Here is a 56,997-nt window from a genome sequence, read left to right on the forward strand (position 1 = left end):
TAATGTATTTATATATTTTAATATTTTTTTTTTTTTGAAAGTTGCAATTTTTTTCATTTTTTAGACTTTGTTTATTTCATTCAGGAAAACATGATAAGGTTAGTATATTTAATGTTTCTCATTCTTTGGGGCCAAGAATATATTAAACTTTAATAATAAAAACATTTTTTTAAACATTTATTTATTATTTTTTTAATAATATTTTTGGCCTTATTAAGACTTCACATATTTCAGTTGTTTTCATAACAAAAATTTAATTATAAATAAAAGCAGGAAAAAATACAAATCGAAATAAGAAACTATTATTACTATTGTAATAATAGTTTGTTATTCCGATTTGGATACACAATGTTCTGACAAAAGTTGTAAAATATCATTCTGGGCATCTTTATTTTTTTGGTTGCTTGTGGTTTGCGTAAATTTGAAATCAAGGGATCTGATTAACACAAAAACGCTTGCATTAAGTCTTTCATTGTATTTAATCGGTATGTATTTCGCGTATGGTGCTCACGGAAATTGCGGCAATCTTCGCCGGGCTTCCATTTCCGACATTTTTCCTAATTGAAGTGTTGATACTTTAATTATATGGGCTCCATGTATTAAGATTTTATGTATGGAACACGGCATATAAAACCAAGGATACAGTATTATAAAAAGTTCTGCGTTTTGTAAAGCATATTCCATAAACGATTCAATATCGATTTTGAGCCCGCAAGAAATGAGATTCTGCACACTCCGTTCAGCAACATTAAATTCTGATAGAAAAATGAGCTCCTTCGAGGCGCGTAACAATATGATCTACCATATCTTGTAAAGGCACTTGAGCTGAATAGTTCGTAAATTGGACTCCATTTGGATAACATTTTAGTTTCGTTTTGTTGGAGCATTCGTCAAACTTCTTATCGGGTGTTCCACGATTAGTCAGTGGATTAACTTATAAAAGTTATCCGTCTAACCACTCCTTGTTGTTTTCTTCAAATTTGTGGCGGCTTCTATGGTCGAATTTCCATTTCTCAGCCAATTTTGCTACAAATTTTCTATTTTTTTTTGTTTATTAGAAGATCTTTATTAGCATTGCACATGTTGATATTAATAATATTATTAAATATATGAGTTTCAATGACAGAAATTTTTTTAGTACACACAGGCTCGTTGCGCCATAGTAAATAAACTTCTCGTCTGAGCATCGACATTTTTCCTAAAAAATGCAATATCTTGTAAAGTTGCAGGTGGCTGCAGATCATTTGGGAATTTTATAATCACAAGATGACGTAGTAATTTAAAAAAACACATTCTAGCGCGAATACACACGAATATCAGAAGTTCCGGTCTATGGAAGTCTTACTTTGGATTTTTTTCAAGCAGATGAGTGGTATAGTACACTTGAACTATATTTTTTCTACAACACTTAAGCACAGGTCACAAACAAAATTTTTTTTAGTTAATACATACCTCTAATAATAAATAAATCAACTTTTCATTCACTTAATTGAGACAAATGCTACTTTAGAGAAAGTTTGGCTATGCAAAGAAAACACGTGTTGAAGCTTAGTTATACATAGGCTGAAACATATGTTGTGTTTGACAGTTCACAGCTATTCAACTAGATCATATCAATCAGAATAGAATCGATATATCAGATCAGTGGGATAGTAGTAATCGATAGAGACGCAATTTTGGCCCAATTAAACACTTTGAAAATTGAATTAAACGACGCTAGATCGTCCATTTCGCCCACAGTGCAGCGGTTCGTTTTCGTGCCGTTTTTCTTAGAGAGACGTAATATGCACCTAAAAAATGCAACACTGGGATGGCCGTAATAAGTTTGTACAGAATAAGACGAAAACAAAAAATGTCGGAAAATGTGCGAAAAGCTGTAAATGCGGGAATATTGGACATATAAAAGTCATAACAAGGGAAACTTCCCTTAGAAGTATTTTGGTATTTTGAATGAATTTCGTGGATTATTTTTTCTTAAGGGGAAATACATACGAGGATTCAGATCTGGCATGTTATGTTTTTTTTTTGTATTAGGGTCGTACCTAAATTCATGCGTATGGGTATGAATTTATTCACCTCAAAAGTTTAATACATGTATTTCAATGAATGTCACCAAAATACGCATTGCGTATCAAAATATAAAGTTGAAAATTTTCAATATTGACAATGCGTATTTTAAATTTTTTGTTTTTGTTTTTTTTTTTTTTAAGTAGAAAGTAGTAGAAAGTAGAAAAAATTGTTTTTCTATGCGTATAAACCTTTTTCAATCAATTAAAAAATATTTTCATCCATTTTCGCCGTTTTCAATTGTCACAGATGCAAATAAAGTCCTTGCGTATTTGGGTAATACGGACGTCTAACAAATCCTATAAAGGTGAAAAGTTGAGTATTTTTGTACGGAGCGCATAAAATTAGGTACGACCCTTAAATACCAATTTATAAAGGAATATCAGAATCGAACATGATTTTGCACCCCACCCACTTTTATTATTTTTAAATAAAAGAAGCCAACTTGGCATGCCAATTCTGAAATCCACTTATGTGATTCCCCCTTTAGAGCCACACAAACTCTTTGAAAAATAAATAAAGGAAATTTTTTTGCGGTGAATCACAAGATCATATGTTTCTTTGTATACTCTCACCTATAAGGTGGAGTGTACATTAAATTCGTCATTCCGTTTGCAACACATCGAAATATTTATTGGAAACACTATAAAGATAATACATTATTGATTACAATAAAAGTATATGTCGATTTATGCGTGTCCGTCTGTCGGTCTGTTGATTATAGTCACAATAGAGAATATTTAATAATGCTGAATATCGGGTGGTATGTATTTTTATATAAGCGCTATGACTAAATGCGGTTCATTCTCCAACCTGACTTTCCAGTTTTTTATCTTGATATTCTCCGAAGGTAGAATGATTACAACAGATGGCTAAATCGACTAAATCGTCTCAGTATTCCATGATTTGTAGGGCAAAAACTAACACTTTCGAGTACATAATATCCCCCATGCTATGGTCGAATACGGATACAAAGAGCCAACCCCAAAACCCGAAGCATGAAATCAATCCATACACACGTCCTCGGCGACATATGTATGCCATATTTTATTTCATTAGTAATTTGATCAGAATCAAATTAGTCATTATTTAAAATTTAATCTCAATTGGACAACAGTTCATATTTGGTGCACAAATAATATGAAGTCAATAAAAAATATATATGGGAGCTATATTTGTATCTGCAACAATTGTTTACAAAGCACAATATTCTAGGCTGAATTTAATACGTTGTGCAAAACAGTGTTTGGAAGCGGAACCAACTAACGGACGGTGCTGGCTAGTCTATGGGGCCGCAGTTCTTGTCATTGAGTTAGACCTGTTATACAGTAAACCCCGCCTAATTACCTCAGTGAAAATTTAAAGATTTTTGAGTTATTAAATATCGGTGGACATTGGTGTTTTGTTTTTTCTTTCGTTTTGCCTGAGATATTAACTGGAGCTTTAGTTAGATAGACAAAGATGTATTTCTGGGAGACATTTCACGAAAATTTTCAAAACAATAAATTTTATGTGCAAATGTGTGGCCAGTGCTCTAACAAATGTAAGCCATTTTAAGTGAAGTTGCCAGGTTTAAAAAAATACATTGGGTAATTACATGGGACAGATTTAAAGGTACGGTTACTTTGGGTAGGTTATTTAGGCCCAAATAAATAAAATGGGTAATTAATCGGGGGTAATTAAACGTGCAATTTTGTAAGGGATTGTACTGAAAATAACTGGGTATTCTGAAATCGAATTAATTAAACATGGAAGGTAATTAAGCGTGGAGGCAATTAAGCGGGGAATACTGTATTGGAAAATAAAAAAAATTATTGCCAGGGTATCATACTTTAACCCAGCGAAGTGCTTTATCACAAAACAGCAGCGATTAAAGCATAATATGATTAGCTCTACGAGAGAACCTCTCTTTATCGTTTCCCTGACGGAATACCCCTATCTTCCCACACCTGCTATAGATCTACGAGTCCTTACCGTCTCCCTTTACTTTTCCATGTTTACTATTTATTAATGTTTACAGATTTTTACCACTTTAAATTCCAGATTCTTTTTCAGGTTTGTACAAAGGCATGTCTGCCCGTTGTATGTGTATCCTAAGGTATTCGTATCGTTCAGGTATGTATTTTATATATTAATAGAAGTCTATATTCTTATTTAAAAGTTTTCAATTTACTCTAACTTTACAGGGCTTTCAACTAAGAGGAACCTGCCTACCGGTACTATGCCTTAATATACTTTGTACTTTAGAAAGATGATTGCCGATTAAAAAATAAACTTAAAAATCAAAACTCCAAAGTAGCATACGTTTGGGAACCTCTGGTTTGGATGTGTCCTCATCGGAGGCCAAGAAAAAAACGGAACGAATTTTTCTTAACTTTTTATTACTGTACCTTAGTGTGATTCCTTGTCAGGACTCCGAAAACAATGTTGTGACCTTCATTATAATTCCCAAACATCGCTTAAAAATCTAGTAACCAGGACACACCACAAGTTATATCTGAATCTGAACCGATTTGATCCAAACTTACCAGTCGTTATTTTTGTCCCATTTCGATATGATGGTGCACAATGCACATAAAATCGAACTATAATATATATGGGAGCTATATCTAAATCTGAACCGTTTTTTTCAATTTGTCCTTGGGTTGTTGACAAACCTAGGTTGTTAACAAAACTGTCTATGTCATTAGGGTTAATGCTGTCACAGTTGGGCTAAACTAAGCTCCCCGTCAGTTTCCAGAGTTGTATCCACTTACTCTTGGGCTAAGCAGGATAACTTTAACCGGAAACAGCCCCCTTTGAACGAATTGAGAAGGAGTCTGTCAAAGTGGTTCTGGTAGTAAATGCCGATCTGAAGCATGGGTACTTGCGCAAGCAGATGAGGCAGGACTTGGGAGCACTATTTACATTAAATCAGACTAAAATAAATATGGGAGATATATCTGAAACCAATTTCAATAGGTTGGGTCAAATAAATGAGCTGTGCCAAATTTCGTCCAATGCGGCCTGAACTTTGTATACAGTTAACCTGGACGCGATATATAGATCAGCAGAATATAGATCAGCGACTCGGAATATAGATCAGCAGAAAGACAGAGTTCAGTTGAAGTTTTGTATATCCGTCGGATATACTTATCAGCCTACATACATATTCCGTCATACTTACATTCATATATACCGCAATTATTTTTAACTTATTATGAAGAAATGTATTTTTAATTGATAAAATACTATCTAGTATTGTGACCATATTCGACAAAGGAGATTAGTTCATAAGCAATGCCACTGAACTATATTGTTTATGAACTAATCTTCTTTGTCGAATATGTTTTTTTTTTATTTGATTAATTTATTGAGACTTATAATTTTTTTTTTTTTTCAATTTATAATTTATTAACAACAATAACTATAACGAACACTATAATGTATTATATTAAAATCATTATAAGTTAATGCTATAAACTAATAATATTTGTAGTAATTATACCCTACACAACTATGTTGTCAGGGTATTATAGCTTTGTGCAGCCCCAAATGTTTGTAACGCCGCGAAATATTGGTCCTAGACCCACCTTTAAGTATACCGATCGTCATATCTCGACTAGCTGAGTCGATCTAGACATGTGTGTCCGTCCGTCTGTCCATTATAATTTGTAAACACGATACAGGCCACAGTTATGGACCAATCTTCACGAAATTTTGCATGTAGGATGGGTTCTGGCCAATGAAGACCCCTATTGTTTTTGGTAAAGATCAGTTAATATTTAGGGGATGAAATGGACCAAATACTACATTTTTGTCGGTTTTTCTGGCCGCTCCAGAGGCCGCAGTTATGGTCCGAACGTCGTGAAATTTTACATGGAGAAGGGGATCGGGCCTAAGAATAAGCATGCCTGTTTTGATAAAGATCGGCCAATATTTAGGGGGTCAAATGGACCCTGACTTTTGTGTGAAAAATTACAAAATTTTTATTCTGGGGCGTATATACTTGCTCCTGAAGGACATATACTCGAGATGTTGATAGTTTGTCTAAGATGAGTTGTTGACCTTCAAATTGATACCAATTATATGGCTGTATGTACTCCCATGCGGGAGTTATACGTAATTAAGTAAAGATGATTATGTGCATATTATTACTATTACTCCATTAGAGGACGGAAATGTCGCGCTGATTGCTTTAAAATTGTACATGAAGTTCCGATTATGGTCAAGGATTCCGCTTATAATTTTCGGTGAAGTTGAGATTTCATTCAGGGGGTGCAATGAACCGAAAACTTTAATTTTGTCAGATTTTCTAGTCGCTCTAGAGGCAATTATTATATGCAGAACATCACATATTTTACAAGGTGAAGGGGATCTGACAAAACACTTAAAGCGGCTGTTTAGATGATGATCGGTCAATTTTCTGAGGGTCAAATCAACCAAAACCTAAAGTGACAAATTTTTTATTTTATTGCGTAAAAATTCACTTCAAGAAAAAACATTTTGGAAAATATGCAAGACATAGAAAGATCAGTTGTTGATCTATAATCGATACAAAGGGTGCAAATATCACGAAATATTGCCCTGGCTCAGAATATAGGACCGCCGAAGGTGTACTTTTCGTGGTAGTTGTGTAGGTTATCATATGGTCGGCCCCGTCCGACTATACTGCTCCGCTCACTGGTATAATTTTACAATTAATTTAATAATTGGAGTACAGTGCTTAAAAAAAAATAAATGTCGAATATGGTCATAAGAGAATATTGAATTTTACCAATTAAAAATACATTTTTTCATAGTAAGTTAGAAACAATTGCCATAATTGTAGTATATAAATATAGGTAAGATGCAGTATATATATATATACTAGCGGGCCCGGCAAACGTTGTCTTGCCTAGCAATATTGTTGATTTATAATTCTCGGAATTTTAGATTTGTTTTAAAAACCCTCCACTATAAGGTAGAGTGTGCAGATCTTTGTAATATTTTTTTTTCTAATTTTGCATTCGAATGTTGCTGTTGATATAAATGTATTAATATTCGAATTCGTAGAAAAAAATATTTTTAATAAATTTAGATGCGCATATAAGATTGACTTTCGGATTTAATTACATTTTCCCAATATATTTATAAGACTTCATTATAACGGTAGCACAATATTAAGTTAGCTTTTTATACCCTCCACTATAAGAGCTTTGAAATTTCCACATACATTACTATTCCTAGGATATTTGGTATTGAAAATGTTCCGTATTGGTTCTCTTTTAATTGGTGTAGGAAGCTTTTTTAAGGTTTTGTTCAAATAAAATTAAAAATTTATGAATTTTTTGATATAATTCATCAAATATGACTTGGAATAGATCACAGCATGCAGATAAGAAAAAAACAAGTTCAAAATGTCCATCCTAAGGTTCCAGAGTACTGGGTGTGAGTATGAAAATGAGGGTATTTAAGTAAGCTGCTCCAAACGTTGATTTTAAACTCATGCACTGAATATACATTTATTCCAAATGTCTTTCTAAATAAAAATTGAAATTACAACGAAATCGGTTTTAAGAGTCTTCTAAAATACCGCAGGTTAAAGGTCCACTTTATGAACCCTGAAAAATATCATTGGTGTAACATTCATATATACATGGTTTTACCTACATTTATGGTTTTCGCTATAAGCACATAACACCAAAAGTAATGAATGATTACAACCAAATTTCGTCACTAACACCAAACATCAACTTATACGAATACGGCCTGTCTACCTTACATGCAAGGATTCGATGTTTAGAATGTATATTACACATTTCATACCGACTGGTTTTGAAAAAGTGGAAAATTAATAGCTCCGATCGGCCACTTTTCGAAGAAAGTATACGCAATGGAATTGACATTTGAGATCGAGTGGATTTCGTAAATCTAAACGCAGTTTAATCCCTGTTTTCCCTGCTGAGTATGCAATTCTGAACCTTTTTTAAAATCTATGTATTGGAAGTAAAGCTCAAAGATATTGATATTGGCATATAACCACCAAATATATATAATGGTACCACTTGATTTAATATTTGAAGTGGATAGCAACATTTTAGGTACTTTGAGGAGCAACATGTTCCTACGGAACTATTATTTGCAAACAAAAACATCTAGGGCATGTATCTTAGAATCAGAATTCCCCAAATGAAAACGAACACGATTCAGAATGTCTTCTGATTTTCTATCCATGCATTTGTCCAAAATGTAGGTACATTTCATGGAAAACGTGTACATTCAATGATCGCGAGTAGATTCAATGGTATACTTCTCAATTACTTTTTGTATTATCACAAAAAATGGTTTGCATACAATGTCAGTCCAATAAAAAATAAAATAAAATATTTTGAAAATTTTCAATAATTGACAAATAACGGCTTAAAGGAATGACACGCTACCAATTCTAGCCCAAAATATCTCAAAATAACAACTACGACGTGGTGCAATCAAAATAGCTCGATACTAAAGTTCGTGGAAATGCAAATATGCTTCATAATTCATTTTTGCAAATTTTTAGCAGTTTTCGATTTTTTCGCACCTTTTAAACCTTCCCTGGAGCTCCACGAACACTTCAAGACTAAGATAAGAAAAATCCTTTCAGCCGTTCTCGAGTTTTAGCGAGACTAACGAGCAGCAATTCATTTTTATATATATATAAATATATATAGATTAACAACAATACCTATAACGAACACTATAATGTATTATTTTAAAATCAATACAAGTTAATGCTATAAACTAATACTATTTGTAGTAATAAAATTTTACAATTAATTTAATAATTTGGAGTACAGTGCTTGCTCCCGATACTAGAAATTATTTATTTATAAAAATAAATGTCGAATATGGTCATAAGAGAATATTGAATTTTACCAATTAAAAATACATTTTTTCATAGTAAGTTAAAAATAATTGCAATAATTGTAGTATATAAATATTGGTAAGATTCAGTATATATATATATATATATATATATATATATATATATTATATTTTTAATATCGATCTAACCACTATATACTGTACAAAGTATACATGTTGAATTCAATTAGAATCACGCCTCAGTACATTTTTATTGAATAATATAATAAATTACGAAGAAGAAAATAAATAACAAAAAATAACTACCAACCTAATGTGATTGATTAGTGAAATCAGTTGCTAAAATGAAATTAACTTGGTTAGTTCTGTTATTGTCGGCATTTCATATTCGGAACAACGTCGCTATCCGCTTTACAAATATAAAATGTCAAACCTTTCATCCTGAATTTGCCACCTTCGAAGAGTGCCATCTTAAAGTGATTAGACGCGGTGTAATTGGGCTAAATGTTTATGTCAAGTTGTGGCAATTACCGGTTAACAATATATCCGTAAGTCATTTTTTGTTTGTTTTTTGTTAGGACTGCCAGCCGCATTCACAAACGTAGGTATTTTTAGATTATTTAGTGCACATCAAATTATTTGGTCCAAGTACGGAACATTTTGAAATTGGCTTCCATATATAGGTGCACCCGATTTTACAATGGTGCACCTAAGTCCCAAGGTTTGTCCTATTGAGACGAAAATTTGCACAACATACCAAATAAAAAGCAGTAAGAAAAATCGGACTGGGCCGACTATATGTTACCCTTCACCACTTTGGATACATACAAGACATGCTAATATATATATATACAATATCCTGTAGATAGAACAGACATGGAATCGTGCGAAATTTAATGTGTGATCTACATAGATATTTGAACCATTTAGAAACCCATACACATACCATTCTGAAATCTATGATAAATTGCATGTCAATGGAATTCTTTGGTATACCATTTGTATGAAATCGAGTAAAATAATGTATGTGGAGCTTTATGTAAATCAGAGTTGAAAAGAACTAGTGTGTGTGAGATAATAACTAAAAATGACTGACCATACGAGAAAAAAAGAGAATGCATTAGTGATGTAAATCGAAGCTGTAGTTTTCAAGTTCCACAGTTGGTCTGAGTCTACTGGACGTCTTGCGCATTGATACCATCAGCTTGGTCTTCTCGCCATTTACTGCCAGACCCACTTTGGCAGACTCCTTCTCAATTAGTTGAAAGGTGGCTGTTAACGCTCGCATGTTCGACCCATTATATTGATGTCATCGGCATAGGCGAGTAAAATATGCTGTTTGGTGTACAGAGTGTCATTTCTGTTCACATTTTTCGACGAATAGATAGAATGTGTCGATGTGTTTTTTGTTGGACTTTTCCAGGATCTGGCGCGGAGTAAAAATCTGGTCAATTGTGCATTTTGCAGTTCTAAAGCCACATTGGTATAGTCTAATTATGTGAATTGACCATTGGCTTCAGTCGTTCAAGCAGCACGCTGGATGACATGAACGGGTGCGAACCTTGACTGCCACAAGGTAATGGTCCGAATCGATATTCGGATGTCATAGCTAGGGCAAAAAAAATGTCGTTGGTCTGTTAATCTTGAAGCATGGGCGCAATAAGACTAATGTAGAAGAACTTCGCTTTTATGTGGATTATATCAATTCGCTCATCTACTACTTTTGAAGCGGTATAATATAATTTGTAGATCAACTCTTATAGACGTGGAAGAGGGTATCCTATACGAATTTGGACCTTTCTTATTTATTAAATTAAAATCAATGTATCCCTTTATCTTAAATTTGTTTGATTGATATTTTCAGATAAATTTGGCTTTTTTGAAAAAGGCCAATGGCTATCGACCATTTCTATACAATGTCACTACGAATTTTTGTGGTTTTTGGGCCAATCGGAAGAAATATCCCATTGTTGATGTTTTCATAGGTGTTGTAACGAAAGATTCGAATATTAATCACACATGTCCATATAATGTAAGTATTCTGTAAATTCTCACATACATATATAAATATATATTTTTTTTTCTTTCAGCATGATATAATAGTGAAGAATTTAGTATTGGATATGAATAAACTGAGATACATCCCATTTCCGCGTGGAGAATATCGTATAGATTTGAAAGTTGCTGCCTACAATGATTGGAAAGCAGATGTGAAGGCATATATTGAGATATTAGAAGATTTGTAATTTATGTGAATGCCAATTTTTATACCCTCTACCATAGTATGGAGTGTATATTAATTTTGTCATTCCGTTTGGAACTCATCGAAATATTCATTTCCGAACCTATAACGTATATATTCTTGATCAGCGTAAAATTCTAAGATAATCTAGCCATGCCCGTCCGTCTGTTGTAATCACGCCATCTTCTGAAGGAATTGATAAGGTTAATAGTTACTAGATCTCACCACAAAATATTATGAATATAGGCCAATTTTTTCGGATAGCCCCTATATAAGGGTACCCCACAATTTTCGGTACTTTAGAGTTCTTGAGCGCGTTTTTTAACCAATTTTGTAGTCGTATATGGTAACAAGTCTCCCTAGCAAAAATAAATATTCGCCCCCTTTTTGGGGTAGTCCCCATATAACCCCTTTTTTATATTATAAAAGTTATCTGATTTTTTCCGTGTTTTAGGTTTGGTTCTAAAACTCTGTTGTAATCATTTCACCTGCGGAAGATATCGAGATAAAACATCTAGAACGTAAGGTTCGATAATGAACTATACATTTAGGCCTAGCCCTTATATAATGATCCCTACCGATGTTAGGTATTTTTAATATTTAGAGTAAAAAATGTATTCTGATTGAAAAATTGTAGTTTCGAATAAAGCTATATCAGTCATCAATTTGGCATAGCACCTCATATAATGATAACTACGAATGTTCGGTAATTCCTGCATGATATAACCAACATTGGTCCCGCTTAAGGTATAGCCTACAGGTAAAGTACGTCCCTGTAGGCCGTACAAATGTTTTTCTGCAACCCACAACAATGCACTCAATCCACAATTATTACCATTTTGTGCGGGAGATATCAGGTGTGGACCGATATTCCCCATCTTCGAACTTGAACTAAGTTTGGAAGAAATAATCGAACTTTTGTGAAACGGATTTGATCCAAAGAAACATGGGGTCTAGAACCAATATTTCGATGAGGCACATATTTATCGTATCAAAGTGTATACACCCTCATTAGCAATAAGACGGAGGGTATATATTGTTGATATTTATCTTTGGTGTACATTATGGTTTACATAATCGGTTTGTATAGGTCCACTTTTTGGCATGTTCACCATAATTTCATGTCAAGTACCTGTCAGTATAGCTATGGTGTAGGATACCCAAAGTTCGGCTCGGCCGAACTTAACGCCTTTTCGTTTGTTTTTAATTAAAAATATATGCTAATAGTTTTTTTATCGTATAATAAAAATGGAGAATAAATGTAGATTATTTGTGCAATAAAATATTTTTACGTAGATTATTTCAAAAAATTATTTTTCAATATTCATTTGGAAAATTTGTTTAATATTCATAGACAAATATTAATTAAAAACCAATTATTACTTGTGAAATTGAAATAAAAATTTGATCTGTCGAGGTCAGTTGCAAAAATGAAGTACAAGTGTTTGATACTATTATTTCTTATTTTCTACATCCGTATCTATGAGACGGCAATACGTTTCACAAATTTGAAATGTGCAGAATTTCATCCTGAATTTGTAACCTTTCAAGAATGTACTCTAAAAGTAATTGGTCGTGGTAAAATTGGGTTAAATGTTTATGTCAAATTGTGGCAATTACCAGTTAATAATATTTCGGTGAGATCAACATTTATTATCAAAACCAAATTAATATATATATATATATATATATATATAAACATTTTTCTTTTTTTTCAGACTAATTTGGCTTTATTTAAAAAGTTTAGTGGCTATAAACCATTTCTGTATAACATCAGTGCAGATGTGTGTCAATATTTTAAAAATCCCAAAAAAATATCCATTTCTTCAACTGTTCCATGGTGTTGTGGTCAAGGATTCAAATATCAATCACACTTGCCCTTATAATGTGAGTAAACATGGCCTATTCTGATGTTAAGAAATCCTTAAAATGTTGTCCTACTTTTTCAGCACGATATAATTGTTAGAAATTTAGATTTAGATGCAAATAAATTTCGAAATTTACCATTGCCACGTGGGGACTATCGCTTTGATTTGAAGGTTGGCGTAGACAGTGAATGGATGGTGGAGGTTAAGATTTTTGTCGAAATAGGCGATGATTTATAAAGGTATAAAATTGTTAAATACAGTATGTCAAGAATGACTTTACACATGGACAATTACTAAACATTTTCAAATGAAGAACCTCGAAATAACACAAATATTAATTTGTTATTTATCATAATTGTATGCTACACTTAATACACTTTGAATCAACCAAATACAAATTTAGTATAAAATAAAAGAGCACACGGTGATACAGGGTATTACGTCTTTGTGCATATGTTTGTAACAGGCATAAGAAAACGAAAAAATGGTTCCTTTGGAGAACCGAACAGAAATTAAAAATCTACGATCACTAGGTGCATAAGTTTACACCTGGAATAATAAGATGACAGAGAAAGGGAAAACTGTAATGAATATAAAGTAAAATTTATAATTTGATTGTAGTCTTTCCAAGCGATTTATGTGTACGGCTTGTATTGTTTTCCATTATATTGACGCACAAGCAAGCTTAGATCGATCGAAAGTTGTAAATAATAATTTGCGAGTATATGGATGCTAAAGCTAAATAAGCACTAGGCATAATATAATCAATATGATGTTTCAATGAAAGTTCATAATAAAAAACTACTCCATGTTCAAGTTTAGTATTAGCTTTTGACAATATAATATTATTGATATGATACTATGTAGCATTTTTTGTAAACGCTTACTAAATGGTAGATGAACACATTTAGAATAGTTGAAATCAAATGTATTTAATTGACTCCAAGAAAACGATCGATTTCTATCACCTTGTAATAATTCAGAATCACGAAAACTAGAATTTTTTTTGCAAATAGTTTAATATCAGAGATTTCTTTCTTATATACGGTTTTTTCTTATATGGAATTATCAGATATAAGAAAGTTGTTTCTTATAAGAGTACGTAGGAATATAAGAAATCTATTTCTTATGTGAATATATTTTCTTAAAGTAAATTTTTTAAATGAAAAACATGTCAAAACAAGAACAATATTTTATTAAATAAGACAATTCAGTAAATAAATTTACTAAGTTACGAAATAAAATCACAGTTTGGCAAAACAAATTCAGTATGTTAAAAACTAAATATTTAAATAAACGAAAAGAACAAAATTTAAATCAGTTCATATTTTGACTAACAATATTTAAACATATTCAGTGTGGCCAACAATCTTAAATATTTTCTTATTTGAAGCGTTTTCAAATACCTTTGTCAGTTTTGGTGTTTGACAAACATTTCTTATATGAGTGTTTTTCTTTTTCGCGTTTTTCTTATATGACGTAATTTTTACACTGAGAAGATGTAAAAAGGCTCGGTGTTTTTGATAATCTTTCTTATATCCGATTTTTTCTTATATGAGATGTGCTTATATCCGATATCTACTGTAATATGGCAATATAGTATTCAGAATTGCAATTTTTTACATTCACAAAACAATGCCTATTAGTGAGATAAGACTCAATCCATAATAGAAAAACAGAATGAATACCTATTTTTTATAACTAGGCCAATAGAATTTTGTATGAAACTCTGTCAAATGCTTCACAAAGATCAAAATAGATAGCGTCGACTTGATGTCCATCCTGAAAGATGGAAATACAATAATTTGTGAAAAGTAGAAGATTTGTGATCGTTGATCTGTTTATAATAAAACAATGCTTAAAGTGATAGAAATGAATGAACTGAGTTAAAAAGGTTATGAAATATAATATGTTCAAAAATCTTTGAAACACTGCATAATTTGGATATAGGTCTATAGTTTCTTTATATCATTCTTTGCGCCAGTTTTATAAACAGGGGTAACTGAAGAAATCTTCCATTTATTTAGAAACATTAATTTAGACAATGAGAGATCAAAAATTTCAAAAGGTAAGGCAAAATACCATCAATGTCAATTTTAGTTGAACCATTTAACATTTCAAAACCACGTAATACGTCTGTTACACTTAATTTACTAGAACCCATATTTATGATTTCCTGAACAAAATCTAACGGAAAGTTGTCATCTGCAACATCAGTTGGGAAAAAATTGGATTTAATACTGGATTGGATTTAAAACTGTTCAGCAATATCTTTGAAAGATGTTACATATTTCCAAACAAACATCAAACAAAGTAGTTCAAATAACCTGCCATTATTGGGCAAATTTATTGATACGGAATTAAATAATTGTATAATATCTATAAGCACCACGAGAACATCCAGTTTTAGCTATGTCTCGACCTTTACGATACAATTTAAACAGGTTGGTATTAAAAAAAATCACTATCATAAAAATCTGGATTAAGCCACGTTTCCACAAAAATATCAGAAGATTTAGTTCGTAAACCAGATATTTTTTGGTAATATATTTTAATAGAGGCAAAGCTATGATTGATTAAACTGGAGGTTGCCCCTTTTGGACCCTGGGAAAATTATGAAATGGCCTCATTCGATGGCCAGACTTAAAGATCTCATTATAGAAATCAGTTGTAACGCCTAATTTGAAATGAACACTCTCAGTTCATCCAGGTTTGTATCGCTTTTAACAAGCATAAAGCACGCTAAGTGATTTCTAGATATACTAGAGTGCTTTTCAACGTATGACATTATATCTTCAGCATCAACAGTAGGTTTAAACGATGTCAAAAGAGTCCATTTTTATGTACTACAACGTCCAACTCGTTACTCGAACTTTGGCCAAAAACTGCTCTTTTATTTTTAACATTGTTTCAGTTCCAACTCGTTCAATATTGTTCGATGGGTTATGATTTATAGGTAAGAGACCATGCAAAGATACACCAGCTAATCAGCATTAGCGGCAACAAAACCAAGTGGTGAGATATTAGGTAAATGATGATTATCTGGGAGAGACACTCGGCTAATCATACCAAGAGCAGCAGATCTAGAAAAACTGGTATTGAGAACATCAATTTGGTAAATTATATCAACCAGCATTTTGTTATGCCATGTTCTGACGGGCATTCGAAAAACGTAGTTCGCTCTTAGAATTACATACATGAATTAACCCGTTCATACAACAATATTCTTAATTTATGTCATCAGAGATTTCTTTATCAAATTTGTTGTTTCTCCTTTTACACCGACCAACTTATTTGTGTGTATTACCTATGAATTTAAATAGAAAAAATATTCTCTTTATTCTGAATATAGTAATACCATAGACAGACGACAGCCTTAATTTGCATTAAAATTTTCTTAATTTGAATTAATATTTACCCCTGACAGACGAGAGTTTCTGCATTTACGAAACAGTTTTTTGCTTCAAAACAATTGTTTGTCTGTGTGCAGGATGAAATTTGTTTACATTTGTTTCGATTTTTTTTGGGATTACATCTTTAGGGAATAGATACCTGACATAAAGGAGGAATAGCAACTATGATCATAGCAAAACAGCTCCCGATTAAAAAAAAGGGTTGAGATTTGCCTGCATTTCTTATTTCTATTTTCATATATTTATATTTATAATTATAATTTGACAAGAAACAATTAATTTTCGACAGCATTGCCATATTGAAATTGCCTAATTCAGTATAAATTCAGTTTGATTTTGTGCATTAACAACATATCGTCAGCTAAAATGCAAAAAAGCGTAACTAACAAAAAATTGAAAATTGACTTTTTGAATGAATATTGGGAATGTCAATAAACTACAGGTGTTGACAAAGTTTTACACGTCTGCGGTCAAAACAGGAGCTTCTATTAACAAGAAACAAAAAGACGTAACTACAAGTGGATTTATTTGATAAATGCAAAAAGGCGTAACTAACAAAAAATTCACGTTTTTACTTAATTGTTATGACTGCCATTAAACTAAATAACTACATTTGTTAAAAAAAAATATAGTCTATTCGTCATATGCAATATCACCCTGCCGGGCACACTTTTTCATTTCACATGACATGTTTATAGTTTTCATTCAAAACAGTTTTTTGCTTCTCCTACACAATTATGTTTTTGTTAGTTACGCCTTTTTGCATTTTAGCTAACGATATAAAAATGAGGATAATATACAAGTTAATTTGAATTAAGGCTGTTAATGCAAATTAAGGCTGTCGTCTGTCTAGGCTATAAGAACCCATATCTAAATACTTTTCATTTATGTTTACCATTTTTTCGGAAAATGTTGTTGTTTTCAATACATTTTTATATTCTTTCAAATCAAATGTCACATATAAAAATTGGGAGAATTTTTTGTTTGAGTTTCCCCACATTTGTTTCTTGTTTTGTACGCTAATTAGAACCAAGGGAAAAGAAATGCATATTGCATTATGTAGAAAACAAAATTTACATTCTGCTGCATATATAAAATCTATACAATTTATTACTTTTCATTCATCATTTTCAATATTACAAAAAAAGTTTGAAAATTTTATAAATATTTTCGTGCTGTCGAAATTAATTTATTTTCGATAAATACTCTCAATTGTTAGGGATGGGACAAATTTCTTGGTTATTCAGAGAGTGATTCGAATTGAACAACGTACAAAAGTCGGTGTTCGCTCAGACAATTTTGTATGGGGAACTAAGTAATTACTTCATTAAGGGTCGAACAACGAATGAGAAAGCGAACGACGCTCGTCTGTACATGGCATTAAGTTCATTAACTTCAATTGAGAGCATATACACTGAAGAGACCAATTTTCTCGAAATAGTTATGCATTCATTGCAATTGTAAAATATATTTTTAGTTTTTTTTAACAACTTCAAATATATTTACATCACCTATTTCAGTGCAGATATAATGGAACGGACAACCACAAATGTTACACCTTATATATTTGTTCGCATTTAAAGGTTTAAAACACTTGGCACACAGCGGTTTGGGCGTAATTTATGCCTTGATAGAAATAATGCGTCAGCGTTTAGCAAAAGTCACCGATGAACTATGAACTATTTGCACTTTCATGGCCGATTAGAGGTCCACAGCTCCTCGTCGGCATCTTTTCGGGAGTAAAAATTTATTTTCTAAGGCTGACGTCAGATTGCAAGCGAGAAGCGATGCGATACTACATGCTCTAATAGTTCATGCTATGTACTTCAATGATATAGTATGTCAGAGTGAGTGCTATAGAGAACAAAGCGTGTTATTTGGTTACATCGCCTATTTCAGTTGTAAACCGGTTTTTAATGACTCAAGAATGATTCAGACGAAGAATTTTTCATATCGCAAAATATTTTCAACGTAATTTTTAAAAGAAAATTAACGAAATTAACAAATGTTTCTGCATCGATTTCCCTTATTTTTCCAAATTATTTTATTATTATTTAATTAAATTTGGACTTGAGTCCACAGAAATCTAGACAAATTGATCCATGCTATTAAAAATGTGATAAAATGCAAAACAACGATGCCAAAAGTAGATCAATAACGGTAAATTAAAATAATAAACAAAGAAACTCAGAGGCAAAGCGAGTTCTTGCACAACACGCTTTATCGCTTGCACTCGCTTCGTCTCGCTTGTAGCATAGCATCCACTCTGACAGCTTTTGCACTATACCATAAGAAAACACACGCAGGGGTTTATAGCGTCGTCTAGCGGCATATCATAGCATCGCTTTGTCACTACATATTAACCGATCTTCATCAAAACAGTCGTGCTTATTTTTTGTTCGGGCCATAATTGTGAACTCTAGAGCGACCAGAAAACAGGCAAAAATAAAGTTGTTGGTCTATTTTATCTCCTAAATATTAACGGATAATTACCAAAAGCAATAGGGATCTTCTTTGGCCAGAACCCATTTTACATACAAAATTTAGTGACGATTGGTCCATAACTGTGACCTGTATCGTGTTTACAAATTAAAATGGGCAGACGAACGGACCCACATGTCTAGATCGATTCAGCTAGTCGTGATATGACAATCGGCATACTTAAAGATCTAGACGCACCTTTAAGTACCACCAATGTTTTTGGCGTTACAAACTTTGGGGCTGCACAAAGCCATAATTCTCTGATGGGATTGTTGTGTAGGGTATAAAAACATAGACCCGCCACAACAACAACAAAATATGAATATCAAACTTTTTCTCAGCAATTACTTCACAAATTTCCAAATTTTACAAAACGGAAATATTTGATAAAAAAAAATAAATAAATAACAATTGCGTTAAGTTCTGCCGGGCCGATCATTACATACCCTTCACCATAGGTGTATTGACAGGTGTTTGAAACCAAAAAGTGGACCTATACTAAAAATTCTATAAACCGATTTATGTCAACCATTATGTACACCAAATACAAATATCAGCAATTTTAATTGATATTTATGCCTTGATATTTATATCAGCCTTATGGCTAATGAGAAATGAAAATGTGCCTCATAGAAATATTGTTTTTAGACCCCATGTTTCTTCTGGTACCTCCCACACAAATTGGTCAAAATTGTGCAAAAAATTAAATTTAAAATATCATGCGAACCGACTATCCAATTTGAACCAAACTTTGAACAAGCTATTATCTTACCCAAGACTAGACCAAGTAGGAAGATGAGACATATTGGTCCACTCCTTGTGGTACCTCCCCCACAAAGGGTACAAATTATGAATATTTATAAATCCAATATTATGCGAAGCGACTGTCCAATTTGACCCAAACTTTGTACAAGCTATCCTTCTGGTACCTTACCATCTCCGAACTACGCTAAATTTTGGCGATCTATCTCAATTCGTTTAGATGCTAGAGTGATTACGGACGGACAGGGTCGGAAAAGATTGGATAAGTTACAAACGGGAAAACAAAAATTAATATACCACGATTTGCTATGCAAAAAATCACTTTTTGAGTCGATTTATGCATGTCCGTATGTCCATGTATTTTTGTAAGCACAGATTACTAATTTGGCCCAAGGACGAACCCTATTGAAATTGGAGAAAATCGGTTTAAATTTAGATATAGTTCCCATACATATATATATATATATATATATATATATATATATATATATATATGCAAATGGGGCACCATACTGCCAATACTTGTCCGACTGAATTAGGTCCAAATTGGTGTATGCGAAGTTTTGTTGGAATCGGTTCAGATTTAGATATAGCACCCATATATAGTTTCGTCCATTTTTATGTAAATGGTGCACCAGACACTCAATACTGCTCCGATTAAGACAATGGGCCTCATGCATAAAAACGAGCAAAAGCGATGAGTTGAGTCAAGCTAGCAATTGCTCGTAAGTTGAGTTAGATCGAACAGGAACTGCTTTTGCTCAATTTCGTATGCATAAAAATGAGTTCAAACCAATTGCAAATACTTGAGCAAATTGAGATCAAACTTCTAATTGTTATAGTGGAAGTGAATTAGAAGTAGCAGTAAATACTAATAATAAAATAGAAACTGACGATATATCTGCATTTTTAGTACAACAAAAATTAAAGAAAACAAATATTCACTTTGAAAAAGTCAGTTACCAAGTGTCAAAGAAATGAAGCAACATTTGGAATAGAAATGTGTATTTTCCTGATCAAAATCAATTATATCCATACCCGTCTGTTGAAACCCGAATATTTGCAAATACTTGGCTAATATTCCTCAATTTTTTATTCCGTTTATAACATCTCGAAATATTCACCTAAGACCCCATAAAATATATACACTGGTGGCCAAAACTAAAGCAACTGAAATTGCAAACTGAATTAATGATGAATTAATTTTTTTTGAAAATAAAGTTATAGAGAAAGTTTTTTTTAAGAATATAAACGTGCCATTTATTTCGAAATAAAAATAAATTCTATGGAAAACTACATTGACCCAATTTTGATTTTATTCTTTTTTATAAATAAGCAAATTTAGCTAGTAATCGACAGCAAACCCGTTATTTTTGATTACACCCACGAGACATTGAACCTATACGATCCAAAATTTGATCCTTTGATGCACTATTCTTCACATCCTGAACCTTTGAGAATAGGTTATGTTTGCTTGTTAGTGAATCCCTTTGAATTTTGCTATCGATGATGATACAACGATTTTTCTATAGGGTGAAGATCTGATGATTATGTTGGCCATCATAAAATCCGGATTTGAGACTCCCGCAACCAATCGCTGACAAGTTTTAGTTTATGTCTGGGGGTTATTGTCAAGCTTCAACACAAAATATTCAGGAAATATTTTTCCAAAATCATTTTCTGTGATAAATTATGTTCACAATCACTGATAATTATTCATTTTAGTGTACGCGAGTCAACTAAGAGGCATGCTCAACAAAAGTTAAGCAAGAGCTCACAAAAGTAAGCAAAAGCTTGTTTTTATGCATATGAAAATGAAAACAATTTCATCCAACATCAATTTCTAAGTTCAAACTGAGCAAGAAGAGATCAAACGTGAGCAGTGAGTAAAAGCAAATACATCAAATTTTATTATGCATACGACAAGCACCTTTTACTCAAAAAATCGAGTCCGAGCTCAAGCTCACGTTTTATGCATGAGACCCAATATTTTGCACAGCTTACTGAATTAGGTTCAGATTGATGTATGCGAAGTTTTGTAGGAATACATGAAATATTGCATAGTGTATTGGATTGAACACTTTTCAGGTTTAGATATAGGGTCTCATGCATAAAAACGAGCAAAAGCGATGAGTTGAGTCTAGTAAGCAATTGCTCGTAAGTTGAGTTAGATCGAACAGCAACTGCTTTTGCTCAATTTCGTATACATAAAAATGAGTTCAAACCAATTGCAAATACTTGAGCAAATTGAGATCAAACTTCTAATTGTTATTGCAGTGCAAACATGTCGTCAAGTGGAAGTGAATTAGAAGTAGTAGTAAATACTAATAATAAAATAGAAACTAACGATATATCTACATTTTTAGTATAACAAAAATTAAAGAAAATAAATATTTACTTGAAAAAAGTCAGTTACCAAGCATTAAAAATATGAAAAAATAGACAATAGAAACATGTGTCAATGAAATGAAGCAAGCATTTGGAATAGAAATAACGGATTATATTATTATTATGGTTTATATTATTATAATATGTACCATAAGACGGAGTGTATATACTCCACACATCGAAATATTTGTCGAAGACACTCTAAAGGATATGTATATATACATATATTTTCCGAATAAAAATCAATTATATCCATACCCGTCTGTTGAAACCCGAACATTTGCAAATACTTGGCTAATATTCTTCAATTTTTCATTCCGTTTACAACATCTCGAAATATTCACCTGAGACTCCATAAATGATATACACTGGTGGCTAAACTAAAGCAACTGAAATTGCAAACTGAATTAATGACCCGTAAGTTTTTTTGAAATATAGTGAAAGTTTTTTTTTAAATAAAAATGATTCTATGGAAAACTAAATTGACCCAATTTTGATTTTTTTTCTTTTTTTTATAAATAAGCAAATTTTGCTAGTAACCGACAGCAAAACCGTAATTTTTTGATTACGGCAGCACACCTATGAGGCATTGAACATATACGATCCAAAATTTGATCCTTTCCTCGCATCCTGAACCTTTGGGAAGAGGTTGTGTGTTTGTTACTGAATCCCTTTTGATTTTGCTATCGATGATGCTCCAAAGATTTTTCTATAGGGTGAAGATCTGATGATTGTGTTGACCATCATAAAACCCGGATTTTTGACTCCCGCAACCAATCTTTGACATGTCTTAGTTTATATTTGGGGGGTTATTGTCAAGCTTCAACACAAAATATTCATGAAATATTTTTCCAAAATCATTTTCTGTGATAAATTATGTTCACAATCACTGATAACTATTCCTTTTAGTGTACGCGAGTCAACTAAGAGGCATGCTCAACAAAAGTTAAGCAAGAGCTCACAAAAGTAAGCAAAAGCTTGTTTTTATGCATATGAAAATGAGAACAATCTCATCCAACATCAATTTCTAAGTTCAAACTGAGCAAGAAGAGATCAAACGTGAGCACTGAGTAAAAGTAAATACATTAAATTTTATTATGCATACGACAAGCATCTTTTGCTCAAAAAATCGAGTCCGAGCTCAAGCTCACGTTTTATGCATGAGACCCATAGATTCAATATTTATTTCCGATTTCATCTAAATGATGTACCAAATAATTAAAGTTTGTCCGCTTAGGACGAATTAGTGCACAATGTACCATGTAGAACCTAGAATAACGTGTATGGGATTTTTGTCGAGATAAATTTTGGATAGTGCACTTTTGCTCAAATATGTCCATTTATATATAGCTCACGTACATATTTTCCTCGATGATTCACATTCAATTTGTCATAAATTTCAAAATGGTATATGTATGGGTTGTTTTAAATTAGTGTAAATATCTATGTACTTCATACAGTTAATTTCGTCCCATTCCATTTCAATTGTCCTCCAAAGATGCTATGCTATTCTATCGGCAGGATATTGTACAAATGAGCATCTCTTGTGCGTACCGAAAGGAATTAACTTTCATCCCGTCCCATCGGCCTGTCCGACTTTTGAACTTTGTATACTGGTTAATTTTAAAATTAGGTAAACCCTGCTCACATTAGCACTACAAAAATGTGTTAAATGTCTATGTTTTCTCCTGCCATCCTGTTTGGTAACTGGGGATTTTTGTATAGTAGTTATGAATTTATCACCGTTTTTTTGTAATAGTGATATTTTTTGTTTTCTTGAAACCTAAAAAGAGTGTTTTCAAGTGACAAAAATTAAAAAAAATATTATATCAATAATTTTTATCATGATACTATGTTACATCTATGAGATCGCTTGTCCAACTGTGAACATTTTAGTAATATCTGTTCAGTGGTTTTGAGTCCACAAACAATATATTTTCTATATATATAGATTACATTGCATTTTACCTCGATCGTATAACGTTCATGTTTTATGGATGATGCGTATTTACACCCACGTTACTCAGAAATATTTTGAATTCGGTATCTGTAACCGTTCTTAAGATATACAAATTACATGACCATAATGTTTGAAAATGTTTATGTTAACTATTTTAAATATTCTTATTTTGAATATGCAGTAAAAAGGGAATTTTCCGTTGATCGCAACATTTTCATTTTTGTGCAGATGTCGTGTATTTACATCCACATTAATCTAACAAATTTTCAAGCGGTAATCTATAACAGTTCTTAAGACATACGCATATATCTTGTTCATAAATTTTGAGGTACGACTACTATAAATGTTATAACTCCGCATCCATACAAATGTTTTTATGTTTGTCCAGCCTATGTTGCTTTCAGGGCATGTCATCACATACTGTCTAAATCTCATTAACATATATATATATATATATATTTCGATATAAAATTTGTACATATGCAAGTATGTACTACCCTTTTAGCTACTATATCTATTCACAGGTACAAACCTGGCATTTAAAAGTTATTATTGCCATGATAGTAGTTTATCATTGGAGTTCTTAAATTATAATGTTATTAATAATTTGCAAATTCATAAATTTTTTCTCGCAAAAATATAAGAATTGCATTACATTTATAGGCTCACTGCATACTACTGGAAAATGCTTAGCAAATACAACCAGTAGAACACCATAGCACATTTTGTGAATTGTCCAATTTTGGCATACAATACATTAACCCTTTGAGCCCCGAATTTTTCCGCAATCTTAGAACAAATTTCTGTTCACAAATTTAATGCAACCATCCTAAATAGGATATTCACAAAATTTGACATCGCTACATCCTTGCATTCGTGAAATACAGTACATTCTTTCGGAAAGATTAAAGTCCAATATCAAGAAAACCAAATGTAAAATCGACAGAAAAATCATATAAATTATTCTCTATATTAATTTCTACAAGATATATATATATATATATATTCTAAAACATTTTGTTGCCTGTGGGCAACATTGGGCCACAAAGGGTTAATTTACTGCACTTTTATTCAGTGCAACTCTGTCTGATATTTCTACCTTTATTACAGAAAATTGGTTTGTGAATTTAGTAAATAGGTATATTCACCATTGGATCTGTGGTTTGTATATTTACTAACATTTTATTATCATTGCCTATTTTCAACATGGCAAATTCTAATCTAATAAAATTAAAGGGGCAATTTGTATGGGGGCTACTTTTTCCCCTGTCGTATCAAACAATTCAGTACCCCATGTTAACAAATTGTACTAAAAAATAAACTGTGAAAATTTCATGATAATCTGTTCAGTAATTTTGGAGTCTATCGTTAACACTGATAAAACAAGCAGAAATTTATTTATATATAGATAAACTCTATATTTGTATTTAATTGTTTTCAATTTACCCTCACTTTACATGACTTTCAACTTATAGGAACCTTCCTACCGGTATTACGCTTGCGCGAAATCCCTATACGTGGCGTAACCTTTTCTGTACAAGTTATTTCCGCAAGAATTACTATCTCAATTAAAACAACATATTTTTTTTAATTCGTTCACTGTTTTTTTCAGGTTATTGACTACCGTCTGTCCCTCCATCTGGTCTACGGAGAATACATGAGCACCACAGGATTTGGTTGTGGCCAAGTTGTTGGTGGTATTTAATGTACTTTGTACTTTAGAAAGATGATTGCCGAAATGTGGTTTCAAAAATTAACTTAATAAAAATCTAAAATCCATTTGGGAACCTCTGGTTTTGTTGTGTCCTCATTGGTGGCCAGGAACAAAAAAGAACGAACTTTTCGGTACTTTTTATTAGGGTACCTTAGGGCGATTCCCTGTCAGGACTCCGAAGACAAAAGACTCCGATGAGCAAAATATTGTGCAAATGAACATAACATTGAGCAAAATGTTGTGCCAATCGGACTAAATTTTACTATTTCGTGCACGAAAAAGATTTATGGGAGCTATATCTAAATTTAAAACGATTTCAATAAAACTTGATACACGTAAGACTTTATTAACATCAGTACGGACAATGACACACCACAGTGTGGGTATACAAAAGTTTCTGGTGCAAAAAAAGATATCTTCGTGTTGTCCGAATTCGCTTAAGCCTCTCGTTCTCGTCTAATTCAATGCTGAGTTTAACGGCTTATTAGAAATATTATAACATCGTCTGGATAACATACTGGTTAGCGTACTCGGTTGTAAATATTTCATACATCTTTTTCTTTGTTCTAAATTTCCCCCTTCATCCACGGTTGTATATATATATATATATATATTGCGTCATACCTATATTTATATACTACAATTTCCAATTATTTTTAACTTATTATGAAAAATATATTTTTAATTGATTAAATACTATCTACTATTTGACCCTAGTCGACAAAGGATATTAGTTCATAAACAATACAGTTCAGTGACATTGTTTATGAATTAATCTGAATTATATAACCAGTTATATAGAGGTATATTAACTACTATGGGATTTGGCTAAACAACGAATATTTCATTTTCACGACATTGTTCAACTGCCGTAACGAATATTAAACCCTCTGTGATCGATTTTTTAATCTAGAAGTAAGGCATCACACAATTTACATTAATTTTAATGATTTAACCACCATATAGAATACAAATTATATTGAATTCAATTGGAATCAAATGCATCGTTACGCCTCAGTACATTTTTATTGAATAATATAATAAATTACGAAGAAGAAAATAAAAAACAAGAAATAATTATCAACCTAATGTGATTGATTAGTGAGATCAATTGTTAAAATGAAATATACTAGGTTAGTTCTGCTATTGTCGGCATTTCATATTCGGAACAACGTGGCTATTCGCTTTACAAATATGAAATCATCGTGAATTTGCTACTTTCGAAGAGTGCCGTCTTAAAGTGATTAGGCGCGGTGTAGCTGGCCTAAATGTGTATGCCAAGTTGTGGCAATTACCGGTTACCAATATATCCGTAAGTTTTGAAAATCATTAAAATAATCTTTCAGTTTTTTCGGACTGCCAGCCGCAGTCATAAATGTGGATGTTTTAGGATTTTTTAGTGCACTTAAAATTTACTTGGTCCAAGAACGGACCATTTTGAAATTGGCTTCCTTATATAGGTTCGTCCGATTTTACAATAGAAACCAAAGTCCCAAGGTTTGTCCTATTGAGACTAAAATATTAAGCATACCAAATTAAAACCAGTAAAAATCGGACTCGGCCAACTATATGATACCCCCCACCACTATGGGTTTATTCTACATATGTATCCTAACCATTTGAACGAATTAAATATATGATTTTTATCTAGAAGTGAACCGACAATCCATACACATGCATTTCTGCAATCTATGCTAAATTAAGTGTCGTTCGGGCAGATTTTAAATCGTTTGCGTACAATTGAACAGATGTATGTAAATCGATTTATAGCACACTTGATACACGCTATCGGTATGCCGCATTGTTCAGAATGTAATCTCAGTCTGACATAAGTTCGAAATATATATGGAAGCTATGTCAGTATCTGCACCAATGTAAAAACGCAATAACGTCACGATACGTTGTACAAAATTTCGTGTCAAACGGACACACATCAGGAGTTTGGTGCACCATTTATCTAAAATCGGACGAAAATATATATGTGGGAGCTGTATATAAATCTGAAATGATTTCAACGAATCTTGCCAGAAATTAATTTTTATTAACTTCAATACAGTGTACACACTTGTGTGACAATCAGACAAACTTTGGGTATTTTGTGCACCATTTACATAAAATTGGGAAAAAATATATATGGGAGCTATGTATAAATCTGAACAAATTTTCACGAAACTTAGCACACATTGTTCTTGTTCATAAAAATATGATCATGGTCGGCTTAAAACATTTTATTGTATGATCACTTCTCATTTATGCATTTCATAAATGATGTTCAAGTAGTTTTATGATAAGTGGCTAATGCAGTCACAAGATCTGTGTGTGTGCGCTGATAATAAAAAATCAATAGAAGTTCATTCTTGACTTAATTCAGTACGCTGCGTCAAATTTCGGGCATATCGAAAGAAATATAGGAACATTGGTGCACCATTTACATTATATCGGACGAAAATATATATGAGAGCTATATCTAAATCTGAACCGATTGTTCCAATTTCAATAGGGTTCGTCGACGGACTGCCGGACCGACGATTTTATGTAAATTGTGCAACAAAGAGGCAACGTTTTTCGGAATGGCACTTACTTACTTAGCTGCCTTGAGACAGAACTTTCGTTCCATAAGCCGAACTTAAAAAAAATTTCCAGCCAAGTTGGTCTTTTGCGCAGTTTTTCCATTTTCGGCAATGTTATCCTCCACTTGATTTCTAAATCTAAATCGCGGTCTTCCCCTTCTGCGTAAACTATCGGCTGGATTTGTATTTACTTATGCCTATAAAGACACGAACCAAAAACTGGGTAAATCGGATCAAGATTTGATATATCTCCCATACAAAGGGTCTTGAATAATCCGATTTTTTGACTTATAAAATTGTTTTTATTAGTACAAATTCCATGAAAATGCTCATACTTGACTCGGCTTTAACAAAAGTTCGGGCTGCTACTAATTAATTTGTGGCATGACTCGTTTGCATCTTGTGGAAGTCGCTCAAAAGGTATTGTACTGCATTTTGCATATCCCATGCCAAGAAATAATATTTTTCTGTATGAACTTCACACAAAGGCCTCTAAATTTAGATTATAAGATTATGTCTCAAATAATCTGATGAATAAGTATAATCTTCAAATTGACTGAAAATTTATTTAAAAGCTATATTTTAAAACCAATTCTCTCATATCTCCACATCGAATAATGTTTTTACCACGTAATCGAAAATTTTATGCAAAATATTGTATAATTACTATGTTCTGAATCCATCGTGTGCTTCCTATTTGGTCCTCAATAACTTATTTTATTGTATACATAACATATTGGACCATTCGCTTCTAACCATTTCATGAATATGCCATATTTTTTATAAGGTGGTCACCAAAATATTTAAATAACTCTTAGGACCGCAGGTCTCCGCAGCTAATTTTTGTTATTCCTTAAATGACACACTTTTCACCACTCAAATAAAAAAAAATTAGAGCTAACCTTTTTTAAACTACAACTACAAATTTGATGAACTAAGTACTACAAGTGTGGACACTGTATACACTATATACATACAAACTACAGCGAATCCTAGTTTTTAACATCCACAGCAACCAAAATAAACACTTTTATAATAACCGTTAATTTGGATATTCAAATATTTGAGCATCAGAAAAACACACCCATTTTTCGAAAATATGGCAAAAAAAAAATCAGTTTATAAATAATTATCAGATTTGAACCTTTGTAGAGACAAAACCACTCGACATATCGATATAAAATTTCATATTTATTCTAATCGGAGTGTTTTCTATCATACCTCATCAAAAAATTTGTCCTCCGAGGTACTTGCTTTTGACCATTTTTGGCCGTGGTCGTGACACTATGCGGCGTAGGCAAGTAACATGTGTTGTTTGGTGTACACAGTGTCATTTCGGTTCATATTTGCCTCTGGTATGTCCTTTTCCGCCGGATGTTAGAAAGGTCACATAATACTCTTTCGGTATCAAAGGGCTCCGAGAAGTCCTTTCCGACTTTAATTGCTGATCTCGTGCCAGTTAAAGTTCTTCTGCATAGCCATATTAATTTTGCAGGCATGTCGAACACATATAAACACCTCTGAACGGATATGGCTGTTTAATGCGGTTTTATAGTCGAAGAATAGGTGGAATGTGTCTATGTGTATTTCGCGGGTCTTTTCAAGGATTTGGCGCAGTGTGAAAATCTGGTGAATGATGGATTTGCCAGGCCTGAAACCGCAATAATGTCATTGATCATTGGCTTCAGTCGTTCATACAGCACGCTGGATAACACTTCTTTTGTGCACGGGACACAGGATGCTGAGGTTCCAATCATTGGGCATGCATTCCTCTAGCCAAATTGTACTAATCAGCTGGTGCATGCGCCTGACCAGCATCTGACCACAGGTCTTGAATAGATCGTCTGGTAACCCATCGGCACTGGCTGATTTATTATTCTTCTCAGATTGACTGCTGTTCTGCCCCATCACCTGGGCTAGGTGGTATACACTATATAGGGGAGACTGGGGCACCTTCGGCCCTTTTTTTAGAGCTCTATATCTCAGTACTTATTCAACATATATAACAAGTTTATGGTTGATTATTGTCCTCTGACACTTAATTATAAAAAATAGTACCAAAAAGATATAAAAAGATAATATTAGTTAAAAAATTTTACAGTTTTGTAAAAAAAGTCAAATTCGCCGAATGTGCCCCAACCCGGGGTAGATTCGGCATTTGATGGGGCACATTCGGCACCATAGTCATAGCCGGGTAATTGTCATCGCTATCAGTCTGGTTGAAATTCTGATCCTCTAAAGGCTCTATTTGGTTTTAATACGCCACACAATATTTGAATTATAGGGCTTTATTTTCTAGCGGCGGACGTTTACATCTCAAGGTCGCACACACATCAGAAATAGAGGTTTTCTATCGCATTTTCGTCAATACAAACACGTTTGCTCTTACATATGCAATTTCGAGCCATATTAAAGGATTAGTTTTAAAGACAAACTCAAAAACATTTTAATGATATAATATTGCACAATCTGTATATGGCCGAATGTGCCCCACTTTAAAATGCCAAATGTACCCCGAATGTACTTCTTATAGTTTTTTTTCATTTTTTTCGATCTGTTTTGTAAAAACAATATATTTTTTATATTTTTATTATAATACACATCGTACTTAACCACTTTTTAATAATATTCTCTTAAAAATTTAAAAAGTTTTATACACGAAATACTTACGAATTGGAATTGAAATATTACAGAAACATCTATAAAAACACAAAAACCTATGTATCTAAACAAGTTTATTAGCTAGAAATTTCAAACTTTGTGTCAGTTATTTATTTGGATATTCGATACCTATGTATCGAAACTAGTGATGTGCGGTGAGAGCTTCATATCGAAAACGCGATTGCCGAAGGTGCCCCGATGCCGAAGGTGCCCCAGTCTCCCCTACCGTCATCTCTTATTGGTTCAGGGGTATCTTCTTCGCCGCTACAAAATGCTCCTTCCAGATCCTTAATATGCTGACTGCATCTGTCACCAGGACAGATCTACAGGAGGATGTGCATGCACCAAAGCTTTTGGTTTACTGTCTTACTCGTTGGTAAAATTTCCGAACTTCATTCTGACTTATGCACATCTCGAATTGCTCGAGATGTTTATTCTGAAAACAATGGAGGACTTATACACATTTTTGTATTGATTCTATGCATATTCTCTAAAGAGAATATGGGTCTATCTCGTTTCCTCGTTTCCGCATTATGTTTGTAAAAGACAAAAGAAAATGAGATAGACCCATATTTCCTTTAGAGAATATGCATAGAATCAATACAAAAATGTGTATAAGTCCTCCATTTTTTAACCGATTTTTTTGATTTTTCGCATTTTCGAAAGCTTATTCAATTGCCTTCCCCGTAATATAATAAAACTTATACGGCTTGATATCATAATTTCTTCGTACAGTCCGAGGAAAAATAAATTTTGTCATTTTATGTGTATTTTTTCACATTTCAACCACTGCAACTCAGCCAATTCTCAACCGATTTACCAAGTATATACCTTGTTTGAAAGAAAAAATGCTACTCTTCGAATGAGAAGAAAAAGAATATAAATCCGTTGAAAGAAAATGAGTTATACGCGTTTCAAAGTGAAAATCTATGAAACCACGTTTTCTCTACATTTACCGTTATAAAACTAATTTTCGAAGTGACCCAGAAAAACCAAAGGTATATTCGTGGTCCACGGACTCCAACTAAACAGAATTGGTACATTAGAACCCCTGAAAAGATTTTTTGTTTTGTTTTGTATCACAGTGTTATTATCGGGACAAGGAGTGCTTTCGTCAAGCAAGTGGGTAAGTTGAGCGGAGTAGGCTTCGGCTATCTGTTGTGTTTGCAGCCTTCGAAAACGAGTTTCCGTGTTACTTTAGATCGCACCTTTGCTTTGCTAATAGCTTTTCCTTGTACACCTAAGTCTCTTTTTACTCGGTCTTTTTGTACCCGGTTTGAAAATTCAAAGTTTTTTTTAAATGTGTGATTTTAATTTTTTTAAACGATTTTATTCCATTTAGCACGATTTGAAATTTTATGTACTTAATTTTTTGTCAAATTTAATTTTTGCGAAGTATGTTAATATCACAAAAAAAAGTATTTATGAAAGAAAAAAGTCTGAAACCATCGATAGTATCGATAGTTTGCGAACACTAGCTTAAAGATTTATGTGAATTCCCATTTAGCGCGTACAAACAATTTTAACTGGTCAAATCAAATATGAATAGCACTAATTTAGGGGAATTCCATTTTTTAAACGGTTTTTTTTTACACGGCTTCTTCTGGAACCAATCTACGGTGTAAAATCAGACTTAGGTGTATAATAAAAATGGAGAATGGGTGTAGATTGTTTGTGCAATAAAATATCAAATATTATGATATGTAGGTGTATTTTTTAAAAATAATTTCAAAATTATGTTTCAATATTCATTTGGAAAATTTATTTAATATTCACACATAAATATTAATTAAAAACCTATTATTACTTGTTAAATGGAAATAAAAATTTGATCTGTCGAGATCAGTTGCAAAAATGAAGTACAGGTGTTTAACACTATTATTGCTTATTTTCTACATTCACAAATTTGAAATGTGCCGAATTTTATACTGAATTTGTAACTATTCAAGAATGTACCCTAAAAGTAATTGGTCGTGGTAAAATTGGGTTATATGTTTATGCCAAGTTGTGGCAATTACCAATTAATAATATTTCGGTGAGATCAACATTTATTATCAAAACCAAATTAATATATATATATATATATATATACAGGGTTTAAAATGCTAACGCCAAAATAGCAAAAACACAGAAAATTGCCGCACTGCTAACTAAATTCATCCTCAAAATATGCAGCACAGCCAATCACAACTGCAACAAATAGCAATACATTACGAATAATTTTAGCAAACAAAACTAAAGCTTCTTGATTTTGTCAGCAGCTACAAAATAGCAATGATCAACTACAACATAATTGTCAACGCGACTAACAACCAAAGCTTACAATGAAGACTAAGCATCTTGACTATGGCTGCTATGCAAGATTTTTAGCAAACAAAACCCGAGCATTTTTCGATTTCAGTGTTGTCCATTGAAATTATATAAATTGTATGAGATAATTAAAAATCGCGATTATGATAATTTAATTTTTTCGAACAATGACAATTATTAATACTTGCTAAAGGTTTTTATTTAATATATAAGTTAGTTTTTAGTACTATTATTGACAGTTTTTAATTGCGATTTGACAAGTTTAAATTAAATAACAACACACAAAATGAATTGCCTTTTTTCTAATTTGTGCGTTGGCAACACACAAACATAAAAACAACCATCGGCTGATTATTCGTCGGCAGCGAAATATGAATATGTAGTCGTACTGCCGATTAGTCATAACAAAAAAAGCTCGCATGTGAAATACGTGCTTAGCACGAATGCAACAAACTAAAACAGCTAGCCGTTTGCTAATTTAGTCATAATGTCAATATTTTTTAGCAGTAGCACTTTAGAGCTAAAGCTAATATTTTTTGATGCTGCATTTTAAACCCTGTATATATATATAAACATTTTTCTTTTTTTTCAGACTAATTTGGCTTTATTTAAAAAGTTTAGTGGCTATAAACCATTTCTGTATAACATCAGTGCAGATGTGTGTCAATATTTAAAAAATCCCAAAAAATATAAATTTCTTCAACTGTTCCATGGTGTTGTGGTCAAGGATTCAAATATCAATATACTTACCCTTATAATTTGAGTAATCATGGCCAATTCTGATGTTAAAAAATCTCTAAAATGTTGTCCTACTTTTTCAGCACGATATAATTGTTAGAAATTTAGTTTTAGATGCAAATAAATTTCGAAATTTACAATTGCCTCGTGGGAAATATCGATTTGATTTGAAGGTTGTCGTAGGTTGGTGGAGGTTAAGATTTTTGTCGACATAGGCATTGATTTATAATGATATTAAATTGTAATATATAGTATATTGGTTAAGGTAGTGTATTAAAAAAAATATATTAACATGCATAAGAGGTGAGTTATCTTTTTTTTTCGTTCGGTCCCACACCACTCACACCCGCCCCAACCGACCGTGGGGGCGACCTCCCTATATCGAAGGGAACGCGAACCCCCATAGGTTAGTAAAAGGTGGGCTGACCGGCTACATATTTTATCAGCCGGCAAAGACTACTATAAATATACACATATATAATTAAAGTATAATACAGAATCATTCTAATATTTCAAAAACTACACATCTGGCACTCTACTAAATACTACTACATGGAGGATATTATCTAGAAGGGCAGGTTCGAGAATGATTACATCGGCCTGCATTTAGGCCTAGCTACTATATAAAACCATCTAAGGATTTAATATTTAGCGTGAAGGAAGGTATTGAGATACAAAACTAAACCAGCAAGGAAAGTAGTAATGTTGGACCGGGCCGACTATATGATACCCTTCACCACTATGTGTATATTAAACAGATGCATCCTAACAGACGTCGCATCTTTGAACATCAAATTGGAACATAAAATTGGATGAAATATGGGATCTTTATATAAATGCGAACTTAGATCTATCTATAAACATGGCATTCGTCTGTTGCAATGGTGCAAAATTATGTAAATCGATTTCAAGCAAATATCAATTTGAGATCTGTTGGAATATGTCGGTACTTCTATAAAACTCTATTACGTCATTCTATACTCAATTTTTTACGTTGTACAACATTTTATGTCAATCTGACATACATGAGGAGTTTGATGCACCATTTATTTAAAATCGGACGAAAATATATATGAAAGCTATATCGAAATATGAACCGATTTCAACGAAACTTGTTCAAGGCCCACCTTTAAGTACACCTAAGTCTATTTTTACACGGTAGATTGGTTCCAGAAGAAGCCGTGGTTTCAGACTTTTTTCTTTCATAAATACTTTTTTGTGATATGAACATACTTTGCAAAAGTTAAATTTGACAAAAAAATTTAAGTACATAAAATTTCAAATCGTGCTAAATGGAATAAAATCGTCTAAAAAAATTAAAAATATTCAATATTCAAACCGTGTTATATCAAAACAAAAAGACCGTGCAAAAACAGACTTAGGTGTATACCGATATCTCGACTAGTTGATTCGATCTAGACATGTCTGTCCGTCCGTCTGTCCATGTGTCCATTATTGTCACGAGATTGTGCATGTTTATACCCTACACAACTATGTTGTCAGGGTATTATAGCTTTGTGCAGCCCCAAATGTTTGTAACGCCGCGAAATATTGGTCCTACACCCACCTTTAAGTATAACGATCGTCATATCTCGACTCTGAGTCGATATAGACATGTGTGTCCGTCCGTCCGTCTGTCCATTATAATTTGTAAACACGATACAGGCCACAGTTATGGACCAATCTTCACGAAATTTTGCATGTAGGATGGGTTCTGGCCAATGAAGACCCCTATTGTTTTTGGAAAAGATCGGTTAATATTTAGGGGATGAAATGGACCAAATACTAAACAGAGGCCGCAATTATGGCCCAAACACCGCGAATTTTTGCATGGAGAATATATCGGGCCAGAGAATAAGCATGCATGTTTTGATAAAGATCGGTCAATATTTAGCGGATCAAATGGATACTTTTGTGTGAAAAATATATATATATATATATCCTGGAGGATATAGGAGTTGATAGCATATCCAAGAGGAGTGGTTGGCCTTTAAATTGATACCAAATATAGTGATGTATCTACTCAGATGTGGGAGTTACAGTCAAATATTTACAGGTGCTTACGTATTCAGATATTATTTAGTAACCCATTACCACATTAGAGGGAGAAATATCGCGCTGATGGCTTTGAAATTGTTCATGAGGTTCCAGTTATGGTCAAGAACAACGCCTATAATTTTCGGTGATGATCAGATTAAAATTTTGGGATGAAATGGACGGAGAATATAATATAATATAATCCAAAAATCACAACACAACCCACCGTGAAGGTAATCTGGACAAGTAATTAGAAGGACTGTACTGAATATTCGAAAAAAGTAAGGAAGAGGTGTTGTTGACCTCTAATCGGACAAGAGTGTGCAAATATCACGAAATATTACTCAGACTCGGAATAAACATCCTCAGAAAGTTAGAGTTCGTGGTAGTCACTGGTTTTTTGGTAATGATCGGTTCATATTTAAAGGGTGGAATGGAACAAAAAACACACACAATTATAACCCGAACACAACGAAATTTTACACCAGGGAGAGAATCTGACCAAAGAATAAGCGGTTCAAATGGAGCTAGACTTTTGTGTGAAAATGATAATATATATATATATGAACTTTTAATTGACACCAATTTATTATTAACTAGCATATGCCCGTTAGCGAATGTAGGAAATACTTCAACATGTATTAACATATTATTTTACTGCGTACGTCAGAAAAAAGTTCCATTTTGCACACATTATTTCCATAAGTAGCTTCCTCAACCATCCAACGGAAACTCTATCTGTTCACCCACAATTCAAATTGTATCAAATTTAGTACACAGTATTACGAATTTCCACAACTTCCTACTTAACCCAAGCCTTCACCCCCACCATGATTCCAAATTCAAATTTTAGGATTTCAACTCTATTGGGTCACCCACCCAAATTGTACCAAATTTAGTACACAGTAGTACCAATTTCCAAAACTTCCTACATACCCCAATCCTACACCTATTGATATAGGTATTATAGTAGCCCCAATTACTGTTCGACTATATATTTCGAAGTGTAATGTATCAGTACTAATACCGTAACAGCTGGTTAATGTATACGTTATTTGAAACAGTTTGACTTGTCTCAATAGGATTATACTCTAATATATTTTCTATAATATTCACATGTTTAGCATTAATCGTTCAACGACCAATAAAATCCTTCATTCCCATTACCAACTACCTTTATGTCTGTATTCTTATCTGATTTCCCATTATATGGCTGGGATCCCTTCACATTGTAATATTTTTAACGAATTTAGATTTAGTCTTCTTCTTAACTCATGGTTGTAACATGTTCTTAACTGTACATACCTTGGTATTTTTAGGAAACCAATTTCAATCCCAAGATAGAATTTTGTGTATTGAGTAGTTTCCTCTCTACATCCTCGAAATAATAGTTTTATTAATATCCGTTTGATCAACTAAACTTAATTTCTCATGTTTTCAGGTTATTATAACTTTTAATCCATCATCCGCATTTCGCTTCTGGATATCTCCCAATTATTGCTGATGCATATTTTTATTGAATTCATGTTCGTTTTCTCAAATGGTAGCAGAATTATTAAAACAAATTAAAATTTTTTTCAAAATGTAAAAAAATATGTCAACAATTTTTCATTTTACACAAATTTTATTTCGAGGTGTATGAAAATGACAATGGAGAGATGGAAAGCAGTAGACGTTAGCGGAATTACTGAACTGGTGGCTATTGTAATTACTAATAATAATGTACTGATAATAGGACAAAAAATTATGAGTCGAAAATTTCTGATTTTGACCAAATTTTACTTTCTGCCCATTTAAGATTGGATGTGTACTTATCTGAGTATCATATATACTTTTATGAACAGATTTATTCAAGATATTCAGATATGTGCATAGAAAATTCATATTAGTTCAGAGGTATGATTACTCTTAGTCATCGCGGAATTTTGAAAGTTTATTTTGCATACCTTACTTTCATGGGATGGCATGGCTGACTGCGAAAATTCTCAGTAAAATCTGTTAAGCGGTTTTTGACTAATCAAATAAAAATGCTATTTTCGCTGTATGTAAATTATTTAAGTGCAACAGTGAGTGCATTTCCCCAATCGTACCACGCTCATTTTTGTATGCATTATGTGTATTTATACCTATGTTATTCAGACAAATTTTGAATACGGTATCTATTACCGTTCTAAATATATACGCATATTACATGTACAGACATTTTGAGGTATGTTCACTATTGATGATATAACTCTGCATTCACGCGCATTTTTAGAAGTTTATATAGCCTATGTTACTTTCAGGACACGTCATGACATACTGTGTAAATCTCATTAACATCCGTTCAGCGGTTTTTCAAACATTTTTTTCTATTATATATATACATAGATAGTTTCTTCAAGGCAATGACAATCCAATTAATTGTAGGAAATTAACATTTTTTTTGAATATTCAATAATTGACAATTACTTCAAGATATACGCTGCCCATTTTCGGCCAAAATATATCCAAAAAGAACTACGAAAATATGAAACCATAAAGGTTTGATATAAAATGTGTAGAAATGCTAATATCTTTCAAAATATATTTTGCAACATTTTCGCGGATTTTTCTCAAAATGTTCTTTCAATAAAACCTTTCCACTTCAATTACAGACTACTAACAGAAACTTTGAGTCAAGTCGGTCTAACCGTTTCTTTAAAATAATTTTGGCAAGATTTCCGCGGTTTTTTTTCAATTTTTTTTTTTTTTTTCATAAAAACCTTCCCACTGTAGTTACCGACAACTGAAAGACATTTTGAGTCAAATCGGTCCAGCCGTTCTCAATTGATGCGTTAGTATACATTTTTCTTCCTCCATTTATATATATATATATAAACGATTCCACCTCATCCATGGACCAGATTGTATGGGGGAAACGAGATGGCGACTGATTGGCTTCTATTGTGGCATGATGATAACCTGCCCTTCCCAGTTAATCAACAACCGATACCGACGGTCACACATCTCTATGATCCTTTTGTATTGTTTTGTTGAGATCCGTAGTTCTAACCCCATTTGAATGTGCCTATGCAATCCCTGTCGCACCTCGTTTGCCAATTCATCTCGACACAAGAACTCACATTCGGTTTGCCGGCTATCGGGAACTACCACCACACAACGCATCCTTGGAGGGCCATTGCATTTTTCCCCTCGAGTGGTGATAAGGCGTGGGTTTGGTCAAGAAAGACCTTTGTCTGGCTCCGACTCAGTGGATTTCACATACCGAGGCGACGTATTCACCCTGGGAGGACTATTAACCAGCGAACTATCCTCTTCCATGGTGATAATGACCGTGGGTGAGTCAGGTTCCTGCGCTCGTTCGTCTGCGGTCTCCGCTGGAGTTCCATCCATCCAATTATTATCGATTACAATCAATAACCTCATTGACTTGGTTGGAGGGGTTCGGCAGGGGTTGAACTACTGCCACCGGCTTAAGCGTGGGTTTTAGCACCAACCGCTCGAGTCTCACGTAGCAAGGGGGCAACTTTAAATATATTCACAATGTAATTCAATAAAAATTCAAGTCACCATAACAAAGTAATTATATAATATAAAAAAAAACGATTCCACATCATTAATCGCCCAGGTTGTGTGGGGGAAACGAGATGGCGACCTCCACCGTCACACTGCTCCCCCTCCTCGAAAGCTGGCTTCTATTGTGGCATGATGATAGCCTGCCCTTCCCAGTTAATCAGCAACCGATACCGACGGCCACACACCTCTACGATCCTTTTGTATTGTTTCTTGGGGATCCGTAGTTCTAACCCCATTTGAATGTGCCTATGCTATCCCTGTCGCACCTCGTCTGCCAGTTCATCTCGGCACAAGAACTCACATTCGGTTTGCCGGCTATCGGGAACTACCACCACACAACGCATCTTTGCAGGACCATTGCATTTTTCCCCTCGAGTGGTGATAAGGCGTGGGTTTGGTCAAGAAAGACCTTTGTCTGCCTCCGACTCAGTGGATTTCATATACCGAGGCGACGTATTCACCCTGGGAATTCAACCGCTCGAGTCTCACGTAGCAAGGGGGCAACTTTACGAACTTGGCTTTCGGCTTTTTGCTCGACCTATGACGCCGTCCCTTCGCATGGCGTTTTCGAGGCCTGGTTGTCGTTTTAGCGGTTTCGGCGTCTTGCAGGTCTTGCCACTGTTGCTTGTAGTAGGCCTTTTTCTTCAGAGTTGCTTGTTGTTGTTCCATATGTTGCTGGTGTCAAAATCTATGATGGGAAGAAGAAGACAAGTAGCATCGCATCCCCGTGCTTCGAACGGGGCAAAGGTCCATCGAAGTCTGCACAAACGGTGGACCAACAGGGGCCTTTGGCTTGGCTTATATTGCTGACAGGAGGCACAACCTCGCACATACTTCGCAATGTCGCACATCATTCCGGGCCAATAGTAACGTTCGAAAATACGTTTCCCGGTTTTCTGGATACCTAAATGTCCAGCCGCGGGTTGATTGTGACATTCCTGTAATACTCTCGTAAATCTCGCTTTCGTAAATTTGCTGGAACACAAACCCTGGTTTGGTTCTTAATTATTCGTTAAAATGAATGCGCTACGGTTTATTACAACCTTGGATTAGCGCTTTGACATTTTAACGCTTGTTTTGCCGCCTCCTTTAAGCATCAAGTAGTATCAACCTGTCATTCGGCCAGACAGCACGCCTATTGTTGCGTATAGGCATATCGTTGCCAAATGTAATTTCGTTACCAACAACCAAACTACCAAATAAACCATTGAAGCTATTTAGTAAGAAAAGCATTGTTTTACTTTCTTCTTTACTTTCACGGCGCTCTTGTTTCACCCCCCACCATACGGTTCACTGCTCCACGCTTTCGCCGTACTGACTCCCGTCAGCGGAGCCCTTCTGAGCTAAACATTTGGTCCAATCGACTCCAGCGGCTTCGTCAATCTCGTCAAAATCGTTGTCAGCTTCAGCCCTAGCTTTTCGTACCTCAAAACGTTTCAGCGCATATGATGTTTTAGAGATTTTACTATGAAAACACATTATTATATATTTTCTTAAGGGAACCAAACCACCCCCCTTCAAGATTTTTTATTTTTAAGATTTTAAATGGGCTGGCAAATGAATACCAATGCTTGTTAAGGTTTGTAACTTCGCACATATATATTTGAAGATTTAAAAAAGAAGAAAAATAATTTACAAAAAATTTTTGTTGTTGTTTTGTTGTTGTTTTTTTGTGATCAAAGAAAAGTCCTTATTTTTGATGGCGGGCATGATAACTCCGCACTGGAACATCGGAATCCGAAAATTCCAACGGTGTTAGAAAGAGTACATGTCTGGCTCTCGTATGAACTAGGATTATTGACTTCGCTCTAAAATTAACAAAATGGCGGAACTTTGAAAAAATATTTTTGGAAAATCGCCGATTTTTTACCAAAAACCAAGTTAAAAAATAAGGAAGATCTTCACCGATTGGCTTTATCCTAGTTCATACGATAGCTATACACTCACAGAGAAACGTGTAAAAATTTGAAATCGATTGGGTTATTAGTTTTTGAGTTATCGTGCCCGCCATTCGCAAAAAAATGTTTAGAGAAAAACGCGTTTAAAGTTTGAGAAGCCCTTCAGCCGTCACTTGATGCTGACACAATAAATCGGCTATATCTTCAAGAGTTCTTGAGATTTTTACTTGAAATTTTGCAGGGACATTTTTGAATTAGTGTAGATTGGAATTAAGTCAACAAAAATTTTGACCCCGAGAATGGAGGGGTCCCCTTAAACAAAATGATGAATTTATTTAAAGTATCGAATATCAAATACAAACCAAAAACATTTTTCATACACTTTTTGAAATAAATAAAAATAATTTAAATTTTGTTTTTTTCCCAGGACATTCGTTTGATCACAAACTTCACAATATTTTTTATTATTAAATTAATAATTAGCATGCCCACCGCTATTTTAGGTAACATAGAGTATTCCAAATTTTGAACAGTATTTATGCTGATATCTAATCAGCATTCTTTCATAGCATATTTAAGGCAATTTACAAAAGAAAACATTATGTTGAGTCATACACCTTTGCCACAGGAATCTCATATACGCTACGATTATAGTCTGGTGTGCCAGCCGTCCGTGGTAAAAGATTTATATTTTTGTCAGGAAACCAAGTTTATGTTTGCTTCGAGGCTGGATGGAACCGTTATCGTGGAGAAAATTTTATCCTTGTCCTCTTTTTAATCAAAATGTGTTACTAAAACGACGTCTAATAATTCATTATGCACTCAGAATCCATTTTGGTGGACACATCACATATGTACGAGTGTTTACCCCATACCAATGACTTCCCCCAGAAATTAGGCTTGTATGTTGCAACTATAGTAGTTTGGTCCATACAAAAACAACTTATTCTCGTGATCATATACAGTAGACCACTGATATAAGAACATTTTATATAAGAACAACACGGACATAAGAAAATGTTTCATCCATATAAGAAAACAGTTTCTATATAAAATACATTTATATAAGAAAAACTCGCTTATAAGAATGTTTTCGATTTTTAGATGTTCTTATATCCGTGGTCTACTTTACAATTTATTTGTCCAAGGCATATGCAAATTCCACTAATTTCACTTGTAAGCGATCGTTAAACGTAGCTTGGTTATTAGTTGAGTCCATCTTCTTTAAAAATTAGCTTTAAAATACCGTGATATGGTACGTATTATAACAGATAGCTAAAAAATTTCCTTAATTTTGTTGATTTTTAGCTGGTTTCCTTCGAATTCGTCCTTTATCTTTTAAAGTAGAATTGGAATTGTCCTTTGCTGATGATTTTACACCACAAATTTTCCTTTTTTAGACCCTTAATCTAATCACACACTCTGAATGATTTATTTATTTTCCAATTTTTTTTTATTAGAATAAGTTAAGCGAACCCATTTATGAAAAATATTTAAGTAATTTATTACTTTTTCATTTTTCTTTTTTGAATTACTCCCTGACATACTGCTTACAAATATTTTTGATCCATTATTAACTCTAAGTTTGTTTTATTACACCATTTTCTATTTTAAAATGAGCTGCGCTAAAACGAATGTCCTGGCAAAAAAGGCAAAATATAACTTATTTTTAGTTATTTCAAAAAGTTTAAGAAAAATGTTTTTGGTTTGTATTTGACAGGGTGCGAAGAATGATTAAAATACGCTCTTTTTCACGAATGCTCACGGGCGAAAATTCGAATGTTTTCAATTTATCGCAATGTACGAAAAATTCACGAGCGATAAAATTTCGATTCATTCTTTCGCGAGCATTTGTTGCTTAAGAACATTCTTTTGAAAAACTCAAAAACAAATATTCACGAATTATCGCGAGCACTGTTAAAAACAACAACAAACAAAAATATCATAAAAACACACACAGACACTTTCTGTGTGTAGCAGAAAGTGTGTGGAATAACAAAACACATGTCCAACAACTATTGAGTTCACGAACGTTTCTTGTTATTGTTGTTGCCGTTTTGAGCATTCGCGAGCATTCGGGAATGTTTGTTTTCATTCGTGATAGAATGTCAGAAAGAATTTCAAACACCAAACGAAACGAACGAACGTTGTTGTGTGCTCTCACTCGTTTGTTATGTGTGTGCGACCATTATTTCGCGAATGTTCTTTTGGTAAAGAATTTATCGCCATAAATTCATTGTTAACATGAGCACAAAACGAAAATAATGTATTTTGAATAATTCGTCAGCGAATTTTTGCGCACCCTGGTATTTGATATTCGATAACTTAAATAAATTCACCATTTTGTTTAAAAAAAATATAATAATAACGTGTTTTCATAGTAAAATCTCAAAAACATCATATGCGCTCAAACGAATGTCCAAGAATGTTCAAGGGTGTTGGTATGTTCTTCAACAACGACGTCAGCGGGTGGGCTAGGGTTGCGAATTCTGGTATGAAACGCTGGTACCAGGAGACTACGCCCAAAACCGCCTTAATTCCTTCAAATTTTCCGGTGGTTTCATTTATTGAATCGCGGCGACTTTGTCCGTATCGGTTTGAATTCCATCGCCGCTCACCATATGTCCCAAATACTTTGCTTCTCGTTGGAAAAAGTGACACTTTTCTGAGTTAAGCTAGGTGTTCCTCTAAGTTCCTTCCTATGAGAACAAATTCTGAAAGAGCCCTTCCAGCGACAGTGAAGGAGGTGTACTTCCGACTTCCTTCTTCCAGGGGAATCTGCCAGTACACACCCGGAGCCGATCAAGAATCGACTGAATACGAGGCAGCGGATACGCGTCGGGATCCTATAAGCTATTCAGATGGCGGAAATCTATACATATACGTAAATGATCGGCAATGGCCCGGATATTAGTATGGGGAGACAACATTGTTCGTTCACCCGTCGTGGCCGTAGGGGTGTCTGGTGCGGTCGGCTGGGCTTTAGTGCAGCGGTGACTCCACTGGGATCTGTAATGACAAGTGTAGGCCCTCGCTTGGGTGAAACTCCCGCCTGTCTGGTCTGTTTCTCGTGTAGTTCCTGCAACTCCGCTGGTGGTCTTTAGCCGACTCTCAAAATCCAGTCTCGTAAGCGGCGCCGGCAACACACTTAGCGTCGGCTGTTGATCGATAAGCGGCGTACGAAACACGATTATCCACGAGCGTTAAGTCGGAGCACGGTAACTGGCCGACGAAACACGCTTATAAATTTCCACGAATTTCCCGAGTTATAAGCGGCCTACGAAACACGCTTATAAATTTCACACTGTTCACGCGCAATACTCACTGGTTCCCCTTGAATGGTTCCTGAGCACTTGTGTCCTCGAAGTTCACTTGTAATCACTCCATTGTTACAATTCCCTTTTATAGCAAACGTCCCCACGTAGGGCCACTGTCGATAGCCAAAGTACTGTTGCATTGTTGTTCCATTTTGCATTGCCTCGAATTTCCATATGCATGTTGTTGCTGCTTGTTTACCAAGCATTGCATACCACTGCCTGTGCTTTTTGTTATTCCCCATTACCTACGTTCATTCAACAACGAACACTCTTGCCTGCGCGTGTTATTGTACCTATTACCTATCCAAATTTCACAGACTTACCTAAAATTCAACTAACTCCTTCGACGTTTTCCCCACAAAGGTAGAACACGCATAAAGATATGGATTCGACGTATTTGGGTAATACGGCCGTATACAACATTTTGCCATAGTGGGGAAGTTGAATATTTTTGTACGCCCCGTCGGTTAATAGGTAACGTTGTCAAGTTTTTAGCGCTATCCATTCAAATGCTACGAAATTGTACCAAATTTAGTACATTTTAGTACTTTTCGCATACTTATAGTTCGAATGTCCAAAAAACACTTTTCTATATCTATTCTACACTCCATTAGTGACCCTTATTTACAATTTAAGAGTTCTAGCTCTACCGGTTCGCCAAATACAACTGGTATCACATTTATTATTCTAGTATGAATTTCCAAAAACCCAGCCTTGTCTGTCACTTTTGGACGCTCACCCAAAATTTCAAGATTCTAGCTTTAGCCGTTTAGTCTGGACATTAATGAATCGTTAAATCAGTCAGTCAATCACGTTACTCTTTTATTAGCATAGATTTGTTTATTGTTATATGTACTCTGATGTGAGAGTTATATCAATGTGATATGATATTGTTTAGTATTTCAAACTTGACACGTATTAGACTACACTAACTTCAGTACGTTGTGCAAAAATTTGCGGCAATCGGCCTATCTTTGGGTCTTTGGTGCACCATTAACTGAAAATTTCAATAGGATTCGTCCTTCAGCCAACTAAATGAGGACGGACATGCATAAATCGACTCAGAAAGTGATTCAATGCCTATTCTCAAAATAAACCATGGGTCTATCTCGATTACTATTGCCTGTTAAACGGCATTTATATTAGGACTTATCAATGCATGCTTTGCAGTAAGCTTATTCGAAAATTTAACGTCAAATTAACTAAGATAACTAAAAATAATAGGTGTAATACATGTAGTACACTCGTCATATTCGGGTTAAATACCGATTTTATTTATTAAACATGTTCGGCCAAATGTTTATTTAATTACTATTATTTTTACATTTAATATGAATTTGCCTACTTTTGCGAATTAACTCTCAAATAAATACAATATGTAACATTAAAACCAGTGAGGAAAGTTAAAAAGTCGGACGGGCCCGACTATTTGATGTGTGTACTAGAGATGCTCCTACGATTCTTATTATAATATATTTGAGTTGGGTAGCTCTGGAACGAACTAGTTCAATGGAAATATTGCGATAAACGAACGATAGGAACAAGGACCATTTCATTAGTTCATGGATACTTCTATAAATCAAAAAGTTTGCGGGTGTAAATTCTTTGTAGAAAAATTCTGAATATCACTTTGTAGTTTATATTTTAACTAGCATATGCCCGCTACGTCGTTAGCGGGTCTTTCCAAAAAAACTTATATTTTATAGTTAAAATAAACATTGATTTAGCTACACAATATAACTTTATACAGATTTATGCATTTCTAAGTATGTACTTACAATGATCCATATCACATTTTAAACTTGTTTAATAATCTCCACACTTTTGGATAGCTCCTATGCCTTAATTTAAAAAAAAATCTTAGATCTTAGTCTTCGAACATAGGCTTAATTAGCGTTGGTGCTCGAATTTTACTATATAGAGAAAACTTTACTCATTTTCATATATTTCTCAAATTCAACGGTATTAATGTTCAACATTTCTCATCACACCATAATATTCGCGTAAGTGGGGTTGGAAACATCATTAGAAATAAACGTCAGTACTGTTATGGTAGAAATCTTAGAAATATTTGCGTTTAAAAGTGTCAACAATTTAGTACTTGCGTTGTTCAGTGCCTTGTTTCACTTATTTGTAAAATTCTAAAATCATTCGCAGTACTATAAGTCTATGGATTGAAAACTATATTTCATGTAACTGTCAACGTTTTTAGATCAGATTTTGGATTATACAAACAAAATGTCAGCACTTTATCTCTACCCGTTCTGTCGTACACAATATTTAGAACCCTAAATACTAAACTGCGAAAACATTGTTTGTAATACAAAAAGACTTGTACCAAATTCTATCTCTACCCGTATCGCCGTATACAATGTGTTGTACTTTTAAAAATTATTGCTGGAAAGCAGTTATGTATAAATGTTTGTCGTTATAGTTCCAGATAAGTATTTAATAACAGGTTCATATCTTTATCCGTTCTACCGTACCCAATATTTAGTACTTGTTGGTACCTTTAAGTGCAATTTACCAACTTCTTGGTGTATTAGGCAATGCTAATTTCTATCCTTATAAACTTGTTGATGGCGCTGGGAATAATTATATTTGTATTTTAGAAGCCACATACACGAATTCCAAACTCTACCAATTCTAATCGCTCAATACAAATTTTGTAGTTTCCAGGCATTTTGGAACCCTTTTAATAAAAAACCGTTTAGTTGTCCGTTATCATTCAGTTGTCATTTAATATTTAGTACCATTTCAGATATCGGCTCCATTGTATTTTTTATTTAGTACTTTTTATCAACACTTTAGTACTTTGTAATAGTAAAAGCTGCATACAAAGTTCCTGATTTCTATCTCTATCGGTTCTATTGTAATTCAATATTCATAATTTTTTAGTACATTTTAGTACTAATTTCCAACAAAATATTTTTGACCATCGTTCTATTTGTAATAGATTAAGTTACATACCATATTTCAGTACTTTTTAGTACCTTAAGTACTAATTTCCAAAATTTGTTCACACTTCGCCCTTCGCTTATAATTGACAAAGCTGCATACCAAATTTCAAAGTTTTACTTCCTAACGTTCCGCTGTAATATAGTTTTAGTACTTTTTGGTACTATTAAGTACTAATTTCGAAAAAAATGTTCGCACCTAATTCTATTTGTAATAGCTTAAGCTCCACACTATGTTTCAGATATGAATCTTCACCGATTTCATTCAGATGTAATGTTTAGTACTTATTAGTACTAAATTTCAAAAATTTTTCCAACGCACCACTTGGCTTATCATAGGCAAAGCTACATACCAAATTTCAGAGTTCTACTTCCAACCATTCCGGAGTAATACAGTTTTAGTACTTTTTAGTACCTTTAAGTACTAATTTCCAAAAAAATTTTTTGCACATCATTCTATTTGTAATAGCTTAAGCTACATACCCTATTTCAGATATTTATCTCCACCGGTTCTATAGAATTATACTATTTTGTACTTTTTAGTACCTTCTAGTACTAAATTCCAAATTTTTTTCACACATTCCTCTTTGCTCGTCTTATACAAAGCTACGTACCAAATTTCAAAGTTCTACATCTAACCCTTCCCGCGTAATACAGTTTTTAGTACTTTTTAGTACCTTTTAGTACGAATTTCCCAAAACCCAGCGTTATCACACGCCTACGCACCAACCCGGACCTACATGCCAAATTTCAAGTTTCTAGCTTTAGCAGTCACGTTTCTTTTATATATATAGATGATATTGAATTCAATTTTACGTTATGCCTCATTAAATACTTATTGAAAAAAATCATTTAATACAAAAAAAATTATATGTTTACAAACATTTCTTCCAGTCCGAACGTAACCACGTTTTTTGCTTATTTTGTTATGTTTTCATTGCCTTATTTTCTTTTCAGATAAACGTGGCCATATTGAAAAAGACCAACGGCTATCGACCGTTCCTCTATAATGTTACTACGAATTTTTGTCAATTTTTGGCCAATAGGAAGAAATATCCCTTTATTGATGTTTTCGTTGGTATTCTAGTAAAAGATTCAAATATCAATCACACCTGTCCATATAATGTAAGTATCAATTTATGTCACACACACATATATAATAAATATACCTTTTCTTTCAGCATGATATAATAGTGAAGAATTTAGTATTGGATATAAATAAACTGAAATATCTTCCATTTCCACGTGGAGAATATCGTATAGATTTGAAAGTTGCTGCCTACAATGATTGGAAAGCTGATGTTAAGACCTATTTCCAGATATTTGAAGATTTATAAAATTTTCATTCAATTGTTTTGTGATTTAAAATAAAATGATGGTGATTTCGTATTCTATTACAATACTACACGTGTGTGTGTGGAATAGTGTAGATTTTTTGATAACAAATAAAACTATGGTGACATATACAATGTATTTAAAAAAACATTAATCATTTTTAATATTTTTTTCACATTTACCAAAAATATTAATTATTAAAAAAAAACAACAAATATTAATTAAAAACAAATTATTACAAATTACTCTGCGCATATATAAAATAATTATTCATGGCAGCTACTCCATAACAAAATGGAATAACAAATTTGTTAGCGTTAGGCTGTTAAAGTTAACATCGGCTTAAATCTGCAGACCGGCCAAAATGTGGAAGTTGTGCTGGCTCAAGAAAAAATGCGAGTTCAACCATTTTCGTCTTCAGAAGATATTGTTGACGCGTTAGGTTAGATTTCATTAAAGGATGTACAGCTACCAGTGGTCTAGCAGTTGTTTTCATTTTGAGATATATTTTACATAGTGGCCATCCTAAGTACCCGAAAAAGAGAAATAAAAATAAAAAAAAAATAAAAAATTAAGGATAGTAGATGGTGGTAGGTAAATATATTAGTTAATTAGTTTAACCATGATCGATAATTCTACATCCAGGTCCGAACATTCCGTCGGCTTCCTGCCTTCCCGAAGTAGCCGATAGGTAGTCGTACAGATTTCACAATCACTAGATCGGACAACTATGATACCCCTCATCAGCTATTTCATTCCCATTTATTCACTATGTCCTGGATCCACCCAAATATTAAGTCATGCAGTGCGAATTTACATTCATGAACCGCTGTGACGACGATCGTCACTTTCCTGCCTCTTGGAGTCTTAGAGCAGAGGTGTAACGTGACCGTCACATAGCTCCACAACATATTCATCATAAAATACTACTAATACGGCCCACCCTAATATCCATACATTTTTCTTATAAAATACCAGTAATACTACCCACCCTAATATCTATAACAACATTTTAACTCCATTACAACAACACATGACTTGTACGATGAACAATACAACTAAAACAACCATCTGTGTTTACTCATTCCCCCATTATAACTTCATTGCATTTGGCACTGAAGAGTGAGTGAATAATTCTCATTCACTTGATAAAGCCATATGGATAAGTTCCACTTTTCATCACTGAAGTTGTCCAGAACCTGAGTTAGCGAACAGTCAGTCGTTAACAAAAGTCTTCGGCCTTACGCTTTGCCCGCTCCCAGCTCTTTGTCAGCTCCCAGCCATAGGTGCCCAAAATTGAAATGCGTTAGTATGTGTGATAGAAAACAGAACAGTACTGAACAAAAGTGTGTGTACATTTTTGTGGTCGGGAAAATTTTGATGAATTTAATTTTTTGTTATTATATATATTAAAAGCATTATTAAAAATGTATATGTTACAAAAATCAAATAAAGTTTATAAAGTAGCATATACTGAGATAATAGTCATATTATCAAATATTTAATTCTTGAAATAATTAAATATTTGATAATGTGATGTTCTGTTGTTTTTAAAAGTTTTCAAACATACAAAACATTGCGCCTTTCCAAACGCATTTTTAATAATAAAATAAAAATATACTGAGATACTTTTATCCCTAAGTGTGATTACGTTGATTTTCTAGTTGTGTGGACACGACGTCGTGCGCGCACCCCAGCATGTGTTCATTCGTTGGCTGTCAAACAACGACTGAATGAAAGAGCATAACAATGCGTGTGAGTAGGTAGCTACTTTAAAGTATACTGATGGGCTTCATTGCTCCCAGCTCATAGCCAGCTCACAGCTCTTTGCCGGCTACCCGCTCTTTTCCAGCTACCCGCTCTTTGCTAGCTCCCACCTCATAGCCAACTCCACGCTCGCTGCCAGCTCCCCGCTCGTAGCCAGGTCCCAGCTCATAGCCAGCTCTACGCTCGTAGCCAGGTCCCAGCTCATAGACAGCTCCACGTTCATAGCCAGCAACACGCTCGTATCCAGCTACATGCTTATAGCCAGCAACGCGCTTGTAGATCGCTCATAGCCAGATTTACGCCTGCAGCCAGCTTCCCGTATCCAACACGCTCCCGAGTTCAGCTTGCTCCTGAGCTCTGCCCGATCCTACATATAACCGTTCCTGTTTTCAACACGCTCCAGCACCTAACTCGCTCCTGTACTCTACCCGCTCCTACATATAACCGTTCCCGTATTCAACATGCTCCAGCATCTAACTCGCTCCTGCGTTCAGCTCGCTCCTGCGCTCTGCCCGCTCCTACATATAACCGTTCCCGTATTCAACACGCTCCAGCATCTAATTCGTTCTTGCGTTCAGCCCGCTCCTGCGCTCTGCCCGCTCCTATATTCAACACGCTCCAGCATCTAACACGTTCCCGCGTTCAGCTCGCTCCTGCGTTCCGCCCCCACTACAAAGCTGCAAAGGCCAACGTCCGAGAGTAATTACTGCTAAACCATATACAAATAACCATCTGTATTTACACACATTATCTATTGTCTTAACATCCGAGTATTGTAATAAAAGATAAAAGAACCCAATGTTGACGTTTTTATTGCAACCAAGGAAGTTGGTCAATGATAAAATATTGAGATGCCGTATATTTTGGATCTGTAGATGTTACTTTATGAAATTTGCCTTCTTCATTTCACTTTTTGGACCCTTCACCACACTGTGGTACATGGTATTATGTCTTTGTGCATACGTTTGTAACAGGTAAAACGAAACGAGATAGACACATGGTTACTTTTGAGAATATGAATAGAATCACTCTTTGAGTGGATTTATGCATGTTCATCCGTCGGTCCATGTAGTCTTGTAAACTATGTACAGGTCGCATTTATGATCAGAATAGGATTCAATTTGATTTTATTTGGCCTAAAGCCGAACCCTATTGAAATTGGGGAAAATCGGTTCAGATTTAGATATTGCTCCCATATATATTTTTGCCCCATTAAATGTAAATGGTGTACCAAAGTCCCTGAATTAAGTTAAGTTTTGTGAAAATCGGTTCAGATTTAGATTTAGCTCCAATATATATTTATGTCCGATTTAATGTAAATGGTGTACCAAAGTCTCTATATTTCTTCCATATACATATATTTCGAACGGGTGTATGATTGAGGTGAAATTTTGCGGCATATTAGTGTATTTTACGCAAACTAAAGATCCATATTTAGACTATAACCAAAGTGGTAAGGGATAACATATAGTCGCCCCGTCCAACTTTACTACTTTCCTTACTGGTTTATATTAAAATAGTTATCTGAACTGTTCCACGTTTTTTGTTTATCCACATACAGTCGTATTCCATCATAGTAGGGGGATATTCTGTACTCGAAAATATGGTATTCTAAGACAAAGACATAGAAACCGTAAAGACTCGACAAAATGCATTTTGGCAAAATAGTTTATGAAAAAATATCCAGGGGGAATCAATGTTAACAGAGCCATGTTAAGAATAAAAACACCAATACGCGAAAATGTCTTAAGAAAATGTGACGGGGCCGACTATATTATACCCTTCACCACTTTGGGTATATTCAACAGATGGAATCCTAACAGACGTCGCATTTTTGAAGGACCATTAAGACTAAACTAAACATGTCATTCTGCAACCTATACTAAATTTTGGTCAAATATAGAGTTGCTTCTTAAAATGGAACAAAATTATATAAATAATTTTAAAGCAAAATATCGAAATCTAAACCGATTTCATCGAAACTTGTCACATGTTAGGTTACACTTATATCAGTATGTTTTGAGCATTCGGCACTATTTTGAGTTCTTCATTTACTTATAAATCCAAACTTCGTGCAAATCGAAGGATATATAGAGACTTTGGTGCACCATTTACATAAAATTGGACGAAAATATATATTGGAACTATATCTAAATCTGAACCGATTTTCACGAATTTTAACACACATCCTTCTAGACTAAATTCAGTACGCTGTACCGAATTTCGTGCAAATCGGAGGATATACAGGGACTTTGGTGCACCATTTACATACAATCGGTCGAAAATATATCTGGGAGCTATATCTAAATCTGAACCGATTTTCACGAAACTTGGCACACATCATTCTAGACCTAGTTCAGTAGGCTGTACCAAATTTCGTGCAAATCGGAAGATATTAAGGGACTTTGGTACCTCAGTTACCTAAAATCGGGCGAAACTATATATGGGAGTTATATCTAAATCTGAACCGATTTTCACGAAACTTGGCACACATCATTCTAGACCTAGTTCAGTAGGCTGTACCAAATTGCGTGCAAATCGAAAGATATTTAGGGACTTTGGTACCTCATTTACCTTAAATCGGACGAAAATATATATGGGAGCTATATCTAAATCTGAACCGATTTTCCCAATTTTAATAGGGTTCGTCCTTGGGTCAAACAAATGAGCTCTGCCAAATTTCATCCAATTCATAAATCATAAATGCGACCTGTACTTTGTTTACAATTTAACATGGACAGACGGACGGACATGCATAAATCGACTTAGAAAGTGATTCTATGCATATTCTCAAAAGGAACCATGGGTCTATCTCGATTATTTTTGCCTGTTACAAACATATGCACATAGACATAATAACCTGTACCACAGTGTGGTGAAGGGTATAATTAGAGACCTGCACTCAAAATATTTATTTTCATTTTATAAGCTTAAGATATAGCATTAAAAACTTTTAATATTGTTCTCTCTGTTGTTATGATATCGTTACAACAGAGGAAAAACCATCTGTTGGAAATTGCTTACGTATCAATTGTCCTATCTTTATGGTAGTTATGGCAGTATGGTAGAGTTCAATGGTGCAACAAATAACCAACGTTTCATTACTCAAACAACAACAATCACTCAAATTCCATTTACATTGAAGGGAACATTGCAGAGCGTATAAAACTGAATCTAGAATTTCGTGTGTTCGGTTCAGATTTAATTGGTGCATATATCATTTTCCAATTTTTATATAGATTGCACAAAAAGTCCTTAAGTATGTCCGATTGACATGAAGTTTTGCATACATTGTGGCGTAGGGTATCACTTTAGTTGTTTACTGTACTGGGTATTTAAATATTAATTAATAATAATTTCAATACTGTTCTTCAACTGTTATAAAATCAGTTGTTGTCCACATAATATAAAGTTAAATTCGACTTTTACCAATTCTTATTCCATTTAACTGGAAGTGATGTATTTTTATTTCAAACAAACCACATATATGAAATTTACAAATCACTGCTAACATCAACATACGCCTTTACTTCTCCTTTCCAATCATTATTAACACCACCTTTCAAATCGAAACGATATTCCCCGCGTGGCAATGGTAGATATTTAAATTTATTTTCGTTTAAAACCAAATCCTTTACAATGAGGTCGTGCTGTAATGGATATAAAGCTTCAATATACTCGATTATTCTCCATTAAGTTTACTTACATTGTAAGGACACGTATGATTAATATTTGATTCTTTGACTATAACCCGATGATATAGTTCAATGAATGGATATTTTTTGGGATTCTTAAAAAATTTACACAAATCTACGCTTATATTGTAGAGAAATGGTTTATAGCCACTCAACTTTTTGAACAATGACAAATTGATCTGAAAGAAAAATATGTTATATTTTTCCCACATTTAAAATACAAAATATATATTTCCGTACCGACATATTACTTATAGGTAGTTGCCATATATTACCATGTACATTTAAACCAATAATGCCGCGGGAGATTACTTTCAAATTACATTCTTTAAAGGTGAGGAAATCCTTATTAAATGTTTCACATTTCAAATTTGTAAAACGTATCGTTGCATCGTTGAGATTTATGTACAATGCGAACAACAAAAGTATTCGAGCGAACTTCATGGTGCTACCTGGTCAAAAAGATATGCAAATTTGAGTGTGCCTGAATACATTTCGACTGACATTTTGTGTATTAAAATTTTGTAATTAAAAAAATTTTAATTTATTTTTAATTAATTTCTCAGAAATAAAACAAATTGATTTTTAAGTAAATATATTTTATTTGTGCAATATATGTTTTTAATTTTAGCATTACATACTGAAAAATAGTAAAATTAAGGTTAATTTAAGACACATTTTGCGACTTTCACGTTAGGGCTATATTATTGTGGGATGGAAAATGGGCGGGGACTTCATCGTACGAAAAAACAAATTGCTAGATGTTAGCACCTTATTTTCGCTGAAATTTGGTACATTCGTTTCTTGATGGGTACCAAATTTCTCCACTAAAAATTATAAATATAGGTCCAATTTTCTGGTAGCCCCCATACAATGATACTCCAAATTTTCGGTATTTTGGGGGTTTTGAACGCATTTTTCCACCGATTTGGCTGTAATTTAGTACTTCGAGTTCTTATTGGATAGCAAATCTCTCCACTAAAAATTATAAATATAGGTCCACGTTTAGGCAAAGCTCCCATATAAAGGTACCGCCAATTGAGCGCGTTTTTCAACCGAATTCGCAGTAATTTGGTTTTTTGTAGTCGTATATGTTAACAAATCTCTATCCCAAAAATGTTCTTATATCCTTTACCACACTGTGGGATAGGTTATTATGTCTTTGTGCATATGTTTGTATCAGGCAAAAGGAAACGAAACAGACAGATGGTTCTTTTTGAGACTATGCATAGAGTCACTTTCTGCGTTGATTTATGCATGTCGTCTTTTCTGAGCAAAGTCGCATTTATAATCGCATTTATAATCCGAATAAGACGAAATTGGGTGCAGGTCACTTATTTGGTCTAAGGACGAATCCTATTGAAATTGGAGAAAATTGGTTCAGATTTAGATATGACTCGCATATATATTTCGTCCGATTTTATGTAAAAGGTGAACCAAACTCCTAAGGTGGGTTCGATTGAGTTAAAATTTGAAATTTCAGAATTTGTTTCGAAATCGGTTCATATTTAGATGTAGGTCCCATATATATATTTGGTCCGATTTTCTGTAAATAGCGCATCAAAGACCCACCAAAGACTCAATTCTGTCCAATTGATAGGGAATTTTGCATAGATTCAAAAAATGTAATTTGATTTAAATAATTTTAAATATTTATACGGAGCACAAATGTTATGTCTATTCTATCGACATGATATTGTACCTATACGACCAAAATTATTAGAGAAGGACGTATGTTGTATTTGGTTCATATTGGTATATATCTAACTGCACTGTAAAAGGATCATAAGAGTATATGTCCAATATGGCGAGTGGTATCACTTAGTCGGTCCCGTTCGACTTTTGAACTTTCCATACTGGTTCATATTAAGGTAATTTTCCGAAAGTAGAATAATAAAAAAATGGACAACAGTAGGTATCTCTAACATCAAAAACCTGGCTTTCCCAAAATCGAAATTGGGAAAATATATCCTTTAATAATGTACCTAAAATTACACCTTTGGTACTTATGATAAATTTTAATGTTTATTGAAAAATATATATATTTTATTTGCTCCATGTAAAAATGATACCTTTATGCCATGGAATAATTCCATTCTGACCAACAATACGATGTTAAGCTTGTTCCTATTTTTTTTCCGAATCTGTACATAGATATGATATGAACCGATAAGGACCAAATTTTCCGAAAGTGATTCTAAATTGAACAGAAACAACAATATCAAAATTTACAAATGTGTCCTTTGTGGGACTTCAGTATAAAATCGGATTAAACATATATGGGAAATTACAAAAATCTTTTAAATTCCTTGAAGCTGAGGTTTGTATAACTCGCGAAATATGAACATATTGCATATAATGTAAATTCATTTCTATAACATGAAGTGTTTTTGTCATAACCTTAAAATATTGGTAACTTAAATAACTTATTTAC

General features: G+C 33.7%; 3 protein-coding genes across 3 annotated transcripts; 2 read left to right on the top strand and 1 right to left on the bottom strand.

Annotated features, from left to right (window-relative positions):
- The first annotated feature begins 9,236 nt into the window (after positions 1 to 9,236).
- LOC133331657 (uncharacterized) lies at positions 9,237 to 11,138 on the top strand. Its single transcript, XM_061540037.1, has 3 exons — positions 9,237 to 9,440; positions 10,757 to 10,924; positions 10,983 to 11,138. The coding sequence occupies exons 1-3, from the start codon at positions 9,237 to 9,239 to the stop codon at positions 11,136 to 11,138; spliced, it is 528 nt and encodes a 175-aa protein (XP_061396021.1).
- A 3,908-nt stretch (positions 11,139 to 15,046) lies between these two features.
- Positions 15,047 to 49,103, top strand: LOC133331654 (uncharacterized). The gene is made up of 5 exons (XM_061540035.1): positions 15,047 to 15,070; positions 25,619 to 25,703; positions 32,901 to 32,986; positions 48,724 to 48,891; positions 48,948 to 49,103. The coding sequence occupies exons 1-5, from the start codon at positions 15,047 to 15,049 to the stop codon at positions 49,101 to 49,103; spliced, it is 519 nt and encodes a 172-aa protein (XP_061396019.1).
- A 5,259-nt stretch (positions 49,104 to 54,362) lies between these two features.
- LOC133331655 (uncharacterized) lies at positions 54,363 to 55,007 on the bottom strand. Its single transcript, XM_061540036.1, has 3 exons — positions 54,804 to 55,007; positions 54,575 to 54,742; positions 54,363 to 54,518 (listed from the first exon to the last, which is right to left on the bottom strand). The coding sequence occupies exons 1-3, from the start codon at positions 55,005 to 55,007 to the stop codon at positions 54,363 to 54,365; spliced, it is 528 nt and encodes a 175-aa protein (XP_061396020.1).
- Between the last annotated feature and the right edge of the window lie 1,990 nt (positions 55,008 to 56,997).

The sequence above is a fragment of the Musca vetustissima genome, unplaced genomic scaffold, assembly GCF_032173495.1.
Source record: "Musca vetustissima isolate MV318-11 ecotype Yass unplaced genomic scaffold, APGP_CSIRO_Mvet_v1 utg9530, whole genome shotgun sequence".
NCBI classification, from domain to species: Eukaryota; Metazoa; Arthropoda; class Insecta; order Diptera; family Muscidae; genus Musca; species Musca vetustissima.

Bases quoted from the DNA above. Each gene is read 5' to 3' on its own strand.
- LOC133331657 (XM_061540037.1), top strand. From the start codon at position 9,237: ATGAAATTAACTTGGTTAGTTCTGTTATTGTCGGCATTTCATATTCGG. The intron at 9,441-10,756 runs GTAAGTCATTTT...TGATATTTTCAG, and splicing joins TACCGGTTAACAATATATCC to ATAAATTTGGCTTTTTTGAA. The intron at 10,925-10,982 runs GTAAGTATTCTG...TTTTTCTTTCAG, and splicing joins ATCACACATGTCCATATAAT to CATGATATAATAGTGAAGAA.
- LOC133331654 (XM_061540035.1), top strand. From the start codon at position 15,047: ATGAGAGATCAAAAATTTCAAAAG. The intron at 25,704-32,900 runs GTATTTAATGTA...TAACTATTCAAG, and splicing joins TTGTGGCCAAGTTGTTGGTG to AATGTACCCTAAAAGTAATT. The intron at 32,987-48,723 runs GTGAGATCAACA...TTTTCTTTTCAG, and splicing joins TACCAATTAATAATATTTCG to ATAAACGTGGCCATATTGAA.
- LOC133331655 (XM_061540036.1), bottom strand. From the start codon at position 55,007: ATGAAGTTCGCTCGAATACTTTTGTTGTTCGCATTGTACATAAATCTC. The intron at 54,743-54,803 runs GTACGGAAATAT...TTTTTCTTTCAG, and splicing joins TACCTATAAGTAATATGTCG to ATCAATTTGTCATTGTTCAA. The intron at 54,519-54,574 runs GTAAGTAAACTT...TATCCATTACAG, and splicing joins ATCATACGTGTCCTTACAAT to CACGACCTCATTGTAAAGGA.